We start from the raw sequence: 60,948 nt of genomic DNA on the forward strand, positions 1-60,948 counted from the left end.
CCCTTGAGCCGCTGCTGTCCTTTGGGTGAAGGTAGTTTCCATGCACTTGCTGCCCTTCCCCTTCGTGAAGGTGAAGGTCACAAGTTTATAGTTGTCCAGGTGAGTAACTACAGTGAATTTTGTGGACAGTAAATACTTAGTGCAATGCTTTGGTGATGGAGGGAATGGATGTTCAGGTGGCTGATGAGGTGCCAGTCAATTAGCTGCTATTTCGTGGATTGTGCTGAGCTGTTGGAGCTGCACTCACCCAGGCAAGTGGAAGATATTCCAGCACACTCCTGACTTGTGCTTTGTAGATGATAGAAAGGCTTTGAGATGTCAGCTGGTGAATCACTCACCAGCAGATACGCAACCTCTGACCTACTCTTGTAGGCACAGTATTTGCTTAGCTGGCCCTGTTGTGCTTCTGGTCAATGGAATGTCCAGGATGATAGTGCTAGGAGATTATATAATCGTATTGCCATGAAAAGGAAGTGGTTAGACTCCCCTGTGTTGGAGAGGTCATTGCCAGGCACTTCTGTGCCACAAATGATACTTGCCACCCACCAGCCTATGCCTAAACGTCATCTAAGTCTTGTTGCATACAGGTCTGGGCTGCTTTATTTGCTGTTTATTTGTTGCAAATGGGGTTGAACATATGACTATTTCCCTATCCAATTGCACTGTTTCTATTTCAATTGACAAGTATTGACCTGGAACATGAATGTACTGTTCAAGCCTGAAGAGAAAAGAACACCTGTGGATGGCAAATCAAGGTTCTTGTGAAATCCCATGTTCTACATTTGGAATGTTTCTGATGTATATAAAATGTCACTCCATAAACTGCCAAATAATCAAAAGCTGTCCTCATGTCCCATGTCTTGGGTCTCGTTCACTTCGTCTTTATCTTCTCCAGATTGGGAAAGATACTGATTGAGGAAATCACATGTTGCACAGGACATGATGCATACTGAGCTGCTAGGATTTCCAGGGGGAGTAGGAGGGCAGGCTGAACTCTGAAATGTGGGAATGTTACCCAAAAATGATCATAATGCAGCGATATGGGAACAGGATTGGGTCACTTAACCCTTTGAGCCAATTTTGTAATTTTCTTTGGACCAAGCCTCAACAGGGAGAAGGTTCAAGCATCCCATTATCCTTTCTTTGAAGAAGTACTTTGCAACATCACTCCTGGTTGCCCTCGCTCTAATTTTTAGGTCACACCCCACTTTGTTTAGGATTCCTCGTGCAGAAAAGAGATTATTTTTATCTGCCAAATTAACTCCTTCATTCACATTAATTAGATCTCTCTTTAATTGCCTGTACACAAGGGAATACAGGGCTTAACCTATGTAGCCTCACCTCATAATTAAATTCAGGTGATGTTCTGGTGTCCCTCTGGTTCCCAAACTTCCTTTGTTGGGCCCCACTTCAGATATGTGTGTTTATTCTGCTCCCCTTTCCCTGTCTGTCCTAATGATAAACAATTGTCTTTACTAATTATAAACAATATATAGTTCCTCCCAACTATATTATGCTCTCAGTTTGAAAACCAATGGCCTAATCTATTGTCCTTGAGCAACTTTGTTTCCATCAAACCATTAACTGTGCAAACTTATTTCTTCATCTCAGCCTGTGATAAATTTAATGCAAAGCTGAGATGCCCATTACAGATTCCAGGGGACGTCACCTATCACATCCTGCCAACTCAAGTTCATGCCTACTAACCCATTTCCTACCTGTGACATTAGGTTACATCCAATTCATTTGAGTAACCATCAAAGGTGGAAACTGGTCAAATGCCTACTTAAGTATTTTTTTTCCCTCAGGAAATTAAACTAGTGGAGTGGCAGTATAGTGACGTGCCAGTTGGTGTGGGCAAACTGATGGGGAGAATTGCCTCACCTAATTTTTATATCCTGCAGCCTTACTTAAGGGTGCAGTGACTTCAGGAAGTTTTTCTTTCCTTTACAATGTCCTGTTTCCCTCAACACTTAATTATGCCACCTAGTATAGTGACATAATATACATGACGTACAGCTCTCAGCTGTACAGCTGAGACTATGGGGTGTGGAGGAGGAATTGCTCTGGTGGTTGTCTGTACTCACATTGTAATGCTTTAAAAGAATGGTAATGGCTTTGGAACACATACTGCCCTGAGAAATCTTTCTCTCCCTCCAACCCAAGGAAGTCATGGCTCAGGTTCACTGTTCTGACATTGTTGGTAATAACATTTCTTAGTGTAGTGTAGTAATGATTATAAAATAATAATCTATTGAATTACTTTTTATAAAGGTGATGCTGAAGTTGCTTACTCATTTCAAAGCTAATTATAATGTTTCCAGTGATGTCTGCATCAGCATTGAACTGTATAACAAAGTTTTGTCCTTTGACTTGAGGGGGAGAGGAAACTGAGATTTGCTCTTGGAAGATGCAACAAAAATGCAACTATACTCATAGAACATAGAGCACTACAGCACAGTACAGGCTCTTCGGCCCACAATGTTGTGTCGACATTTTATCCTGCTCTATGATCTGTCTAACCCTTCCCTCTCACATAGCTCCCTATTTTTCTATCATTCATGTGTCTATCTAAGAGTCTCTTAAATATCCCTAATGTATCTGCTTCCACCGCCTCTGCAGGCAGTGCGTTCCACGCACCCACCACTCTGTGTAAAAAAAAAACTTACCCCTGACATCCCCCTTATACCTTCCTCCAATCACCTTAAAATGATCTCCCCTCGTGTTAGCCATTGTCACACTGGGAAAAAGTCTCTGACTGTCCACTCGATCTATGCTTCTTATCATCTTGTACACCTCTATCAAGTCACCTCTCATCCTCCTCCTCTCCGAAGAGAAAAGCCCTAGCTCACTCAACCTATCCTCATATAAGACATGCTCTGCAATCCAGGCAACATCCTGGTAAATCTCCTCTGCACCCTCTCTAAAGCTTCCACATCCTTCCTATAATGAGGTGACCAGAACTGAATACAATACTCCAAGTGTGGTCTGACCAGAGTTCGATAGAGCTGCAACTTTACCTCGTGGCGCTTGAACTCAATACCCCGACTAATGAAGGCCAACACTCCATACGCCTTCTTACCAACCCTATCGACCTACGTGGCAACCTTGAGGGATCTATGGACGTGGACCCCAAGATCCCTCTGTTGCTCCACACTGCTAGGAGTCCTGCCATTAACCTTGTATTCTGCCTTCAAATTTGATCTGCCGAAGTGTGTCGCTTCACGCTTATCCAGGTTGAACTCCATCTGCCGCTTCTCAGCCCAGTTCTGCATTCTATCAATATCCTGTTGTAATCTACAGCAACCTTCTACACTATCCACAACACCACCAACCTTTATCATCAGCAAACTTACTAACCCACCCTTCCATATCCTCATCCAAGTCATTTATAAAAATCACAAAGAGCAGGGGTCCCAGAACAGATCCCTGCGGAACACCACTGGTCACCGACCTCCAGGCAGAATACGCTTCATCTACAACCACCCTCTGTCTTCTATGGGCGGGCCAACCCTGGATCCCATGTCTCCTGACTTTCTGAATGAGCCATCCATGTGGAACCTTATCAAATGCCTTACTAAAATCCATGTACACCACATCCACTGCTCTACCTTCATCAATGTGCTTTGTCACATCCTCAAAGAATTCAATCAGGCTCATGCCCATGAATCCTGTCTCTGAGAATCTTCTGCAGTAATTTGCCCACCACGGAAGTAAGACTCACTGGTCTGTAATTCCCAGGGTTATCCCTACTCCCTTTCTTAAACAAAGGAACAACATTTGCTACCTTCCAATCATCTGGCACTACTCCTGTGGCCAGTGAGGATGCAAAGATCGTCGCCAAAGGCACAGCAATCTCTTCCCTCGCTTCCCATCATAACCTTGGATATATCCCGTCCGTTCCCGGTAACTTATCTATCCTAATGTCTTTCAATAGTTCCAGCACATCCTCTTTCCTCACATCGACATGCTCTAGCATATCAGTCTGTCATACGCCATCCTTAAACATCAAGGTCTCTTTCTCTGGTGAATACCGAAGCAAAGTATTCATTAAGGACCTCCCCTACCTCTTTTGACTCCAGGCACATGTTTCCTCTTTTATCCCTGATCGGTCCTACCCTCACTCTAGTCATCCTCTTATTCTTCACATACATGTAGAATGCCTTGGGGTTTTCCTTGATCCTACTCGCCAAGGACCTCTCATGCCCCCTTCTAGCTCACCCAAGTCCATTCTTAAGCTCCCTTGTAACTCTCCAGAGCCCTGTCTGATTTATGCTTTCTAAACCTCAGGTAAGCTTCTTTCTTCCTCTTGACAAGATATTCTACATCTCATGTCAACCACGGTTCCTTCACTCTACCGTCGTTACCTTGCCTCAATGGGACAAACCTATCCAGAGCCCCATGCAAGTATTCCTTAAACAATCTCCACATTTCTGCTGTGCACTTCCCCAAGAACATCTGTTCCCAATTTACGCTCCCAAGTTCCTGCCCAATAGCATCATAATTCCCCCTCCTCCAGTTAAATACTTTCCCATATTATCTGCTCAGTATACATTGACAGTGTATACTGGTAATAATAACAATTTCAAACAGTCTGTATCAGGAAGAATGCTCAGGTGAAGAAAAGGTTAAATTAAGATCATGTCATTTAATCAAATTAAGATTATGTCATTAGATCCTCGAGATGGGGCATTTTCTTTCTTATTCTTCAAACAAATAGCTGTACCATGTATCAATTTTAATTATAAGCCAGGTTAAAATGCTGCGGCACCCAACTTCTCCCAATAACCAAACCCATCTGCCACTAACATGACAATTATTGGTCTCCTGGAATCATGGAAGCAGTAACTTACATCTGTATAACATCTTTAAGCATAAAGACATTTCAAGGAACTTCACAGATGGAAAAAAGGGAATGGGTGCCAAATCATAGATTGGAGGATTGATCAAAACTTTTGCCAACAGCATGGACTTTCAGAAAGTTTTTAAAGATTACAAAGTGACGTAAGGATTTAGCAAGGGAGCTGTGGAGAGTATGAAAACAGCAGCTGAAGAACCTACCATTATTTTGAATGCTGAAGTCATTGGGAAATGCAGATGACCACAGTTATAAAGTGAGGGTCAAATTTCTCAAACTCACTACCTAGCAGTGGTGTTGGAGGAGCTTCAGCACATGGACTGCAGTGCTTCATGTCAACAGCTCCTCACCACCTTCTCAATGACAATTAGCAATAGCTAATTGCTTACCAGTCGTGCCCACATACCTTACTGAAGTAGAAAGAAACAAGTAGAAGTGAACACACTGACAGGAGGATAAATGACAAAGGTCAAGGACGTGGAACATTCAAACATTCTGCTTTATCTTGATGTTTCATTGTTTGTTGGTAAAACAGATATAACCTTATGTGGGGTATTAACAAATACACACAAAATTGTACCACACTCAGTCTGCTAGTTAATCAATAATCTGTTCAATGTCAAAAACATATTCAAATTCTCTATTAAAATCCAGTAACACAGAGTCTTGATAGCTGCTGAAATGGTAGGGTCCTAATAGCATGGATTTACTTAATTTGGAAAACCAGGGTGGTATAGCACTCTGTCTTAACTGACACTTGATATTGTTAATGCTGCCCTCCAAACAGCCTGTGATCGTCACAAATTGACGCTTCCTTGCCTTTGTGTGTTACTTGGACACTTTGATATTAAAGCCAACACACATCCTGTCATATTCACCCTAAAGTAAAACAAGCATTTCAAAACTAAGCATGTGGGATAGTTGTGGAGCATGTGGTTTTCCTCAACTTTATTCACATGTCTTTGCTGGTAGCCTCTTGTACTCCATTGTGTAGTTTACTAATCAAACTTTGGATCTCAAGTGCTTGAGATAATTAATGTCTGAATCTATGAGTACAGTTTTGGAGATGATATTGAAGCATTTATTCAAAAATGCATAGACTTTGGGGAAAAATATGTTAATTTAGTGCGAGAAGACCTATGCCCTGTCACCAAGATTTCAGCACACCAGCAGAATCCCCTATCAAAACTGGGCATTATGGGCTCTTACAGTGTGGAGAGACAGGTCTTTCACTTTACTTAATTCAGAGTGGAGAATGGGGTTTGTACTTTAGATACTCTAAGCTGCCTTTGCTTTCTGTTGAGTGTGCACAGCATTTTCTGTTACTATCTTAGCTCTCCATTAGTTAATTAAGGCCATCACTTTTGTATTTTCTAGTTACCTGGATCCCATGCTGCAAGATCAGATCAAAGTACCACAATCCTACCACATATAATATTGAATGGTGACAGATAATTAAGCAGCTAACGGGAGAAGGAGGCTCCAAGAAAATCAGTGTCATTGTTGGCGGGGCCCAGAATATGACTGCTAGCTTTGACGTTCAATGACATTATCATCAACTAGGCGTCATCATTGCGTCCAGGGGGGGGGGGGGAGGGGTGTTGGCAATGACCATAAATTCAACTGGAACGACTACATGACTATTGTGGCTACAGGAACGGGTCAGAAGCTGGAAATGCTGTGGCACATGACTCACATCCCGACAGGCCTAATGAGGGGTTTATTCACAAAGTGAAATTTAGGCCAGCAAAATTTTCTTTGCTGAGTCTGCTGGATTATTGGAGTTTTACTTTACATCCTTTTTTTTATACATGATGCTTGCAGTGTAGTCTCACCAAGGCTCTATACAATTGCAAAAAGCCGGCCTTGCTCCTGTAATCTGTGATAAAGGCTAACGTCCCATTTGCCCTCCTAATCACTTGCTACACGTGCATGTGACTTGTGTACAAGCACCCATCGATACTGTCCAATCTCTCAACATTTAACAAACACTGTTTTTCTGTTACGTGCACGATAGAGGATAACCATATGTTTTTCCAATATACGTCCCACCTGCCACGTTCTCACTCACTCATCTTGCTTGTCTGCATTTCATTAAAGTCTCTTTATATCCTCCTACATATTTGCAATCCCATCAAGTATCATCAACAGTTTAGAAATATGATACTTCATTCCCTCGGCCAAATCGTGGCTTGGGTCTAATCTCGGTGGTACCCCACTAGCCACAGCGTGCCAAACTTGGAAGGATCCATTTATTCCCATCCTTTGTTTTCTGTCCCATAACCAATTCTCAATCCATGTCAATACATCACCCCCAATTCCATGTGCTCTGACCTTGTTTACAGGACTTTACTGTTAGTCTTCTGAAAATCCAAATATGTCACATTGACTGGTTCCCCTTTATCTATTACAGTGGCACAGCTGGTAGAGCTGCTGCCTTACAGCTCCACCGAACCCGGGTTCCATCTTAACCTCTCATGCTGTCGGTGTAGAGTTTGTAGGGTTTCCTCTGGGTAATCTGGTTTCCTCTCACATCACTGTGTAGGTTGGTAGGCTAATTGGTGAGTGGTAGAATCTGGGTGGGCGGGGGGGATTGGAATTGATAGAAATATGGGGAGAATAAAATTGGTTAAGGTAGGGATAGTTTAAAAATTAGGTGCTCAATGGTGGCCCCTCAGTGGGCTGAAGGGCCTGTTTTGGGGCTGCATTTCACTCATACTCTGTTAGTCATATCCCATAAGAACTGCAAATAGGTTAAATGTGATCTTTCCCTTCATACATCCATGCTGACTCTGCCCAATCCTTATTCTTTTCAAGGTGTTTGGTATGACATCTTTCATTATAGATTCTAGCATATGCTGCTAATAAACGCTGCACCATTATCCCCACCTTGGAAGTTGATGAAGGAGATGAATACGTTTGAAGCTAGGGTACTTCCATGTGCACTACCTGCAGCAAAGTCCCTGGAATTGAAATGATTAACCTTTGGATAACTACAGCCATCTTCCAGCTCACCAGCCAGTGAAGTTTGTTCCTCGATTCCTATTGACTTGAATTTTAAATGGGATCCTTGATGCCAGATTTGTTCAAAAGCTGCTGATGGCAAGGACGGTTGTTTTCACCGTACCTCTGGAAGCCAATATTTTTGTCCATGTTTGAACCAAGACTGTGATTAGGTTTACAGCTAAGTAGTCCAAATAAAAATCAAACTGAACATCACCGAAAAGGCTACTGGAGAATAAATGACATTTGAAAGCAAGGTCAATACCTTTGGTTGCTGTGCCGATGATTGAGTGTAGAATGAAACAGTAGTAATTAGCTACATTGGATTGTCCTGTTAATGAACAGAGCATATGCTGAGAAGTCTTCCACATTGTTTGGTAGATGGCAGTGCTGTAGCTGCACTTGAACTTGTCAATGAGCAATACACTAAAACTCCATTAATTTGACATACTTGGGACTTGGGTTCCAGACTAGCAAATTTTCTGGACTATTGGATGTTAGTACCAACACACTTTTATTTCACTTTTTAGATGATAAGTTTTCCTTTGTATCTGGTAAGTTCAAGGGGAGCATGGGAAACAGAACCAGGTGAGTTTAAAGGGGGTGCGAGAACCAGGACCTGTGTGAGTTTAACGGGGGCACAGGAACCGGGGCCCAGGTAAGTTTAAAGGAAGCGTGGGAACCAGGGCTCCAGTATGTAAAAGGGATTGCAAGCAGTGTATCCTGTGAGCCAGAACCTGAACTATCCTGATTTCCAGATTATTGGAGTTTTACTCAGTTCATCCTTGTTGGCTGTGATACTATCATTTTGCATTGCCGCTTGAAGAACTTGGCTAATGGACAGTTTGATGTCATTTGGCTTCAAGCCTTTGCTTTACCCGTTATGGTCACTCATTTCTTGACATCACATATAGTGAATCAAATTAGTTGTACACCATCTTGTACAGATGGAGTTCTTAGAAACACATTGGGACTTAAAAAAAACCTTCAGTTGAAATTAATTTATTCTCTGTCTTCCACCTCATCAGCATCCTTCCTACTACCACCTGCTCAACACTCCTCCTCCCCAGTCCTGATAATGATAATTTTAATTCCAGCGCAAAATGGAAAGAATCTGTGGAGCGTAAATTTCCTCCTCCTCCTCCTCCCCCAAATGAAGACAGATGGGCCATCAGGAGTTAATAGGAGTTTGCTTTAGCAAGTATATCAGAGGCACACATGATGTTGCCCAATCATTGCTGGATGCTCTCCAGTAATTTACACACAACTCTTGATGTTGTCCACTGGTCAGTGAGAACCGGACACAAAGTTTGCAGACCCTCCCTTACCACACACATTATAAAAGCTCACCCTACTCCATGCTGCAAGGCAGCTGTGCTGAGAGGGGATCTGAAAAATGAAATCTATTCTTACTGGAAAGTTGTGTTTGACCTCCCTCAAACCTTGTGATCTTGCCAGTTGCACAAAGAAGTAAGTATAATGATATCTGTAGTGCTTTATGTAACTGTCCTAGTGTCTGGAGAGCAGTGTATTGTGGTAAGAATGTGTGTCTAGTACATATGAGTGTTGACTCCTGTGAATGGGGGGTTGGATTCTTCTGTCTTCTCTTCCTGATGTTACAGGGCTTGTTCTTATGCTATGTAGTACTTATGAATTAGAGCAATGGCTTAATTTTTTTTTATTTTCAGTTAGAAGCCACCAATGTTTTTGCTACTGTTTAAAAAAGTCCTGCTGCAGGGTACTGTAGATTGTTAATGTTTTACACTTGCATGTTTCAGGGACATTTTGGACTACTTTGAGAATACCTATGATTTGGATGAAACATTGTTTAGTGCCCTCAAAGGTAAGGCTGACCACTTTTCAGTGATGGTTTTTTCTCTGTTAAATGTGCTTTAGATTATACCTGGCTAAAAGTTTAGACCTGGGACAAGTTTGCTTTTAACAGTTTCCTTGTCTTTTTCTTAGTGGCAGTAATTTAATCAGGGTTTTTTTTCACAAGAAGCACACTGGTAGTTCAATTTAGAGGCTGCTTTTTTATGTATTAGTCTGGACTGTGGGACATTTATCTATGAAGAGCTTATGATATCATGTGATCCTGGCTTATCAGGCACAGATAATGTCACAGATAATACACACAAGGATGCAGTGGGAATTTAAATTCCATTTGGGAAAGCATCTTAGATGGTATAAGATAATGGATATGAGATGATCACTCATAAATACATGACTTTAAGATGTTCACTAATAAATCCACTAGTAAAACTGGAGAAAAGTCTTTAAAGAAAAGAATGTTGAGACAAAGAAACTCACAAGCATATGAAGTGCGAGGCAAAGAGCTCTTTAGGGCTAGCTGGATAAGCAGAAATTCAGGTTGGGGAGAAGGAACAGAGGTCATGCTGATAGTTGAAATGGGAAGGTGGTAGGATGACGTAAGGGTCATGTACAGGCAGAAGGGAAGTAGTTTAATTTGGCATTGTGTTTGGCTCAGAAGTTGTGGGCCGAAGGGCCTGTTCCTGTGCTGTACTGTTCTGAAGACCTTGAGAAACATGAATAACAGCATAGACTGAATTCCATATTTCTGTGGTGTAGGCTGCAGAGGCTGAATTATAAGTTGCTGACTTTTTGGGAGCTAAAAGCTCCAGTGGTAGATGGGAATCTTGGAAATGTTAGTGGGTCCTCAACCCATCCAGCTCATCTCCAGTTCAGTTCCAGGATTTCTGATCATTTAGGCTGAGCAAACATGATGGCCACACACCAGCTGACTTCAGCTCCAGAATTTACACAGACACCTTCAATGTGCAATTTGGTGCACTCTTGAGTTTGGGAGATAATGAAGAAAGTGTCTAGACATTCAAAGAATCCACCTCTCTTCAGTGACGTCCTCCTGGAGGTACTATGTGAGGATCTGCAGAGGGATACTCTGAAGGACGAGAATATATGAGGAATAGTTAGTAAGTTTGCAGGTGACAGTAAAATAGGTGGTGTTGTAGACAGTCAAAAGGAATATCAAGAATTGCAGTGGGATCTTGATTAGCTGGGTAGTTGGGCTGAGGAATGGCAAATTGAATTTAATTCAGATAAGTGTGAAGTGTTATAGTTTGGAAGGACAAATCAAGGTAGGACTTTTACATTGAATGGAAGGGCCCTGGGTACTGTTGTAGAACAGAGGGACCTTGGAGTACAGATGCATAATTCCCTCAAAGTGGAGTCACAGGTAGATAGGGCAGTGAAGAAGGCTTTTGGCATGGTGGCCTTCATCAGTCAGAGCATTGATTATAAAATATTAAGATATTTATTTATTAGTCACATGTACATCGAAACACACAGTGAAATGCATCTTTTTGTGTCATTGAGAATGTGCTGGGGGCAGCCCGCAAGTGTCGCCACTCTTCCGGCGCCAACATAGCATGCCCACAGCTCCTAACCTGTATGTCTTTGGAATGTGGGAGGAAACCGAAGCACCCAGAGGAAACCTACGCAAACACATGGGGAGAACGTACAAACTCCTTACAGACAGCGGTGGGAATTGAACCCGGGTAGCTGGTGCTGTAATAGTGTTACGCTAACCGCTAGGTTAAGTTGTTATTGTACAAGATGTTGGTGAGGGCACAGTTGGAGTATTGTGTTCAGTTTTGGTCACCCTGTTATGGGAAGGAGGTGATTAAACTGGAAAGAGTGGAGAAAAAAAAAAGATTTTCAAGGATTTTGCCAGGACTTGAGGGACTGAGTTATAGGGAGAGGTTAGACAGGCTGGGCCTTTACTCCTTGGAGTGTAGGAGAATCAGGGGTGATCAAATAGAGGTATATACTGTAAAATCATGAGGGGCATATTATAGGATGAGCGGTCTTCTTCCGGGGTTGGAGAATCGAAAACTAGAGGACGTAGTTTTGTTAGAGGTGAAAGGTTTAATATGAACCTGAGGGGCAACTTTTTTACACAGTGAGTGGCAGATGTATAGAACTAGCTGCCAGAGGAAATGGTTAAGGCAAATGTATACCTGTCCACATACATTTAAGAAGTATGGATGATAAGAGTTTAGAGGGGATATGGACTGAGTGCTGGGAAATGGGATTAGCTTGAATATACATCTTGTTCGGCATGGACACATCACGTATGGGCCAAAGGGCCTTTTTTTTTGTGCTGTACGATTCTATGACTCTGCTTAATGAAACTGTTCTGCATACCCTGGCTGAACTTTCGGTTACTCCATTATTGCTGCACTGACCATTGGGAAGGTAGTCAGGCCTTACAGTACCTCTCTCCCTGGCCACAGAGCAGCTGCAGAAGGGCTGCCATGGAGATGAGGGAAAACAGGTTAGGGAGGAAGCAGCTATCTCATGCGAGGCCACTGCAAATGGAACTCTGTACACTGTTTGGCCCCACACCATTGCAAGGTAGAGGCTGATCCATCTGACAACTGCTGCAGCACTTTGCACTGAGGTACATGCAGTGCTACACTCTTTGAAGGAGCTCGCAATAATGTTTCTGCAAATAGACCAAGCAATGGAAAATGAGTTTAGCAGAGGCTTGAGTGAAACACAAGGTCATCTCGAGAACCCATTGATTCATGTCTCTCAGCTGCAGGGTCTGTTCCTTGTATTTTTGTGCTTAATGAACAAAGGTTGTGGGTTGCACCTTAATGCACCAACTGGGTTTGATAATATGTGCATGAGATGATGTCAGTGGGTGAGCTAAGGGGAATCATGAGCAGACATAACCAGGCCAATCTCCTGATGGGTGTGGAGCTGAGGGGAAATGATTAGTTGTGTGATTTGACCTGGAGAAAGCTACTTTTGTATGTGAATTGTGCTGAACATGAGCAAATAGTTTCAGTTTCACAGCACTGTCTCTTCATTGATTTATTCACATTTAACAGTGATTGTTGTTTTTGGGTCTGTTTGTTTGTTTAAATATTAGTACGCAATGCAATTGTGAAGTAGCGCAGTCACTTATCTCAAAGCAGCCTGCCCTCTCCCACTGGAAAGAACGGTGGCAGGAAAGGCTAGACCTAAACTTGTATCTGTTCAATGCGTGTTGGGAACAGCCAGCATTTCATTGTTTCCCATATCCAGGACTGACTGAGTGACAAATGCTGCCACCTCTCTCACTCCATACTATCGCCGGACTCCATGTAGAGTCCAACAGCAGAGCCCATTCTGGCTGGGATTCCCCGGCATTGTGCAAGTTAGACCTGAGGTAAAATCATTTTAATGGGAATACTTAGTCTGGAAAAAAGGGAAGGTAAATTATTTTACTCAAGTTCAATATTTTTACTGGTTAGTGAATGTTTTAATGTATTTTAATTAACTTTATTTTTCATTTTTTTCTTAATCAGTTGCATTACTTTTATAGTTTTTAAATGCCTGTGAATATCAGAGACAATTAAAAACTGTAAATTGGAGCCTTTCAGGTTTTGACAGGACACGAGGCTCTCCCTGCCCCCTCCTCCTTTCCTTTTGCCTTTGTTAAAGGCTGTTGGGGTGTTGTGGGGGCAGGACTTCATTGGCATGCCCACCATTGCTTGTTACCATTGAGGCCTCAATACCCTTCACCATTGCAGACTCCACATCCACCCCAGGTAAGTGCAAGTGGTCGGGGACCATAGTTAGCGAGCAAGGTCCACTGAGATTAGGCCCAGTCTGGCCCATTCTACTGTGAGGTTTAAAGTGTAATTAAACTGCCTCAAACATGGGTCTGAAACTATTTTGGCTGTATCTTTGGTTCCCGTCTTGGTTCAGTGCTGGCACTGTGTTAGAAGGTTGTTGGCTCAGGCACACCCAAGAGGCAGGACGCATAACTTGGGCTCTCCCTCCAAGGGCCGCACCACTAGATGTGTCAGCCTTTGGATGGGACATTAAACCAATTCTTGCGTGTTTTGGGTGAGAATCGAGGTTTTGCTGTCTGCAGCCCAAAGAGAACACAGCGGATGATCCTGTTTAGCAAAAGAGACCCGGTCTCTGGTTATCTTTCTACCATTCAAGGGCAATTATTTAATTCTGTGCCCAGTTTTAATCTATAGTTTGTCATTGTCTCTGTTCACTTTTGTTCACCGTTGTTTGTATTTCCATTTAGCACTTCATTTCCTCAGCCATAGAGTTGTGGAAAATCATGTGCAGTCAAGTAAATGTAGTCAATAAAGTGAAATATGGTACTTCCCTTGAGAGACCTAGATATCTAAGGTCACACTACAGATGATAAGGAGTGAGGGGTCTCCTTTTGAAGGACTGAACTGTGAACATGGGTGACAAAAATGAAACAAACCAGTAGCAAGGAACGCATCGGGGTTTGATGAAAGGACATAACCAGGGCCAAAATCAAAGATGTTAGGTCTATTTTGAGAAGAAAGCAAAACAGGCTAGCATGCTGGGAAGGGTTAGGGACCATGAGGTGGCTAAATGATTAGGAGTTGCAGAGTTAAGTGGTGCAAAATTGTTTGGTTATCAAACATGTGGTTTGTATCTAATGGGTTCTACTGGAAAATGGTCAATTACTATGAAGTCCCTCCTCTGTGCTGGCTGCCTGACCCAACCCACCTATTGCTGGTTAAAAGAGATCCCTTTTTATTTTCTTGGAACAGTAAACTTATTTCAAAAAATACTTGAAATATTTGTTTTTTCCAATGTAAATATAGGATGTGCAGTGAATTATTATTCATTATTTGGCTCTGTTCAACCTTCCAGATGAGTCCACCTTCTACCTGTCCCCAGACCGACTCCGGCTGCCTCTGATCTTCTACTTCTGCCATCCTTCAGTGTTCTACATCAATAAACTGCTGCTCGCTGGCCTCATAAAGGTAAAGGTGACAGAAATCCATGATTATTACAGATCAACTCTTAAAACTAAAGCAAGCACTTTATACGGTATTTATCTGGAACAAACACATTTTAAAGCAGAAGGTCAAAGAAATAAATAGTATTGCATTCTTTTATTTATTTTGTCTAATCCCTTGTGCTTAATGTGATTGTTTGGTTGACATAAATAATCAAAGTCCTGAAATATTAATGATAATGCATGGTGCTGTCGTGAGAAAATTTGGCACTTTTTTTGTATTTTCCTCTCTCTTATATTCTGAAGACATTGCCTTTTGTCAAGGTCTGATTCCGCTGGATCTCCCATTGTTCAAGTGATAATGTTTTCCTAAATGATCCTGCCCTTAACAGAAAACCATTTGGATAGCAGATGATAGCCAAATTTTCATGGTGCATATTATGTGTATCCAGGGACTAATCCAGGAGGCAGTTTGAGTGAGTTTTAATTTGGATTTAATGTCTGTTTCACTTGTACTTAGTTTTAGCTTGAAAATGGCGTTAAATCGAAAGAAAAAGAGTTCCATCTCCTGGAGTGTCTTGCAACCCCCCGATGTTACAGGACTCCGACAGGCAACTCAGTACCTTTTGAAGCATAGCCACTGTTTAATGTTGAAATTACATCACCAAACTTGGGCACAGCTAACCCCACAAAAGGCAATGTAATAGTGATAGGATAATTTGTGCATGTGTCACCTAAGGTATAAAATTAGCTTGTAAACCAGTGAGAACAGACCTATTATTTTGAAGACATCTCATGGGGATTTTTTTTTACATCCATCTAAATGTTTAGTATTTTGTCTGGAAGACTGCACTTTCAACTTGAGTTTCAGTCTTGATTTTGGTTCCAGGCCTCTGGAATGGGACTGGAACCCATAAGTTTTAGATTCAGAGTAGAACATGCAGCCAAAAGAGCCAAAGATCACACCAAAAAAAGGTAGAACAGATGTTCCATTCTTATTCTGGAGGATCAGGAATAAAACGTCAGGTTGCAAATTAATAGGGCCAAAATGAAATCCACCTCTGCCTGATCAAGTCTTCAACCAAAAAGATTGTGGTGAGGGAGCTGACAGTTCCACTTGTCCTCTTTTGATTCGAGCTATGCACCAGCAAAAGCTTTTACGTGGGCCACATACTGCTAATCAGTATGTATAGTTATCAAGCTGAGAGCATCCACACTAGTATCAATCCTTTCTTTTTCTGATTGTCCATCTTTGTAGCTCCCAGAGCGAGACTAACAATTTAATGGCAGTTTGAGTTAATACCAACAAGTTCTATGAAGTGGGACAGCACACAGTAGGAACTGGATGCAGACCATTTTAAACTTGTGTCACACAAGATTCTGAGGGAGAATGTCTTTTGTCTGTCAGTCTAGGGTGGAGTCATGTGCAAGCACCACGATTGGCCTCAAAACGGTGGAGTGTGTGGGGAAAGAAAAATCCACTTGGAATTCCTGCATCTAATTAATGTCCAGGAGACCCTGACTGGAGTGTGCGCATGTGGTTATACCAGGATGTGTCTGGATTAAATCTAGTGTGATGCCTTCCAAGGTTGACTTGCATTCTGGGGTTACAGGGAAAAAATAGAACTATATCCCAGGAAGAATTAGCATTTCCAGGATAGAAAATAAATATATGGAAGTAAACATGAGAAACTGTACATTGTAGTTATACAAATTGCTGTTCGTTTTGTTACCCACAGGATCAAGTGAAACCCAGTTTTGAAGCTCTCTTTGAGGCAGGAGTGGATGAGATGTCCTGGGATGACACGGTGTGTAAAATGTTTGCAATAATGGGCAGGGATGGCTGTGCAGAGGCTTCAGATTTCAAGCTGAATTCATTTAAAGTTTATCAACTGTGGGTACTCAAGCAGTAAACCTGAGGATTGGGAAAATTTCAGAATTCAGCAGAGGGAGTACCATGGGATTGGTAAGGAAGTGAGAAGTATAATAAGTATATAAGTGGTGTAGCGAGAAGCTTTAAAAGAGACTCAAATGTTTGTGAAGACATGGAGAAAGGAAAAGATTAACAAGAATTAATGTGGATCCCTGACAGACTGAGACAGGAGAAATTATATCAGTGAATGATAAATTCGCAGAGAAATTAAACAAATATAGAAGACACCAAAAACTCCCAGAGCTAGTGGAGAACAGCAAGTCTAGAGTGAATGAGGAACTGAAAAAAAAAGCATTAGATTCACTGGGCTAATTTCTGGAATGAAAGGTTTGTCCTATAAACCAAGGATGTTGTATTCTTTGGTGTTTCGAGGAGTGAAGGATAATCTCATTAATGCTATAAAATGCAAAGGGTGGGAGAAGGGAGGAGTGGTAACAATGTAGTTGTTGAGATGTTTCCACTAGTGGAAGAACCTCAGATGAGGAAATGTAGTTGCAAGATAAGGGGACGGTTATTTAAAACTGAGATCCATAGGAATTTCTTCTCACAGAGGGTGGTGAATCTCTGGAATTGTCTACCCCAGCATATTATGGAGGTAAGATCACTGGAGGTATTTAAAAATGAAATAGTTAAATTTTTGAGGAATTGCAGAATTGAAAGCTATGGGAATCTGCCACAGAAGAGTAACTGAGGCCTGGGGCTGATCAGCCATGACGTACTGAATAGCAGGGCATCCCTGATGGCCAAGTGGTCAATTTGTGCTCCTCATTTCTTGTGTTGTTGACAGGATAGATTCAAGGATGATGTTTTTCCTGGCTGGGGTGTTTAGAACTAAGGGTCACAGTCTCAAAGCTACGAGGTTGCCCATTCAGGACAGAGATGAAGAGAAGTTTCTTCATCCAAAGAGTGTTGAATCTTTGGAATTCTCTTTCCAAGAGGGCAGTGACGATTCGTTCACTGAGTATATTCAGATCAGAGATCACTGGAATTTTGGGTATTGAGGGAACCAAATGACATAAGATTAGAGTGGGAAGGTGGACTGAGGTAAAAGAACTGCCATTACTATGTTGGATATTGAAACAGGGGTTGTGTGACTTAATCCTGCTTCTATTTCCTGCATTTTAATGATCCGTCATGAATTACTAACCCTGAGGACACGGCATTGTGCCACCTTTGTACCATATTCTTTCCCTGTTTCCTCCCTTTTTATTGCTCTTTTTCTTTTGAATGTGACATCACTTTATAAGAAGTGTGGACCTGCAGCTGTTAGCAGCTCCATAAGAGATGGTGTATGAAACCATTCTTCATGGCTACGTCAGGAGGTCTAGTGTATGCAGGCTATTTAGTCACACAATGTCTGCTGGTAGAGCTGGTTCCTGCTCATTACTCGTTGTCCACACTGGTAAATAGAGCTTGGTTCTGATTGAAGTAGAGTCCATCCTTCTACAGGTCATTGTCTTCTACTCTTCAGAACACCAATCAGTGAGCAGCATCCCCAAAGGATAGCAAAATTGATCTCCTCTGCTGAATATAGTTGTGCACAATTAAAGCAACATTTTCCCTCCTTTTCTAAAGTTATATGTTCCAATGGACAATATTTAACAGCCACACATTTTGAAAACTTACCTTGGGACTCTGAACAAAATGGACAGGATTCTATCAATTACAATCATACTGTATGTACCCAGGCAGGTGATCAGCAAGGAATCATGAAGACAAAGTTGCTTTTGCAGCTGACATAGACAGAAAGCTATGCAAGCTACAGAGCATAACTGACTACATCTGAAACCAAGCAAGAACCATTCTGAATGTCTGACTTCCTGAATGGTTACATTAGCTTGTGCCCAAAAATGAAGCTCTAATTAGTAATATTGTTGTGGCTTCGATCGACATCTTGTTTCTAAAATCAAGTTGTGAGGGTGGTAATAATGCCTGATTGGCATTTTTCCTCCCTCCTGCAGTGGAGAAGTGCCGAGTCTGTAGTTAGTGTTTCCTCGAGGAGTCCTTGCTCTGGCTGAGTGGACACAGGTTGTAGGCGTGACCTCTAGTCCCACTGTTCCAGGGAGCATCAGTTTCCAAGATATTCCCGCTCTAGAACTTCTTTCCCATTTATTTGAAACGTCTGTTCTTTGAGTATTTTTTAAATTTCTCTTTGAATTTCTTCCATCATCTCACCTGCCATCTGAAAGCACCCAGGATGTAGTTCAAAGTATATTTCTACCTCCAATGTCACATTCAGCTGAACATTCCTCATGTGCTTCCAGGCTGTCTTGGCTGCCTATTCTATGGCACTGGTTCATTACAGTCAAGTCAGATCCTAACCTTGCCTGCTGTCCACAATTTCCATAAGGATAGCAAAGTACATTCAAAGGGTGCAATGATAGCTGATCTTTACTAATGTCATCTCCACCCTCCTGTTGATTTCAACTCACTCAGCACAGGTTAGAGGCTGATCGTCCAGTCTTTTGAGGTTCACGGGCAATATGCCATAGGGCCACAAAAGGAAGGCAAAGGAAGAATTTTCTTTTCAAGTGCTTTGTAATTTTGCAATTTATCAAAAGCTGTTTTAATGTCATTAGGAGAACTATCGACTGGGGGGAAGCTTTAACTGGCCTACGTTATGGGAATGCGTTGAGTACCGGAGGAAGGTACGGGACATAGTTCACAAAGTCATCCAGGAGACTCCATTAGAGCTTCCAGTAACAATGGACAGTCCTTGGGTAAGTAGCTGAATACTCTTCTATCAAAATCAAAGAGCTCCATGATAAAGAGATGTACTGTTTACTCAACTCTTGCATCCCTCATTCAATTTCTGTTACTATTGACAAAAGCAAACCTATGTGGAAGTTAGGCTGACGTCTGAGAAATTCTTCTCAAACTGTATGTATCCAGCCAAATTCCAGGTGACCATCTGTTGCAGCATGCCTCAGGGAACTTTACCAGTGATTAGCCTGCACCAGGGCTGAGTGTTCATTGGACAGTATAGAGGCAACTTTAATTGTATGTTATTTCATAGACTAAGAATGTTTGATGTACAAGAGTAAAAGGTGCCTTACATTTCACCTGATCCATGGAATATCTGACTTTGGGTCTTTGATGCAGGATGTGGAAAGAGACCTGTCCTGGCATTCTTTTATGGTAGCACGGGGTGCCTGAGATAAAAACCTGTTCTATTTCCCAGCACTAATGATCTCACTTTAGTGGGTCTGGGCACTAACAATGATCTCATCAACAATAATAGAAACTGCCAGATGGGGTTTTTTTTTTGTGACTAAACAATCTGTCTGTTTCTTGTAAATTGAACACTGGGAAATTGACTGACATTGCAGCCAGTATTCGCTATTACCCTGCAACTAATAACAGGGTTGTGCAGTGGTACCTTTATGTCCTATGCCACATTTTTCATTATAATAATTTCTAGCAATACACATTTCCTTATTCTTGATCACCTTGTGCTCCCTGCTTTGTGGCTACTGAACCTTCCAGAGTAGGGTAGGTGTTGAGAAGCTAATCAAATGTGGGCTATTGCAATTAAATGTCACCAAAGGCACAACACTAAGGGTGGAGGGGCCTGTTCCTGAGCTGTTCTGTTGGAAGTTCTTATGTTCCTTTGCTCAGAGGCAGGTCAACATTAGAAGGAACAACTGTGTGATGAAGCCTTTTTCTCATATGACAGGGCTTAGATCTTCAGCATCCAAACCACCAGCTCTGCTGAGATGAGCTAGTTGTGACGTTTGGGATCAAAACCTGGACCTTGTAGGTTTATGCCTGGTTGGACTGAACTTTCAAGTGAATAAACATAGAACATCGCAGCACAGTACAGGCCCTTCGGCCCATGATGTTGTGCTGTCATTTTATCCTGCTCTCAGATGTATCTAACCCTTCCTTCCCACATAGCCCTCCATTTTTTCTATGATTCATGTGCCGATCTAAGAGTCTCTTAAACATCCCTAATGTACCTGCCCCCACAACCTCTGCCGGCAGTGCATTCCACGCACCCACCACTCTCTGTGTAAAGAAAACAAAAACCCCTGACATCCCCCTTATATCTTCCTCCAATCACCTTAAAATTATGCCCCCTCATGTTAGCCATTTTTGCCCTGGGGAAAATGTCTCTGACTGTCCACTCAATCAATGCCTCTTATCTTGTACACCTCTATCAAGTCACCTCTCGCCCTCCTTCTCTCCAAAGAGAAAAGCCTTAGCTCACTCAACCTATCCTCATAAGACATGCTCTCCAATCCAGGCAGCATTCTGGTAAATCTCTGCACCCTCTCTAAAGCTTCCACATCCTTCCTATAATGAGGCGACCAGAACTGAACACAATACTCCAAGTGTGGTCTGACCAGAGTTTTATCGAGCTGCAACATTATCTCGTGGCACTGGAACTCAATACCCTAACTAATGAAGGCCAACACTACATATGCCTTCTTAACAACCCTATCGACCTGCATGGCAACCTTGAAGGATCTATGGACGTGGACCCCAAGATCCCCCTGTTCCTCCACACTGCTAAGAGTCCTGCCATTAACCTTGTATTCTGCCTTCAGATTCGATCTTCCAAAGTGTATCACTTCACACTTTTCCGGGCTGAACTCCATCTACCACTCCTCAGCCCAGCTCTGCGTCCTGTCAATGTCCTGTTGTAAGCTACAGCAACCTTCTACACTGTCCACAACACCACCAACCTTGGTGTCATCAGCAAACTTACTAACCCACCCTTCCATATCCTCATCCAAGTCATTTATAAAAATCACAAAGAGCAGGGGTCCCAGAACAGATCCCTGCACAACACCAATGGTCACCGACCTCCAGGCAGAATACACTCTCTGTCTTCTATGGGCGAGCCAATTCTGAATCCACACAGCCAAGTTTCCCTGAGTCCCATGCCTCCTGACTTTCTGCATGAGCCTTCCATGAGGAATCTTATCAAGCGCCTTATTAAAATCCATGTACACCACATCCACTGCTCTACCATCATCAATGTGCTTTGTCACATCCTCAAAGAATTCAGTCAGGCTCATGAGGCATGACCTGCCCCTCACAAAGCCACGCTGACTGTCCCTGATCAGCCTATGCTTCTCCAAATGTCCTGAATCCTGTCTCTAAGAATCTTCTCCAGTAATTTGCCCACCACTGAAGTCTCACAGGTCTGTATTTCCCAGGGTTATCCCTACTCCCTTTCTTGAACAAAGGAACAACATTTTCCACCCTCCAATCATCTGGCACTACTCCTCTGGCCAGTGAGGATGCAAAGATTATCGTCAAAGGCGCAGCAATCTCTTCCCTTGCTTCCCTTAATAACCTTGGGTATATCCCGATGGCCCCGGTGACTTATCTATCCTAATGTTTTTCAAAAGTTCCAGCACATCCTCTTTCCTCATGTTGACGTGGCCTAGCGTATCAGCCTGTTGTATGCTATCTTCACAAACGTCAAGGTCTCTCTCACTGGTGAATACTGAAGCAAAATATTCATTAAGGACCTCCCCTACCTCTTCCAAATCCAGGCACATATTTCCTCTTTTATCCCTGATTGGTCCTATCCTCACTCCAGTCATCCTCCTATTCCTCATATACATGTAGAACACCTTGGGGTTTTCCTTAATCCTACCTGTCAAGGCCTTCTCATGACCCCTTCTAAGTCCATTCTTATGCTCCCTCCTGGCTATCTTGTAACTCTCCAGAGCCCTGTCTGATTCATGCTTTCTAAACATTTGGTAAGCTTTTTTCCTGTTGACAAAATGTTCTGCACCTCTTGTCAACCATGGTTCCTTCACTCTACCATCCTTACCCTGCCTAGTATCAGGTCCAGTATGGCCTCTCCTCTAGTCAGCCTGTCCACATGCTGTGTCTGGAATCCTTCCCGGACACTCCTAACAAACTCTGCCCCATCTATCCACTTTACACAAAGGAGGTGCCAATCAATATTAGGGAAGTTGAAATCACCCATGACAACAACCCTGTTATTTTTTGCACCTTTCCAAAATCTGCCTCCTGATCTGCTCCTTGGTGTCTCTGCTGCTATTTGGGGGGGGAGGGGCGGGGGCGAGGGGGGAAAGAATCTGTAGAATACTCCCAATGTTGAGTTTCTTGCAATGAAGGCTTTTCAGATTGTTTCCCAAAGGCTGCAGTGCATTGCAACAGTTTTCTTGTATAGAAAATGACAACAAAATAAAAGCCAACCCTCATTTTTATCCTTTCCCTCCAGTGGGCAATTTTTATGGGATTTGAGCACGAGCGAATCCATATAGAAACTTCATCCGTGCTAATTCGTCAGCTGCCAACTCACTTGGTTCAAAGGCCTCAATATTGGAAATATGCCTCCTCAAAGAGTGGTCAGTGGATTTTTCATATTCACAGTGTAGCATTCCTAGTTGGCAAAAATATCTCTCTAGGATGGCATTATATTCTTGTGTGATTGGAAATGACCTCTGGTGGCTTGCATTTTGTGATCACTCCTGACACATTAGTGATTTGGTCATGGGGTTAGAGATTAGTGTCTAAGCCTGCAGAGGATCAATAAATAGGAGGTAAAGTAAATTATTTTGAAGAAGCCACAAAAGCAAGCTGATACAATGGTGAATAAGCATAGTGGCAGATTAAACTGTGTGTCAGTAAATCCTGAAGTGCTACCTTTCACTAAAGTAATTATTTTATTTTGATCATTATAATATAGGAGAACTGAGAAATTTGCAGCATGAATTCACAAGATATTAAAAGTAATTCCACATTGATAACAACACACAAAAAGCTGGAAGAACTCAGCAGGTCAGGCAGCATCTATAGTGGGAAATGGACATCATCAGGACTGGAAAGAAAGAAGGGAAGTAGCCAGTATAAAAAGGTGGGGGAAGGGGTGGATCCAGAGCTTGGCAGGTGATGGGTGGATCCAGGTGAGCGGGTGATAGGCAGGTGGGGGAGGGGAGAGAGTGGGAATGATGTAAGAAGCTGGGAGGTGAAAGGTGGAATTGACAAAGGGCTGAAGAAGATGGAATCTGATAGGAGAGGACAGTGGTCCATGGAATGAAGGGAAAGAGGTGGGGAGGGGAACTGGTGGGAGGAGTGTGTGGGTGATGGGCAGATAGAGAGGGTGGGGCAGGTGAAAGAGAGAGGGTGGTGGGGGCTGGTGGAATAAGGGGGAAAAAAGAGAAACAGAGGGGAGTATTTACTGAAAGTTAGAGAAGATAATGTTCATGCCATCAGGTTAGAGACTACCAAGGCAGAATATGAGGTGCTGTTCCTCTAATCTACAGTATGTCTAGCCTCAGCTTGGTGGTAGAGGAGGCTGTGGACAGACATGTCAGTATGGGAATGGGAAGTGGAATTAAAATGGCTGGCCACTGGGAGATCCTGGCTAGCACGATGGAGGGAACGAAGGTGCTTGACGAATTGATCCCCCAATCTGCATTGGGTCTCGCCGATGTAGAGGAGGCCACACCAGGAGCACTGGATGCAATAAATAACGCCGATGGATTCACATGTGAATGACTGCTTTTTGGTAAGAGGGACAATATAACAGTTGAACTGCATTGCCAATTTTGTGCATAACGGTAATATTACAGCAGTTTGAATATCAATGTATAGTTTTCGTCCATACTATTGGAATGCCAGTGAGCAAAATTCATTGGAATGCGGTCTGGGAAGAAGAAATATTTTTAAAATGTTTTTGTCAAGTTAGAAGTTGATGGTTTAAAAGGTGTGTAAAATCATGTAGTGATAATGTTGCGGAGATAGAAATTGATCATTTTTACAAATAAAAAGAATTGAGTGTAGATATAAAAGTACATCCATGAGGCTTAGGGAAGGAATTAAAGTTGATGAGATTGTGTGAGTTAGTGACTGAAACAACAACCAAACTGCTTGGGATTGGGCAGGGGGGAAGGTTTCCCCCATGATCTAGCATCAGTTCAGGTGAGATCACACCGGAAACAGTATGCGTTTTCCTATGGACTGCTTTAGGGCAACACTGGCAGGGGCCATTTTTGGCTTCAGCTGGCTTGTGCTCTGGGAAATTCAGAGGAAATGGTGGACAGAAGGAACTCAAATAGAACAGTTTAAAGATTGCACAGATTCAAATATAATGTTCTCATTACTTGTCATTTTATTTTAAGCAAAGGAGAATAGAGCGCTCCCCTTAACAGTAATCAACATTTTTTGATTTGCATTCTCATTTTTACCTGCAGATTTACAGTCATTTGCCAACCCCCTAATCAAAGTCTCAGCTTCCAGAGTTACTTTTGGAAAACCGAGGAATTTCCCATCTTATGGCTGGGACAATGAGTATGGACAAATGATAACAGAGTATGTATGCAAAATTCCTATTGGAAAGTACAGAATGTCTTTGTACATTCAAATTCCAGTAAGCGCACACACAGGCAGTATGTTTAGCCAAGAACTGGACAAAGAAAGGAAATCAGAAAAAATTGTTGGAGACAGAAGGAAATTAGCTGATTACTGTGGAATGGGAGTAGCAGACTCAGGAACAGGGTTTTAAATAGAGTGAGAAGGAGTCATTGGGAGTAACCTTTTCCAAGGAGTTATAGATGTGTGGCACAAGCAAACGGGTAAATCTTTCACTGAAAAAGAAGGGCGATTTAGTTGTTTGACTGATTGTTAAGCAGTGGTCAGTTTAATGCACTGGAGTGACCTGCCAGGTCGGTCTGGAGGTCAGTGAAGAACCAGCCACTATGATGTTGCAGTCCAATAATAAAGACATTGTCATGTCTACTAGTTTCTGGTTTAGTAAGAGCTCTGAAATACCAGTCCAAGACTCCTGTCCATTATCTGTCTAAGAGTAGGATTCAAGGTTGTAGCTATAACAATAATAACAATATCGTCTTGTACTTAAAGAACACCTTTGATGCAGCAAAACTTCCCACGCCATGTCATAGAAACATTGTTAATAAAATTTATCTTGTTTCTATTTGTGGGAGCTTGCTGTGGACAAATTGTTTGCTGATTTCCTAAAGTACAATAGTAACTCCATTTCAAAAGTACTTCATTGGCTTGGGACCTCTGTGGTGGAGCTGCAGATTCATAGCTGCAGCAACCCAGGTTCAATCCCGACCTCGGATACTGTCTGTGAAGTTTTCATGTTCTCCCTGTGACAGCATGGGTTTCCTCCAGGTGCTCTGGTTTCCTCAAAGATGTTGGGTTGGTAGGTTAATTGGCCATTTAAATTTCCCCTAGTGTGTAGGTGACTGGTAGGACCTGGGCGGAGTTGATGTGAATGTGCAGAGAAGAGGTGGAAGGGAAAACTAATGAGGGAATGGGATTACTCTTTGAGCCAATGTAGACTCGATTGGCTGGCTATTGGGTCTATCCTACTCTGGAAATATGGGTGATGTGGTAAGAGATTAGTCATTAAGTATGCAACATGCATGCAAATATTTTTCTTTAACTGTTGTAAATGCATTCTGGTAGTGTGCCAGAGTTTGAAGCCAGCAAGTACCTAACAACAAATGGAGAATATTTGAAGTTTGTGCAAGATGGAGGATATGAAAAGAAAAATTACTGGACCAAGGAAGGCTGGGAATGGAGGAAGTTCTATCAAGCTCAGCATCCCACGTTCTGGGTCTGTACTAAAGGTAGGAACCACTTGGATTTTCCAACTAGTGAGAGGCAGAACAATAGATCAGAAATTGTATTGCTTCTTTCATTAGCTGAGACTGAACCTTGTGGAGTAAATGCTGGAAAGAAATATTTAAAAAAAAGAGAAATATTTGAAATGACACCAAGATGAATCAATATTTTAAGAATAAAAATAAATTAGTAATTAAGCATGCACAATGATGAAAGTCAATGTATTACTGTTCTCAAATAAACACATCCAAATATGACTTAAATATTCCTAAAACTTGTGTGTAGGGAAAAAATTTCTTAGACTGTAACTTTACATTTGTCACAATTTTCATTCGCACTTTTGGGTCAGTACTTATTATTTCAAATTGCTTTGTCAACATGTTCCTTTCATTTTGACTGTGTCAACTGCCATTAAATCAATGGCTAATTGGAAGATTTTGAAATCTTTTGCATGAATTTACTTCCATATTCCATGTTCAAAAATACTACTTTCACCATCCAGGTAGCTGTTTGTTTATCAAGCTAGTTCCATGCTGGGCAATTCACTTACCTGGGGCAACAGATTGAAAAATTGGATATAACTGGCTAGTAGTTTAGACACTAGTGTGTTAATTGAGCAGCTTGATTTATTAGAGTTCATTCCATGATCCCACAATCCTTGTGGGAAATGCACATGTGGACGGATCTTGGCTTGAAATTGCAAACTTTAATGTTGCAGCTGTGATTAGGTGATCCATAATCCTTGCAAACATGCCAATACTTTGAGATTGTGAAGTTATGGAATCTATTGTTTAAACTGTGTTTCAAATAGGCACTATGTGCTCATATCCTCGAAGAGCTGGGAGCCCTTTTTTTCTAAATATACCTGGCATAGTAGAAGATAAAATGGAACTGCTTTACCATCTTTACCAAACATGCAAGTGTGAGCTTCCTTAGCTATTGAAGGTAATGGTAGTAACTCTCAGTCTCCAATGTTCCCTATTGCATTTCAGAACCAACTGAGAGTACTGGCAGTGGCTGGACCATTGTTAACTATTTCCTGTACAACGAAGGGTTCCAGTGGGATCACCCTAATCAGGTGTACCTGTCACTGCCGGATATTTACTGCCCACCTCAAACAAGTACAAGTAATTAACAGTTGCTTATTTCGGCTTAGTAAGCTCCCAATGGGTCCACGAGTAAATGCACCAAACCATGTATATCAAGTTTAGCCCTTAGCTGACCTCAGTGAGGTTGGAACTTGGAGCATGATAATTTGTCTCTTGAAGGAGCAGTCACGCAGGGTTCACAGAAATTGTGGTGCATTGGTTTATGGGTGGATCTACTGTAAGGAGGAAGCCAGTGTCACCTTTCATGTTGGAATAGCTTGACAACTTCCTCTGTATCAATGTTTGCAAAATGAGCAGCCTTGTGACTAGTAGTGAATAGCCTTTGTCAGTCACTTCATGATTTGGCTTGTTCAGGAAAGAGAAAAAAAAAGAATGGATTTGGAAGTTCTTTTCCTATGCTCAAGGACCACAACGCTGATAATTTCCTATCTTTATTTTCAATAGGGTGCAAGTCTGGGTGTGGAGCTAGCCTTGCGAGTTACTCTCATTGTCAACCAGATAAAGCCAACATTAAAGCAGGTTGCACAAATGAACCTTTCAGCAGCAGTCCGAATGGGCACTGGAATGGCGTCGAAAAGATTATTGAGGGAGAATTACCAGAATACAGGTACTTACTATGGATTGCAGTTAATTATCACAGGTAGTTGTCAGTGTTCCTCTCAAGCTCCTGTTTGCATTATCACAAAACAGATTACATTTATTCAATTATCACTTAGTTATTTTGGTGAAATGCGCTCTACCTTGCATTTCATGTTAGTGACTTAATTGTTGTAACTGTGGGTGCTACTTAGAGTGTCCCGTGCAAGAATTATTTTCCTGTGGTTTCCTCCCCAGCAATTGGCAAACCTCAGACATCCCCAATTACTCAGAATAATTACAACATTTGCATGGGGCTCTAGCTTTGAATGTTGAGTTAAAGAGCTTCTGGAGGTGAGGGCACAGCTTGAATCCTTCTCAAGCCTGGGTCTGGTTGGAAAAGACTAGTGGAAGAGCAAATGGAAGTGACTGAATAATTGATTGATTGATTTGTCCAACCCATCATCAGTGGCATGTTATGGTGATGGAAACAAACTTCGGGGCATAAGAAATAGAGCAAGAGGAGGCCATTCAGCCCCTCTAGCTACTTTGCCATTCAACAAGATGGTAGCTGATCTTTTACCTCAATAGCATTTTCCTGCTCCACCCCAGATTTTTCAATTCACCTAATATCCAGAAATTCTATCAACTTCCAGTTTGAATGCAGTCAGTGACTAAACCTTCCTCGATCTCCAGGGTTGAGAATTCCAAAGACTGATCTTCTCTAAATGAAATCTCTCCTCATTTCAGTCCTAAATGGCCTACTCCTTATTTTGAAGACTGTCATATCAGTGATAGTGTGGGAGGGGGAGTTGAAGTGACTGGCAACAGGGAGATACAGGTCGCAGTTATGGATGGAGCGCAGGTGTTCTGCATTTGGTCTTACCAATGTAGAGGAGGCCACATGCCTATGTCTAGACATGCTTATGTCTAGCAGTACTTGTTTTACCTCCCTTCTGGAGCAGACACGAATCAGACGATGTTTCTACTTCTAATTGCTGCTGAAAGAAGAACACCCACTTGAACAAGGTACAGAGATCTGGTAAACCCAGGGAACCCTGGACCGATAATACACTTTCTCAGGAAGGGAAGGGAGGAGCTGTGGGAAGAATATGTTAACGATGTCAGAAGCTGGGAGGTTGAATGTCCGTTAATTTCTGCAGATACAGAGCTATGTTTGATATCCTCCTGATGCCCTGGGATTGGCCAGTGGAAGTCAACTATCACGAAGCGAAGGCCTTTTGTATGTGGAAAGGCAATGGATATCGGTTCCTAACTGAAGCCGAACATCATCGGATTCGATCTGGCAGTCAGGTATTCAATCAAGTTTATCAGGGGTTGAGTCTACTTCATAAAGGATTTACCTTTATAAGCTCCTATCACTGGAATTCCAGAGGAAGATAACGTAAAATTTAATCCAAAAATCCCTTCATTTTAACCACCCTCTGCAAACTTCAGCCACTCTGGGTCTTCAAGTTTCAACAGCCTTCCTTGTTTTGTTAGATGAATCTTAAAAATGGATCTTCTTCATGTGTTTGGTGTTGGGTTTGATTTGGGGAAAGGAGGCAAAATAACCATGCATATTTTTTTTATTTTATTTGTATCACATGCAAATGTCTTTGTATCATAGTTTTGTAAGCTAAAAAGTTTGTCTAATACAGTTAAAAATCAAGAATTTTAAGGTATCTTTGTACAGTTTTTCTCCTGGTAAAGCTAGAAAATATGTGTATTAGAAGTTAAATCATTGAGATTAGGAAGGCCTTGAGTTCAGTCTCTGCCTTGAATTCATTGATCCAAATTGGTTGCAATTGGCCACAGTATCCAGTGTGCTGAGGAAGAAAATGGTCTGCTGGGATTCTGGCTCCAAACATCTGCCTTCCAAGACTAATGCATGGAAATAGTGTCTTCCACCAGAAGTCTTCCATCAGACACTTGGGCCAGGGCAGGGAGTGGTGAAGATACCCACTAATCCTGCCGAAACACCCACTGAAGGAGGACAAACAGTGAGTGTGCAAGTCATACTGTGTGGAATGGTTTAGTGTTCAGTGAAATTGTTGATCCAGTGCAACCCTGCACTTGTTGGCTGACAGCTGAGTAAAGATATTGTAACATTTTATTTTAATATTAGGGAACTGAGTGTACTAAGTGTAACAATTCTGATTTATAATTCAAGGCTCTGTTTTTTAATCTATCCCTGGAGTATGGAAACTGAATTCTTTATGTATCCATCTGTCTGAACAAGCCTGATCTGAGTTCATTTTTTTCTACTGCTTTTTTTCTCTCGGTCCTCTCATTCTTCCCTCTTCTCTCCTGCCATTCATGATACCTGGTGATTCCATCTGTTACTTCTCTCTTATTGGGTAGTTTATGCATCCTGTCCTTACCCCAATTCATTAATGTTCTGTTGTATTCCTAGTCTCTGGTTCATGTTCCAGACAAAAATGCCTTTTGGATAAACATGCTTTGATTTCCCTTTGATTTACAAGCAAGTACATCACTTGCTTGAATTCTGGAGAGTCCATGGCATTGCCTATTGCTGCCTCCGTACAAGCAACGACTGTACATACCGAGCCCTCTCCTGTTGAATTCTCATACCCAAGCAGCACTGACCAACCTCAGCCCAGTGCTGCTCACCCACCCAACACCATGACTATGTACAAAACACTGGAGAATGATACACTATTGCTCACCTCATTTCTTTCTAGAACTTCCATTTATTTATGAACAAAGCCTATATGGATTATTGTACTGAAGTCCAGGCTTTGACTGAAATATGGCTGCCAGATCATTTTGCTTCTCAAGGACTTTTCCCTGCCTTTTCACTCTCAAGTTGAAGGACAATGTATCTGAGCATACCTGGCTGGGTCGTGTCTCCTCCTCTGTCTGTTTGCACTGAGCATCTCTGCAGGTCAATGGATGGAGGCACCAATCCTGGTTTGGCCCAAGTTTCTACCACTAGAAGGCAGCTACAAATACTAGAGGGCATAGCTTTAAGGTTGGGGGGGGGGAGGGGGGGAGGTGGTGGGGTGAGGAGAGATTAAAGAAAATGTGCGGGCTAACTTTTTACACCGAGAGTGGTAGGTGCCTGAATGCGATGCGGGGTGGTGGCGGAAGCTGAAACGATAGTGGCATTTAAGAGGCTTTAAGGGAATGGAGAAATATGGATCATGTGCAGGCAGAGGGGATTAGTTTAATTTGGTATTGTGTTCTGCACAGACATTGTGGGCTGAAGGGCCTGTTCCTGTACTGTACTGTTCTATGCTCTGATGGAGAATTCCTGGTGGGGAACTGTTTGGGGCCATTTTCCAGGCACTAGGTCTTGGAAGGCAGGCATCTCAAGCAGAAGGTAATCTCCTCCTCAATAAGTGCAGTCCTTTCTTGGATCAACTAATTCAACACAAACAGACTGACTTTGAGATCTTTCCGATCTCCCTAACACGGCTTCCAGCACACACTATATTTTCCTGGTGAACCAAGAGAGGTACTGTATCATCACAGCAAATAAAGAAAACAGCCAAATTAATTTTCACCTCCAGTAACCAGTTCCTTAACTTGACAATAAAAAGAATTACAGATGGTGGAAATCTGAAATAAAAAGCAGAAAATGATGAAAACAACTTAGCAGGTCAGGCAACATCTGTGGAAAGAGAAACCGAGTAAATGTTTCAGGCTGAAGACACTTTGTCAGAAGTGGGAAGGTTCTCCAACCTGTAATATTTTTCCACAGATGCTGATTGGCCTGTTGAGTGTTTCCAGGATTCTCTGTTTTTTATTTCAATTCATCAACTTCTCTCTTGCCCCTCTGTTATCAACACTAACATGTGAGAGGAACTCATGGATTTCTTCGTCACATGGTTGAAGCCATCCATGCATTCCTTCCCATTTCTCACCAACCCAAACCTCCTCCTGCCTTTGCCTCGAAGCTCCCTCTCTCTCTGCTTTCTCTCTCGTTTTGCCTCATATCTTCTCCAATGTTATCTCATCCATTAGGCTCGCCACCTCTTTTCTTGAACCACATCCACTAAACCATCTAACCACCAACTTCACCTCTTATTGATGTTATAAATGGTCTCCTCTCCTCTATTACTCACAACCGTCACATACACCCCTCCCCATCCCACCCACCAGTTCAACATAACCACCTGAGAGTCACCCTGCCACTGTCCCAAGTGTAACCTCCTGCCCTTTTCACCTTGCACATCCATGCACGTCTTTCTTGCAGCCGCTTTCTTGAGTTTCTTTAAACAGTTCCACCTCACCTAACACATTGGTGTCTCCGAGGGATGGGCTGAGTAACTTCCTCTGTGACTGCGACTCCCTTGTCTTCTTTTCTCCTGATTTTAATATGACCGGTTACACTATTTTCTCTCTTCCATTGCCCAGATCAATCGAACTGCCCTTTTTTCATTTGAACCTGTTGATTGAAGACAGCTTTGCACCAGTTCTCTTCCTGCATTGGCACCATTGCATCTGAAGATCTATTGTCATCTTCCCCATCTGCATTCTGCCTCTTGAGAAGCTATCCATAAATGTGGGGTCACATACGCTGATGCTTTCTTGGACTGCCTCTCCATCATCTCTTCTAACCCCTTTACTCCTCTGCTTTCCATCCTGAGCCCTTGGTAGAGTTCCTGTTTCCGTCAGACTGTGACAAAACCTAAGCCATTCCTTTAACACAGCCACATGTTTCTGGTACCCAGCCCTTCTCCGGCTGCTGACACATCCTTGCTTCCCCAGGGAAGAATTAGTTTCCTAAACCTGACTGATACTACACATTGCTCTCCTCCTTAAAGACCACTCTTACCTTTCTCCACATTTTTGGCCACTCCCCCTTCTATATTTTTTCCTATTTTCGTTTTTGTCCATTTCTTCCTGTATTTGTCTGAAGCACCTTGAGCTTTTATTTTCCTGTAAGTTAAGGTACGTAACTGGGCATTGTTAATTGTCCTGTGATTCCCTTTTGTAAACATACACGTGTAGACTCTGCAGGAGTTAAATATTCTACCAAAAGAGAGGACCACTTACCTGCATTAAGGAATATGCTGTGCCTTCAGGGAATGAAGTACATGCAAGAGTGGAGTAAGAAAAGTTTAGCATCTTACCCTCTCTAGTCGTTCATCAGATAGTGCCATTTTCCACTGCAGTTGCTGGCAATTTTTAAACCATCACAAAAGATATCTGTAGTGTCGAGTAGTGGAATAGTTAACTGACCAGGGCTTGAGCCATGGACTTTCCCACTTTAAATGCTCATTGTCACATTGGACAGTACTGGCAATAATATCCTACTGTAGACTCAGAATATAAACCTTATACTTCCATGAATATCCGGCTTTGTTTTTGATGATTGATGCTGTTATTTTGTGGTTGGCTGATTGAATAACTTCAAATTGGCCTCATTATGATAATTCTGCCAAGGGATGATGGTGTCAAACAGGCCTTAACTGGTGACTAAACCATTACTGGTCATTTGATGCTTTTGTATCAAGCTCAAAGTTATTCTGATTGCCCTTTTATGGATGGAGTTTTGATTTCTATTTGTACCAAAGCCTGAATACAAGCAGTTATCCTAATACCATTCCCACATGCTCTTCATAGAAGCCTTTGGGAGGTGATGTTACTTCTGATCCAATATTTTGTGATGATATAAAGGAGAAACACAACATCAACCTGGCTTTTGGATCACCAACGGTAGGTAATATTTTCTCCCAACCAATCTATCACTACATTTCTTGGAGGTGCTCAGTTGTAGATTATTTTCTTTTCATATTTTTTCTAACTAAGCATGAGATTGACTTCAGGGCAAAGTTGAGACTTTCAGTGCTATTAGTTCCATGTTGTACCACCAGGTGTGTGTCATTATCTGCTTGAAGGAAATGGAATTTACCAGTGTGCCAATTAAGTGTTAACATGAGATAATTGATTTTTTTTTTTGCTAACCCCCAAGAAGATTCAAATTGACAATGACGGATTCAAAATGCAGGTTGATCCAACGATTCAGCAGCTTCAAGTTTGCCATTGGCTTGTTTATTCACTTCAGTGCCTTGGTATCCCTTCTATAGTGGAGAGCCCAGAATTACATGCCGGTGTTAAGCACATGATTTACATTGTTCTCTCTTCTGTTACCTGCAGCCTGTGACTATGTATCCACCCAACGAGGCAGGCTTTCATGATGTGTTTGGCAATGTCTGGGAATGGACAGAAGATCATTTTAATGGGCTTCCAGGCTTTGACACCACATACCTGTACGATGACTTCTCCAGCCCCTGTTTTGATGGCAAGCATACAATAATTCTGGTAGGTTCTATGTTAAATATTTTGTGTCTGCAGGATTCATTTTAACTCATCATTGCGTCCAGCAGAAACCATGTGGTTGTGTGTGAAAATGAGAAAAAACTGCCAATGCTGGAAATGTGAAATAAAAGCAGAAAATAACTAGGTTGAAAATAAATAGGCTGCTTATTTGTTCAAAACTGGACCATTCCCATTAATTGGATGAGATTCCTTCCTAACGCAGGCAGATTAGCATAAATTTATGCCTATTGGGATCCCATTATGTCAATAAGACCTTGATGCAGTTCACCAGGGGTTGCGGGAGAATCTGCTGTGGCATTCCTGATTGGCAGAATCAGATCTGCAGCCAAGCTTAAATAGAAGACCTTCATTTGAAACCTTTCTTTGTAAGACCAGGATAGCAGGCATGCACAAGGAAAGGTGCAGCAGTCTCTACCCCCTGCATGCCCAAATCCCCACCTGTCCCTTTGTGGCTTCCCACATCACCTGAATGTGGAATATAAGTTGAATATAGAACAGCACAGGTACTGACCCTTTGACCCATGATGTCTGTGCTGACATGATGCCAAATGAAACTAATCCCATCTGCCTGCACGTGATCCATATCCTTCCATTCCCTCCTTGTTCATGTGTCTATCTCAATGTCACTATCGTGTCTGCTTCTACCACCATCCCTGGCAGTATGTTCCAGGCACCTACAAGTCTCTGTGCAAAAAGAAAGCTTTCCTGACACATCTCCCTTAAACTTTCCCCTTCTCTCCTTAAAGCTATGCCTCAAGTATTTAGTATTTCTATCCTGGGAATGAGACTCTGACTCTATACCCTATTCATGCCTCTCATAATCTTATAAACTTCTATCAGGTATCTCCTCAGCCTCCAACACTCCAGAAAAAACAATCCATTCAACCTCTCCTTATAGCTAATACGCTCTAATCCAGGCAGCATCCTGTTGAACCTCCTCTGCACCCCCTCCAAAACCTGAACATCCTCCCTGTCATGGGGCGGCCAGAACTGAACACAATACTCCAAATGTGGCCTAACCAACGTTTTATACAGCTGCAACATGATTCTCTGATTCTTATACTCACTGCTCCAACCAATGAAGGCAACCTTGCAATAAGCCGCCTATACCAACCTATCTACTTGTGTTACCACTTCCAGGGAGCTATAGACTTGGACTCCAAGATTCCTCTGTACATCAATGCTCCTAAGGGTCCTGCTATTTAAAGTGTACATTCCCCATGCATTTGACCTCCCAAAATGCAGCACCTCATACTTGCCCAGATTAAACTCCATCTGTTATTTCTCTGCCCATATCTACAACTGATTTACTGTATATCCTGCTGTATCCTTTGACAACCTCATTCATCATCCACAACTCCTCCAACTTTTTTGTCGTGCCTGCCGTGATTTTGGCTGAACATGTATGGAAATTCCCGAAAAACATTGTATGAACTTTGTTTTCTATCTGGGCTTTCAGTTATGGCAACCTGTGCAAATTCACACCCCGCCCCTGGACATTTATTTGAATGACCTGGTTAAATTGACCCTCCCTCTAGTCGAGCACTTCCTGTGTGATAGCTGATTTCAAACACAATTTCAGTTCGGATAAGAAAATTCTCTGGAAAGAAATATTGAAGATGGTCACATCTTCAATAAGTAAATGATTTGAATGAAATTTGAAAATTTTGGAGATGGGCGTGGATGGGAAATGATCATATTGTCCATGGAATATGATGGTCTTAAGTGGCAAGGTGAGAGAAGGATTTCCTATCAAGAGATGCAGGCTAGGGTTAAGTAGTGAAGATTGAAAATGGATAAATATGCTATTGTTTGATGTGACAATTAGATGTAGCAGATTCCAGATCATGTGACATTCCATTCCCTCTTTAAAAGTAAAGACACTTACAAAAAGTAAAGAGGGGAGTGGTGGTTCTTTACATAATGATAGTATTCTTGTTTCTTAATGTTACCACCATCCCAAAAATCAGCAAAAGTTCAGGTCTTGAACACATCATCAAAGCCAACACTTCAGTGCCATACTGAGTTGTGCTGCTGAGTTGATGCCTCAGGGATAAGACTAATTAATCAGGCATTACCAGGGTTACAGATATGTTTTGGGAGGGGAAGCATTTTCATTGTATTGAGTAGTAGCCTCAAGCTCATCCTGGTGCATGAAGACTCTTTACACACAATAAGGCATCTCACCTCAACCATTAGAACAATATCCCACTTCAAGGGTATCACATTTCCTTTTCCCATGCTTGTATATTTTTTTAATATGTTTGCCAAATTGATGACAAGTCAGACTTGTTCTTTCCTTAATGTAAACAAAAAAAATACAGTGGAATAATTCAAAGAAATGAAAGGAATTTGCCTTGAAATTCTATCACAATTTATCTCCATTCTCTGAAACAGCTCATCTGGTCCTTGCCTCATCACTATCTGCTGACCCTGTGTATAATTGCTGCTGCACATGCTACCGTTATAACAGTGTCTGCACTTCATAAATATTTCATTGGCTGTTTTAGTGTCTTATGATTTTGTGAGGTAACTTTGAATGAAGCAATATTTATGGTGCCATTGTTATCTCTGATTTTATTTCTGTCCTCACAGGGTGGCTCTTGGATTTCAACAGGCGATGAGGCTTCAAGATTCGCAAGATTTGCTTTTAGGAGGCATTTTTTTCAGCATTTGGGCTTCCGCTTGACCAGAACCTGCAACAGATTACAGACTCCAGCCATAATGGTGAATGTTGAAGGATTTGCTCCAGGGGTGGCAGATAGAGGTACACAACAATCACACTGTTTATGCTGGAATAGTCATAGGACCCCAAGCCCAATTATAGCCTCTCATTGCGAATCAGAAATTTAGATTATGGAAAAAGTTAAGTTAGAGTTTATTTTATCTTCTTTTGGAAAGAGGTATCATTGAGATTAATTGACATTCTTGTGATTATATAGAGAGTTCAGTCATCTGAAACTAAAACAGGAGTTGCTGAAAATGCCCAGCATGTCAGCCAGCATCTATGGTGAGAACCAATATAGGAATGTTTTGGATTTGGACTCTTCTTATGACATGAGCCTTACTTTGTGTGTGAGGATGCTTAACCGACATAAATTAAATGCCTGTTATGTATGTTTTAATAATCTTTAAACTTACAAGTTCATGGCATGCTAGTGCAATCGAAAACTAATCTTGCTGCTTTCTCTTAGTCTGGATTGTTACTGTTTCAAAACATGCATTGGTATCTGCAGCAATCATCTTGTGTGAGAAAGCATTTTGCTTTTCCACAAAGAGACCTTCTCTGTCTGAATGACTCCTCTGCACAGGTTCTACACTCAGTGGGAATTCTCTCCCAATTCACTGTCAAAACCCATAGTAGTTTTAAAAACCCACATAATGTTAAACTCCTCTTGTCCAGTTGGAAAAGTAGGTCAGTTCTTTCATCACACCAAGCACTTCTCATGGGTTCTCTTGATGTTTCTAGTGCATCGTGTTTGTACAACACATGAAAACCACAATTACAGTTTAGGTTGAGCCTTGATGCCCTATTATAGTCAGACCATTAAAACATTTCACACAATTATGAACACCAAAAGGATATTTTCTTTTCAGGTCTTATCCATCTACACTTGAAATTTCAGGTAATTACGTGTATATAAACTCAGGTGTCTGTCATCCAGACCCTGGATAGACTCTGCCCTGCCTTTCCACTGAGTATATACACCTATTTTGTATTTATCCGTTAAACATACATTCCCTCAAACCTCTCCACATTAAGTTGTAGTTGGCAACTATTTGCATATTTTGCTGATTTGGCAATGCATTTCCATAAGTTGTCTTCTCCAACCCTCCTGCATTGGTGTCAGCAGCTGATTTAATTGCCCAGAACTTCCGATTCACAGTAATTTTCCTCACCACTAACATCTGCAGTCAGACCAAGGATTTCCTGGATGAACCTGCCCCAATCCTCACTGCTGAGACCCTGCATCACTCTGACACCTTTCTCAAAGTCATGTGGGGGCATTGCAACCAACAAAACTACTGAACAAAAATCTTTGACAAGGGGCTCACTATAACATGGCTCAAAACATTTACTGTTTCCGACATTCAAGAGCATTCAAAAATTATTACAAATTAATAAAACTATCAAAACATTGAAAAGATTAAAATAAAAATAACAAAACAATGAAAACTACTTTCATAAAACAAATATATCTTCAAGAAACATAAGCAATTCAAAACACCTGCCCTCCTTCCTGCCACCCTGGGTCCCAGTCTCTCTTTCCATGTGAAGCAGTGATCTACTTGTACATCATTCTTTTAGTGAAATGCATTTGTTGATCATGGTCTGCGGAGACCAAATGCCAAGTCGAGGGCCACCATGTAGAACAGCTCTGTTCAGTCCACAGTTGATTAATTCTCTAGTTCCCATTCATCACTTTAATTTCCTGGTTCCCTCTCCCAATTCCACTCTTCTTTGTTCACAGCTTCCTACACTATTCCAATAAAGCACTTCCAGCGGTTTTATTACAGCTTTCCAGTATTTATTCCTCCTTCCACAATTAACTTCAGAAAATCAGTCTGCACTTATGTCTCGTGTGGTCTGACCTTTTGCTCCCTACATCTTGATTCTCTTGCACCTTTCACCTTGTATGATCACCTCTGTGCTCAATTAATCTTTCTGGTCTTCACCCTCTCACAGATCTTCCCTTTTGTTTCCCCATTCATGGAGTCATAGAGAGATACAGCATGCAAATAGGCCCTTCAGCCCATCAGGTCTGTGCCAACCATCACACATCCATTTACACTCATCTACCTTAATCCCTTAATTTTTTTTTGTATTGTTTTCTTGGCCAGGATGACTTGCAACCACTCTGGTTCTGAGGAGACTGATGAGGCCATTGTGGGAACTGCTGATTGTTCCACAGTGAGCAGGAGGTGGCTGACGGGCAGTCCAATAGTTTGTGAGGTGGAGCGATCCTTTCACCATTTATGCTGGCCCTTTGTGTACTCTCAGTGCATGGCTTCGAGGTTCACAATATCAAGCCAAATGCTGCTTCTCCATTTTGAGCAGTCATGGGCCAGAGATTCCCAGGAGTCAGTAATGATGTTGCTTTTTTTTTGAAGGAAGCATTAAACACATATTTGAATCCTTTCCTCTGTCTGACAATCTCTTCCCATGGCAGAACTTGTAGGAGTGTGGTGTTGGGCATGCAATGACATGGCCTGCCCTAGAGTAAATAGGCTTCAGTGCTGGGATGTTGTCCTGGGAGAAGGTGCTATCATTGGTTCGCCTAAACCTTCCAGGTAACTTGGAGGATTTTGTCGAGACAATGTTGGTATATCTTTCCAGTGACTTGAGATGCTTGTTGTAGGAGGTTCACGTCCCAGAGACGTATTAAGGCAGGGATCACTCCTGCTGATAGATCATGGGTTTTGTGCCAGTTCTGAGGTCTTGATCTTCAAACACCCCTTTCCTCAGTTGACCAAGGACTGTGCTGGCACATCGAAGGCAGAGGTTAATTTCACTGAGAGCTGGCTCCCGAGATGCGGGAAGTTGTCCACGTGTTCCAGGATCTCGACATGAACCTTTAGTGCTGGAGGAGCCAAGGTTGCCCCAACATTAGGAGTCAGTCTGCAGTACCCAGACAAGGCTAGCACGTGTGTGAGCTCACAGGTCGAGCTCCAAAACATTGTCAACTTGTTCACTGAAGTACATGAGGGGTCGGCTTTACACTCAGCATCTTAAAAGTTTGCTTGATCTTTAGTTTCTGTGATGAGAGATCTTTAACCTGAAGTGTTTACTCCCTCTCCATAGATGCTGCCTGGTTTGTTGAGCATTTCCAGCATTTTCTGTTTTTTTTTCAGATTTCTAGCACCTGCAGTATTTTGCTTTTGTTAGATTTACCATTGTCCCTCTCAGCTGTTCCTCTTCATTGATGTCCCAGGTCTAATCTAGTCACTGTAAGTGCTGGGAAGTTGCCATCTTCATCCTCCCACAGTGGCAGAGTGAAAGTCTGGCAAACAACTTTAAGCAAGTTTGGGAATTGTGTACTTCTGTATCAGAAATGCCAAACCTCTAATCGCTTATGTGGGGAAATGCTAGGAAGTTTGAGCTATGTTATTCCAACTGAGCCAACATGTCATACTCATATATTAAGAACAAATGCTCCTGCCTTTTCAGTTTCAGTCATTTATCCTAATGCTTTGTAATTGGGTAGATAGCGATTCTTGTTGCTTCTGTTTCAACAGCAAGCTGAACGCTACTAGCTTCTATCTAGATAACAAGGCAAGTGGAGATGCAAAAAGAATAAATTGCTGATGCCAGAAATATGTAATAAAAACAGAAAATGTTGGAAACACTCAGTAGATCAGTTAACATCTGTGGAGAGAGAAAAGTTATATTTAAGTTCGATGACTTTCATCAGAGCAGTATTGCAGTCTGCTCTAACATCACCTGCTGTTTTCTAGATTTTGGAAGAGTGCAGTCTAATGTTGTTACTCGCGGGGGGAAGAACCATTGGTTTTAGTTTCTGTCATGATGGTTTCTCTGCTGTAATGTTCAAATTTCACCATTATTCCGAGACTAATGTCCTTGCATTGCATTGACCTACTGTGAAATAGATGGCGTGCTAGTGGAAATAGATTTGCTCCTTTAAAAATTCAAACAGCATTCAAAGAGCAAAGGATCTTTAGATATTTGATTTTGCTTGCATAAAACTGGGGAAACTTTTTCACTTAAGTGCATGTGCCTTAACAAGTTAAGTCACAGAATGGGGCATCACTGGAAATGTAGCTGGCCACAATCATTTTAGTTAAATTCGTATCAAGGAATATTTGTTGAGAGCATTTGATAACTGGAAGTGGAACAACATGCTTGCATTATGGTTTGTCTTAGTGCTACTTGTTCCAGCATATGATAATGATCATTGATAAAATGAGGCTGTCACGTCCTTCATCGCACCCTCTACTGTAGACTTTATTTGCATATTGTTGATATGGCTCAACGTTCCTTCAACTGTGCAAATGCTGGGCAATGTGATTAGTATTTCTGCGGTGTAGCATTCAATAGTTTATGAAATAAGAAGGAGATAGCAAAAGAATCCTTTAAGCTTTGAATTGCAATTATTTGGCATTTTCCCCAGTAGCAAGATTTCCACTGAAGAGGCTTGTGTTTTCAGCAGATAACCCAATCGCTGTCCCCAAGGAGACTGTGCTAGTGATACCAGTTTCCAGCACTAACACTCAACTGCACTATGAGTCAGATGTTGCTGTGCAGGTAGGTCAGTGTTGCATGCTTCTGAGGAAAAACAGTCAGCAAGGTCATTTGGTACAATTTAAAATAGCTGGATTCTCTGAAGATAAATCTTTTACAAGGTTTCTGTGTGAGATGAATTAAGTTCCTCACTTCAAACAGTCCTGAACAGAATTGGTTTAATGTTGAAATGTCAGTAATAAGTCTTTTGGTACCATGTAGAACAACCATAAATAATTGTAAAGCTAAATCCCAAATGGGAAACATGAAGGTTTGCATATTGGTTCCATAGTATTTGAATTTCAAGTTTTTTTTCCTCCTTGAAGGAATGCTTCAGGCAAGGCTCATTGTAATCCGTTTATTGAACCACTAGATAATGACATGAAAATATTCTGCTTTTACTTCAAGTACTTTAACCCCAATTTTCTTTCTCTCTCTTCACTGGTGAGTCACACCCATGTAAAATTCCACATAATCAGACCGACCCTCCCCACCACTCCCAACATGCTTTACCAACTGTTCCACCTTGCTGAGCACTTTTGCCAGGCTATTTTTCCCTGGGGCAGGAATGGGGTGAGTGTAGCAGAGATGAGCAGGATTCTCACTCACTGTACATATTGCCAGCAGGTGTATGACTGAATAGCAGAGACCTTGGCCGATTTTCCTGTCCTTAGTCTCAGGATGCAAGACCATTTATAGTGTCTCCTAGAGACGCCCAAAGTAAAATCAGCTAAGTCATGCTCATTAGAGTTTGAAGAGCAGCCTTCCTAGTCAATGTAGCTCAAAACCTCATCATCAGTTAGGGTATTACATTGGTGAGCTACAAAAAGGAGCATAATTTCCCTTTTAAGGAAAGACAACATCCTTTCACTGGCACTTTGAGCATGTGAAAGCCTTAGTTATGGTTCAGAGTTTCATGAAATAATTTACACTGAGGTAGAACTGTATGCCACATCTCATTTTTAGAAAGGATGAGAAAGTAGTATACAGAAAGATCACTCAACCCAACAGCATCTTCTTCCACATGGCCGTTGCACAGCCATTGTGGTGGAGGTCAGACTTACTTCACACAGATTCCAAGTGCATTTTTCCAGTCCAGTCTTTTAAGTGTTGTAAGAGCAGTAGATGCTGTGGCCGTAGGCGCACTATTATCATTGGGGGAGAGACACTACAGCACTCGATTAATGTCAGCAGAGAGCTGCTTCTCAATTTAGTCATCCTGAAGCAGCAGCTATTTTGTCACTACCTGAAAACCAGGTGGAAAAAATGAGAGAAAGTAGTGTTTTATCATATTTCATTGGTGTGCTAACTAAATTATTAAATGAGTTTGCTACTACCCTTAACACCCAACGGGGATTAGCACAGAAATGTAGCTAAGTTGACCCTCAATCAATGGGATGGATGCTTTCAGAAATGGACAGAAAGTGTCACCACATTTCTGCAGGAGGAACTGGGGTTGGGATAAGGATGGCCATTCCTCTGTCCCTGATATTGGTACCTGATCTGAGGTTACACACTAATTAACAACCTTAACTTTAATAAACAAGAAGCAAAAAAAGGGTTCAGTATGACTTTCCTTGCTCCCAATGTGCTTGTTTTTAACTTGGTACTTGAATCCTTGTGTAAACCCAACCACTTGACAGATTCGATGTTGTAAATTTCCTGCGTGCCCTGAACATGTCATTTAGATCATTTAAAAGTTTTTGAATTTTACTCCATGACCAATTTTCTTGACATTCTTATCATAATTTCAGGCCTCTTCACCAGAATTTTTGTTCCAAGTTTTGCTCTGATGATGTTTCATCTGACAATTACAGTGCATGTCGAGTCAATGGGCTACTGGGCACAAAGTAGAGCAGGTCCACACACCATAATGATCCATCAGTGAAGACTAGTAACGTCCAGCATATTACTGCTTCCACTGACAAGCCTGCTCTTCATTCCTCCTGAATCACAAGCTCACCACACAAAACACATTTCATTTGCTACAAATCAGTTAATTTGCAGAAATTAGAAATCGGGCTTAGGAGAAAAGATCAGGTAGAGATTTTCCAGTCAAGGGAGGAATAACTGTGAGTGTTGAAATTAATTCCCAAGAAAGATTCCCAAAGCCAACCGAGATCATTAAATATACTTCTGAACAGTGATTCACATGAGGGATACAATCTGACACGATCATAAATTAATCCTTTTTAAAGCTGCCCATTATGGTGTCAGTCTCAGGCTTTGATGAATCTTGGTCAGTGGTGATATTCACTCCTTGTTTAATACTTTATTGGCAGCCCTGGTCCCAAGGAAAGCTTCAAAATTGCACCTGAGCTTGTTGGGCCGCCTGTTTTTCAGCTGTTCATGAAAATTCTTGGAATCCTAGTCTTGCAAGTCATAGAAACTTTGTTATTTTGTCTGGTTTACTCAGGAGCAGCTGGAGTTGGAGTACGGAGACCTGAGTGAAAGTGGTTACTGCAGCCAGGTGTTTGGAGTGTGCAAGCAGGTGATCAAGGAACAGCAGCCATCTGGGACAACAGTTCTTGTCCTAGGCAGTGGAACTGGGCTCTTGTCATTCATGTTGACCCAGCTGTTTCACAAGGTGATATTTGAATTGACTTTGCATATTGGAATTACAAATAGTTCCTTTCCTTTTCAATCCCCTGCTGAAGTTAGTGAGGCCCATCGCATTTCTACAGGTACCAAGAGTCACCTGAACCCATGTAATCATTCCAGGTGGTGGGGATTTGTGTTCACAGAGGGTCCTTACCTGATGCTCAGTGAGGTTGCAGTTTTCTGCCATTCAGAAAGCCTTTCCCCCATCACTAATTCTGATGCTTTGGCCAAGTATACGAATACACATTGGCCATTGAGGGGCAGCCAGTTGGTCGGAGAACGGAGACTGAACCTGGGACTGCCACCAGTCTTGGCCACAACCCTCCTTACCCAGCATGAATGACCAACTCCCATAGGAGGACAGCAATTCTTTCATCGTTCGAGCTGTACTGTCGTGATGAACAACGTGGAATGGAAAGATTTCCTCTGTGCATGCATTGTGGTAAACTTTTAAATGTGTTTATAAAGAACACTTGTACAAATTTTACTGCAAGTTTTGGAACCCACTAACACCCTAGTCTTCCAACGTGAGTAACTGGTGTTGAGTCCGTATCTCACCATGTGTCTGGAGCGTTTCCTCATCATGCTCTGTCCAGTTCTGAGTACCCAGCAACACCATGCTTTATGTAGATATCTTTCTTATTTTCTTTCGTAGGTCATTGGAATAGACTACAGTGGAAGGTTCATTGACATTGCGCAGCAGCTAAAATGTACAGGACATCAGAGTACTGAGGTCAAAGTTCCAGAGTATTTGGACAGAGACAGGGTGGTGTTCAAACAGGTAAACATTCTGAATGTTGCAAACATTGTTTGTGCAATAATGCGGACATAGTGTACAAACTGGGAGCAGAGGTCAGCCCCTTGACTCCTCAAGTCTCCTCTGCGCTTCCATAGAATCACGGCAGATATAACTGTATCCTCAGCTCTGCATTTCTGCCTGCCCACAGTAACCTTTCATCCCTCTCTGTCTCTGACTTAAAAACACTCGAAGCCTCTACTTCCACTGCCCTTTGAGGAATAGAATTCCAATGGTTCTCAATCCTCTGGGAGAGGAAATTTTGCTCCACCTCTTGTCTTAAACTGGAACTCTTTATGTTTAAACAGTGATCCCCACGAATGTTCTCTCTACATCTATCCTGTCAGGACCTCTCAGGGTCTTATTGGTTTTGTGCTTTTCTTTTTGATGCACACATGGGTGTCGATCTGTTTTTAAAGTAAGAATATGTAATGGTACATTCCACAAACCTATGTCCCTCTGCCCATTCTATGGCTTTCCCTCAGAGTTCATCACAACTCCATTGATTTTTGTGCTGCAACATTTCCTGCTCAAAACCTTTTGTATCCTTTGCTCTGGAAAATAGTTTGTCTTCCTTCTGTCACTCTGTCTAGTCTGTCTGCAGTGACCTCAGCCTGTAACAAGGAATTTAGTGAGTGACTCAGTCAATGAGACGGGCTCCCCAGGGGTCTGCAGAGCCATTTATATGCAAATGTGTTACTTTTTAATACGGCATATGAGTAATTGGAGACATGACATGCACATGCCTTAGAACTTCTGCAATTAGCTATCCAGGCAAATATACCACATGTTGTGCTGTATGTGTCAGGCCTGAAATGATCTGGACTTTACTTCAAAGTCTGTGGAGCCCCGATTCATTTTCGCTAATTAACAGAGACCAGATCAAATCTGGAAAACTCCCTTGTAGCATGCATGGGAGGAACAGATGACCTTGGACCTATGGTTCACACCGTGGGTTTTTTCTCACCAATTTTTTGGGTCTGTTATAGATTAGTTGAGAGAGATCAACAGTTCCATTATGGCAGGAAACAAAATGACCTTTTTTAGCTCCTGTGTTTAACCTTACTCTTTCCTTGTTGCTGTTGTAGTCTCACAGAGGCTACTTATTGATAATTAGCACAATTAGGATGCTAACGGAAGGATGCTTTTGATTTTTCAGCTTACATGGATTCCTAATGAAGTTGGACGTCATAGTTTTATACTTCTTGATTTCCTTGATCGCACCCTGAATCCCTCAGGTAAGACACGATTTACTGAATTTTTATAAATACCTTGATTAGGACAGGGCTAATGTTATCTTAATGAATTAATACATTATCTTAAGGATAATTTATTAATTTAATAGAAAATGATTGCCAAGTCAAAGATCATCCAACTTTGCGACCTCTGGGGAAAATGTTTTAATACATTGCTTATTCCTATTAGTTCTGAAAGATCTTTTGAAGCTTAAAATTCCACCATTTCAATAACAATGCAAAAATGTGTAAGGCCTTTGCTGTGTGTTTTGAGTTCATCTGTTGAAATTTGACTGAAAATGTCCCCTTTGTCTCAGAAGCAGAACCTGCAATCTCAGCATTTCTAATCTTGGATAAATCCAGGTCTTCCTTTTATCTTGAGGATGCTGACTGGATCCAATTGGGGAAAAAGTCCTCACAAGAGGAGGAGAAATATTTAATGAACCAACCCTAAATACTTGGTCTTAGTAAAGCTAAGAAAATTATTAAAAGGTGGATTTCATGGCCAGACGTCATTCAACAACCTGGACCAATAGTGACCTTGCATGCAATAACATTTAAAAGGCATTTGGACAGGTACTGTACATGGATAGGAAAGGTTTAGAAGAATATGGGCCAAGCACAGGCAAATGGGACTAGCTTAGATGGAAATCTTGGATGGCATGGACCAGTTGGGCCAAAGGGCCTGTTTTTGTGCTGTATGACTCTATGACAACACTGTGTTTTAGCCAGCTGTGATACCAGACTGGTATGTGGTACAATTGGTGGAAAAGCGGGTAGTCCTTTGTAAAACAATCCCATTCCCCATCGGTGCCTAGAACCTCATCCCATGGTGTTTTCAAATACACTTAAGATTGAGTTGACACATTTCTGTGTCTCAAAATTTTGAAGGTAGAGTACAGTATACTAACACAACATTTGTAGTCTGTTTAGCACTGTCTTCAGAAACAAGCTTCCAAATGCTGTAAACATAAATAGATTTTTACTGGAGGCCAATTCCAGAGAATTATTCCATTTGGAGGCCAGAAGTCAGTTTCATAAAGCCTCAAGTATAATTTAAGATACATTAGTTACAGTCCTGTGTACTGCTAAAGGTATCCTTTGTCAAGGATTGGCACTAATCTGTTATCATTGCTTATTAGAGCATATGGACCATAAGAGAGGAGATTGTTCACAAACCAGAGAATTGGGCAAAACTAAATAGAACTGGAAAATGGTCTCTCAGATCTGTAATCAATAAAAGGATGTCCTAATTGTAGTGTTAAACTGGGAAGGTTATTAGATCGATCACATTCAATATCTTAGCAGTTGCTAAAATTAAAATCCAATTAGGATCTAATGAAATCATGAAACATTAAACACTTACCAGTGGTTGGGCTGGTATAGTTTATATGGCATAAAACTTGTACATCTGCAGAATAGAAATTGACTGCTTGAATTCTTGCATAGTGCTACTTTAGCATATCTTTTTAAGCCTGTAAGAATTTGTAGTACAATATCTAAACTCCACACATGCAAGGTGGCCAATGAGGTCAGCTACTCAGAGGTCTGCTTCCTAGTATGGGTTTTGGCACTGTCTCTTCAGGAGAGGAGGCTTAAGAAAGAAAACAGAATTTATTCTGTATATCTGTACCTGAAACATCATAATCTCCCTGTGTTTGTACTCTGTGCCCCCAATTATAAATCCTAAGATCTCACGCTTTTGTAACTGTGGCCAGCAACTTTGTTGTTTTAGTGCACCCAGGTCCTTCTGTTCCTGCATGTCCTTTGGAGCTGCTTGATGCTTTGTTATGATGGTAAACCACTCTGGCTGTGTTTACAATGTGAGCTCACACCAGGAGAATGGTTAAAGCAGCAAAGTAAAATCCACTGGAAAGAAAGAAAATCAGCCAGACAAACTCTTGAATAGTAATGAATGTTAATGGAAATCACACAAGTTGGTAACAAACCTTACAATAGATGTGAAAGATTTATAAATATTTTGATTTAATGATTCTTTTTGATTCCACATTTTAGAACAGTGTGTGTTGGTCTCTGAAAATTGTCTTCACATTTTGGTTCACATTTTCTTTCCTTTTCACAGCAATCCCCCTCAACTCTCCCATAAAATAGTAAAGCCATTTTGAGTTAGGCCTATCTTCCCCGCAAGTCCCAGCAGAGATTTATCTTCCCCGCAAGTCCCGGCGGAGATTTATCTTCCCCGCAAGTCCCGGCAGAGATTTATCTTCCCCGCAAGTCCCGGCAGAGATTTATCTTCCCCGCAAGTCCCGGCAGAGATTTATCTTCCCCGCAAGTCCCGGCAGAGATTTATCTTCCCCGCAAGTCCCGGCAGAGATTTATCTTCCCCGCAAGTCCCGGCAGAGATTTATCTTCTCCATGTGTCAGTACTATTTAGAGATTTGCTGTACTATTTGAATAAGTCTTCACAAAGTAAACAAAAATGTTATAAACTGAAAATGCTGGAAATCTGAAATAAAAACTAACAATTCAGATCAGGCAGCTGTGGAGAAAGAAACAGAATTAGCATTTCTGTTTGATGACGTCATCAGCTCCAAGAAGAGCTGGAAATCAACAGGTTTAAAATTGCAGGGAAGGGAGAGAGCAAGGGAAACGTCTGCAATAAGGTGGAGATCAAGAGAAACCAATGATAAAAATGGTGTCGGTGCTGGCTGAGAGAGGTTGGTGAAAGCTTGGTAATCACAGCTGATCTGTCTGGTGGAAATGTAAATAGAGGGAGATAAATGAGAAAAACGAAAGAGAAAAAGCAATGCTGGAACTGTGGGATACAAAACATGATTAACGTGAGATAAAAGAGAACCCTGGAACTACTCGGAAGGGCAGGCAGCATCTGCGGGGAGAGAAAAACTAATTTAATATTACACGGTGACCTTTCATTAGAACCAGTAAATTGTGACACAAACTGAGAAATCTGGTTATCTGAAGTTGTTGAATTCAGTCTTGGATCCTGAGTGCTGTTTTGTGCCTTGTCAGAAGATGAGATGCTATTCCTGGAGCTCATGTTGGGCTTTGTTGAGATTAATAGGCCAATGACAGAGAACTCAGAGTGGGAACGTGATGGAGAATGAAACTGACAGGCAACTGGAATCTCAAGGTTGCCCTTGCAAACTGAACGAGGGTGTTCTGCAAAGGTCACCCAATCTGTGATTGGTTTCTCCTTCATATCGAAAAGACAGGTAAGTAAGCAGAGGGGGTGGGGTGGCTCTGTTGGTTTAAAAAAAACAAAATCAGATCCTTAGCAAGAAGTGACATAGGATCAGAAGGTGTAGAATCCTTGTGGGTAGAGTTAAGAAAGTGCAAGCGTAAAAAGACCCTGATGGGGATTTTATACAGGCCTCCGAATGGTAGCCAGAATGTGGGGTAAAAATTACAACAGGAAATAGAAAGGGCATGTAAAAAGGGCAATGTTACGGTATCATGAGTGATTTCAATATGTAGGTAGATTTGGAAAATCACGTTGGTACTGAATGTCAAGAGTAGGAAGTTGTAGAATGCCTATGAGATGGATTCTTAGAGTAGCGTGTGGTCGAGCCCACTAGGGAAAAGGCAATTCTGGATTTGGTGCTGTGCAATGAACCAGATTTGATTAGGGAACTTAAGGTAAAGGAACCCTTAGGAGGCAGTGATCATAATATGATAGAATTCACCCTGCAGTTTGAGGGAGAAGCTAAAATCGGATGTATCAGTGTTACAGTTGAGTAAAGGTAACTACAGAGGCATGAGAGAGAGGAGCTGGCCAAAGTTGATTGGAAGGGGACCCTAGCAGGGGTGATGGTAGAGCAGCAATGGCAGGAGTTTCTGAGAGTAATTCAGAAAACACAGGATTAGTTCATCCCAAAGAAGCAGCAGCATTCTAAAGGGATGATGAGGCAACTGTAGCTGACAAGAGAAGTCAAAAATAGCATAAAAGTAAAAGAGAAGGCATACAATATTGCAACAATTAGTGGGAAGCCAGAGGATTGGAAAGCTTTTAAAGACTAACAGAAGGCAACTAAAAAAGCAATAAGGGGAGAAAAAATGAAATATGAAGGTAAACAGGCCAATAATATAGAAGAGAATACCAGAAGTTTTTTCAGATATATAAAGAGTAAAAGAGAGGCAAGAATGGACATCAGACTGCTGGAAAATGATGCTGAAGAGGCAGTAATGGGGAACAACGAAATGACAGATGAAATGAATAAGTATTTTGCATCAGTCTTCACTGTGGAAAACACCAGCAATGTGCCAAAAATCCAAGAGAGTCGGTGGCAGGAGTGTAGTCGCTATTGCTGAGGAGAATGTACTTGGGAAAGTGAAAGGTCTGAAGGCGGATAAGTCACCTGGACCGGATGGACTACACCCCAGGGTTCTGAAAGAGGTAGCTGAAGAGATTGTGGAGGCATTAGTAGTGATCTTTCAAGAATTACTAGAGTTAGAAATGGCTCCAGAGGACTGGAAAATCACAAATGTCACTCCACTCTTTAAGAAGCAAGGGAGGCAACAGACAGGAAATTCTAGGCCAGTTAGCCTGACTTCAGTGGTTGGTAAGATACTAGAGTCCATTACTAAGCATGATGCTTCAGGGTACTTGGAAGCACATGATAAAATAGACCAAAGTCAGCATGGTTTCCTTAAGGGGAAATCTTGCCTGACAAATCTGGTTGGAATTCTTTAAGGAAGTAACAGAAAGAATAAACAAAGGAGAGTCGGTGGACGTCGTTTTTCACTTGGATTTTCAGAAGGCCTTTAGCAAGGTGCTGCACATGAGGCTGCAAAACAAGATAGGAGCCCATGGTATTACGGGAAAGGTACTAGCATGGATAGAGAATTGGCTGACTGGCAGAAGGCAGAGAGTGGGAATAAAGGGGGCCTTTTCTGGTTGGCTGCCGGTGACTAATGGTGTCCCGCAGGGGTCGGTGTTGGGTCCACTACTTTTCACATTATATGTTAATGATCTGGGTGACGGAATTGATGGCTTTGTGGCCAAGTTTGCAGATGATACAAAAGTAGGTGGAGGGGCAGGTAGTGTTGAGGAAGCAGGGAGTCTGCAGAAAGACTTGGAAAGGTTGGGAGAATGGGCAAAGAAGTGGCAGATGGAATACAGTGTAGGGAAGTGTACGATCGTGTACTTTGGTAGAAGGAATAAAGGCATAGACTATTTTCTAAACAGGGAGAGAGTTCAGAAATCAGAGGTACAAAAGAGACTTGGGAGTCCTAGTGCAGGATTCCCCAAAGGTTAACTTGCAGGTTGAGTTGGTAGTAAGGAAGGCAAATGCAATGTTAGCATTTATTTCTAGAGGACTAGAATATAAAAGCAAGCGTGTAATGTTGAGGCTTTATAAGGCATTGGTCAGACCACATTTGGAGTATTGTGAGTAGTTTTGGGCCCCATATTTAGGGAAGGATGTGCTGGCATTGGAGAGGGGCCAGAGGAGATTTACGAGAATGATCCTGGGAATGAAAGGGTTAATGTGAGGAGCATTTGATGGCTCTGAGCCTGTATTCACTGGAGTTTAGAAGAATGAGTGGGGATCTCATTGAAACCTACCAAATATTGAAAGGCTTGGATAGACGTGGAAAGGATGTTTCCAGTAGTGGGAGAGTCTAGGACCAGAAGACACAGCCTTAGAATAGAAGTGTGTCCCTTTATTCTAATAGAGGAAGAATTTCTTTAGCCAGACGGTGGTGAATCTGTGGAATTCATTGCCACAGATGGCTGTGGAGGCCAAGTCATTGGGTCTATTTAAAGCGGAGGTTGATAGTTTCTTAAGTAGAAAGGGCGCCAAAGATTATGGGGAGAAGGCAGGAGAATGGTGTTGAGAGGGAAAAATAAATCAGCCGTGATGAGCAGACTCGATGGGTCAAATGGCCTAATTCTGCTCCTAGGTCTTATGGTCATAAGGGGGGAACGACATTGTGAGCAGTGAATGCAGTGCATCAAATTGGCAGTAATACAAGTGAATCACTTCTTCACCTGGAAGGAGTGCTTGTGTTCCTGAATTGTGCAAAAGGAAAAGGTAAAAGGGCAGTATTGGATCTTGTGAGGTTGCACAGGAAAGGTGCTCTGGGGAGTGGGTTCAGCTGGAGACAGAAGAGTGAATCAGAGCATCACAGTGAATGAACCTTTAGGAATGCTGATAGGGGACAGGAGAGGAAGATTTGTCTGGGGAGGCAACATATAAGAGTAATGGAAATTGCAAAGGATCTATTGAATTTGGGGTTAGTGGGGTGGAAGGTGAGGGATAAGGAGAACCTTTTCGATATTCACGTGGGAGAAGAGGGGTGAGAGTAGAAGTGCAGGTAATTGAATGGAGAGGCCTGACATGTTTAAGGAAGCATTGGTGTATTAGATGTGGCCATCAGAACAGATGCAACACAGCCGGAGAAGCTAGAGAAATGGAATGAGGTTCTTACTGGAAGTGTCTTTGCAGGAGGTGCAAACAAGGTAGCTGTGGGAGTCTGTGTGATTGATGGAGATTCCAGTTGCCTGAAATTTTCCATTCTACTCCAAATCTGAGCCATCTGTTCAGTCACTTGCACTTTCCCAATGAAGCCCATCTTAAGCTCCAGGAAAAGCATCCCATCTTCTGACTAGTCATGTTACAACTCTGAGAATCTGAGATCGAATTCAACAATCAGCCTTTGTCATTTGTATCACAACTGGTCAGTTCTGATGAAAGGTCATCAACCTGTAACGATACATCTGTTTTTGTCTCTCCGCAGACACTGCTTGCCCTGCTGAATAGTTCCTCCATTCTCCTTTAGTTCAGAATTTAGGCAGCTGCAGTCTTCTGTACTTCAGAATTCCAGCATTGTATTTTCTCTTCTGTTCAGTTTTCATTCTTCTCCCTTTTAGTTACACCTTCTTCAGAAAGATCAGCTGCAACTAACATGTCTTCCCCACCCTCTCTCAGCTGCCATCACCACCATGCGTGTCATTCAGTCTTTCCTGGTTTCCGCCCAATTGCAGGCATTCCCCTAGGTTCCTCACCCATTCTCCTATGCAATTTAAAACTTGCCTGATTTCCAATTTCATTGAGTTGCAATGAAAGGTTCTTGACTGGAAACATTAATCCTGTTTCTCTCTCCATGGTTGCTGCCTGACCTGCTGATTACCTCCAGCATTTCCTGTTTTTATTTTCCACAGTGACCTACTTTTCTGGGAAAATTGTCCTTTTAAGCAATACTTTATTATTTATCTGTATGGTTATCTATTTATTTATTAACTAATTTATTCATTGATTCACTTATTTATTTAAAGAGACTGCAAAGTAAAGAAATTAAGAACATATCATTTCAATGTTTCATTGCTTTACTTCTGCTGCCTAAATATTTAGTCATACGGTTCATTATTTTGGGATTCGTGCTGCTGCAAATCTAATGTGGAGGTAAGATGGTATTTGCAGGGTAAACAAAATCTGTACATTTCTGCCGAAAGCAATGAGATTGTTCACAGTCAACTATGAAAAGCCTAATCAAAAAACTACTACGATTGGCTGCTGTGCTATTTCGACCAGCACTTCCTATTCCACTGGGGTAGTCTATGATCCAATGGCATGAACAGTGAATTCTCCAATCTTAGGTAACCTGCACCCCATCTTTTCCTTTCTCTATTCTGATTGATCCAGGTCCTCTTACACACACCATTCATTCCAGCCCTGTTAACCAGTTTTGTCCCCTCTCCCACCTGGTTACATTTGCCTGTCGCCTACATATTCAACCCAAATGATCCCCTATTCCCTCCCTCACTGTTTGTTCTCTTATGCCTACCATCCCTTATCTGGTTTCACTCATCACCTTCCTTTCTTATCAGATTCCATAATCTACAGTCCATTGCTGCCTCCACCTATCACCTCCCAGCCTCTGTCGCTATCTCCATCCATCCCTCCCTATCTGGCTCCAACTGCCCATCAACCCATCCTCACCAAGATCCACCTATTGCTTGTCAACTCCTGCCTCACCTCTCTCCTTTACATTCTCAGTCCTGATGCAGGGTCTTGACCAAAAACATCAACTGTCCTTTGCCTCCACAGATGCTGAGTTTCTCCAGCAGTTTGGTTTTTTTTGCTCCAAATTCCTGCCTCTGCAGTCTCTTGTGTCTTCAAAGATGAAAAGGGATACACATTTATCACTGTTATATCATGAATTTCGCAACAACTTGGAATTCAATCATGGCATATCAAATCATGGATAGCCATAAGCATAATTTGCTTTAGAAAGTGGTAATCCTCTGCACTTCCTTCCCCTTTAAATGAATATAGTCTGATTTATTTGTTCTGTATTGTGGTGTATGTGTGTAAGATGTCTTCACAATGGTTGCCCAAGTTATCACTCCCTACAGTTCTGGAAATTAACATGCCATTTCCTTCCCAATGAGGTTTTCCTGAGATGGGAAAGTAAGGAGAAAAAATCAATAAACGAGGCATCATTTTGAAGAGTCATCCTTGGATAACACGATCTGCATTTTACTGCAGTTTATGTCACCACCTTATGATTTAAAGATGATGAGAATACATTTGCCATCTGTTCATGAAGGTGGTGTCCCTTTAATTAGTAAAAGACAACTGCTTAATATTTTATGGTAAAACATCAAAAGTAATAATGTGAATCAAAAGATTTAGTCGTGGGTGTAATTCCAATGAATTGTTCATTAGTTTTTAAATATTATAAATGGAGATAGTTGTAGAATTAACAATAAAATAGGCACATTCTGTTGAACATCTCTATCTGTGGATCATACATGGGAAACTGTATTCACAGTGCAATTATTCCAACCTGATGTGAAGGGGGATCTGAGGGATGATAGAAGAGAACTCTCTTATGTGATGGGAGAACCCCATCATGTCACAGGAGAACCAATTTCCTATACTGTGTCTACTTTCAGCCGATGCGTTAACATTTAAGCAGTGCAGCAGCAAGGGACTACTAAAGACAATGATTGTGCCGTCATCTCCCTCCATTGCAATAGATCCTTATAAGAACATTTAACAGATTATTTCCCCTTTTATTTTTGCATTGATTTCCTATGAGCTAATTCTGGTTGGATTTTCACTTATTTATTGAGATTCCATGTTTTATAAGTTTCTTATTGAAGCCTTGCTGATGAGCTTCTTAAATGTTATGTAATTACCCGAATATTTGATTGACTCCATCTCTGTTTTATTTTCTAGGCTCTTCTAGAATGAACCAAAAAAAAATCAAATAACTCAATTTTTCATTAGCAAAGAGAAGGCTGGGATGACTTTTTAGAGGTGTTTAAAATGTGAAAATAAGATGACATTGTGAGATTAGAACCTGTTAGGAAATCCTTCACAGATGGTCACTAATAAGAGAGGAGCAGGAATGTGGTTCTTGCTACCATATGGAATAATTGAGATAAACTTAAGGGGGAATCTTGATAAATAGGAGGAACAGAAGGACTTTATCTGTATGTTATCTTTTAGAAGGTTACGATAAGCAGGTTAGTGAAGGATGGAGGCAGTCTCATAAGGGGCCTCAGCACCAGCCTGGACCAGTTTGGCAGCATGATCTATTTCTGTGATGAAAATTCCAAGTAATTCCCAGTGAAAGCCAAAGACATAATTCATGGTTTATCCTATTTCATGAAAAAGTGATTGAAAAACTCTTTGTTTGAGGAGGATCAGAGTGGCAGGGGGTTACCTTTTTGTGCTTTATTGGTCCATTCAGGGATGACATGTCATTCCATCAAAGGCAAATGAAGGAATGTTTATCAAATACTTTTTCACAAAAGTAATCACCTTTAAATCTTTGAAGGCACTGCTGAAGTTCTCTCTGTTTCAAATTTTGATTTTGACAAGTCTAGTTGGAGACCTAAGGACATCATTAAGGACGAAAAGGGCAGTGGAGAAAAAGAAATATATCAACTGACAGCCAAATAGTAGGTTTGAATTTTAAAAGCCTGTCATTTGCAAAGCAAAGACTGAAAAGAATGAAGTCTGCGTTTTGAAGTGAAAAGATCTTGCCATAAATATCAACTCCAACACAGTGGGGATCCAAGGAGAGGGGTAGTGTACTTGGAGTTAAAGGTCAAACAAAAATGTTGTTGCAAAAACTGCATTATGAAATGAACATAAGTATATAATTAGGAGTTTGAAAGAGAGCATTTGCTGAAGCATCGCAAGTCTTTCAAGAAGTAATTTGAACTTCCAATTTATGGTGTTAGAGTTTTTTTTAAACCAGGTTTATTGATTCTTGTGCTCTTTACAATTAAATGTGGAAATCACTTTCTCATTCTGTTGCTTCGCGATCAAATAGCATTTGTTTTAGTGCATGGCACTGTTTGAGTGTCGCTAATATTTTATTTACAAGCCACCTTCTTTATCTGCCAGCTTGGCTAGCACGTTTGTCTGGTGTCGTGCAATCAAAAGGTTTGGTTGTCATCATCTCAGAAAAGTGGAAAAGGAACAATTTATATCAAAGATTTCAAGAACTCAGAAAACAGTAAGTGAACAGATTATTTCATAGGAATGTGATGGCCTTGGCCAAACTACACAAGCAAATGGGAGCATTGGGCAATCAGAGGCCAGATATGGGAAGAGGAAACTGTTAGTTTTCTTTCCTCCATTCTTCTCAGTTCTGACTCAAGGTATGTGGTCTCATAGAATTAATGGGATAGTAAAGTGAAGTGGATCCCTTTCTTCATCTAGGATATAGGTACAGTACGTCAGAGATGCACTGCATTGAGAGAGAGACACTATTGGATAAAATGTTGAACTGAGGCCTCGTCTACCTTCTCAGGTGAAGAGGGGAACCAAAGACAAATAAAAATATGAGAGAAATTACTTATACTTGATGCCCTAGCCAATGTTTATCTATCATAAAAATAGATGATCTGGTCATTATGACGTTACTATTTGTGGGCTTTTGATGTGTATAAATTGGCTGCTGTACCAATTTATTTTCCTCTCTGCATCCCCAAGATTATTTAGGCTAATTATCAGAGCTCCTACCATTGCGCTTACTGTAATAAACTGACTTCATCTGAACCCCATCTAGTTCAGTACCATGCTATTTACATAGTGCAGTATGAGTTTTCATTTTCAAAAAATACTTAAATCGATTTAGTCAAAGGAACAAAGCACGTTTGGATAGTTCACAAAAGCTCATCACTTCAGCTCAGCCATTAATGAGTAGTGCTGACCAATAATTCTAGGAAGGAAGGAAGCTAAAATCAGCAAATTAATTTGGGAGCAGCAGATATTTTGTTCTGTGGTTGAAAGGGAGTCTATGAACCTTTCCATCATTCCACAGCAAAGTAGGGTTTGAGATTTACCTCCTTTGACTCTGGTTTACTAAATATCTGAAGTTAACCTAAGCCAAAGTGATACACCAGGTAAATTAGCATGCTTAACAAAACCAAGTGTATTAATCTCTTTTGCCAGACTGATGAGAAGAATTGCATATTTATGAATTTGCTTCACTAATAGATCTAATGACAATGTCATCTGTATCATAAAACAACCTAATATTAATTCAATTATAATTTGCATTGTTGCTCAGTATATTATTCAATGTGCATTATTGTGTAAACCAGCAGCTTTATTTGATCAGCAGTGTGAGGAATTTTAGTTTTAAGGTAACAGCTTTGAACAAGTCAGGGATGTTTGATCTTCATAATCACAGTGCTGGTCTGGTAGAATTGGGCAAAAGTGTTTCCATCTGTAATTGGATTATTTCTGGTAAATATAACCTTGTTCCTTACTGGACTTGATTCTCTGAACTGTTATGTGCAGGTAATGCATTGAAATTGCTTGCCCTTTTTTAAAAATATTTCATACTTTAATAATCAGCACATTGAGAATTATCTCTGTTCTCAAACAAATCTCAACCTTTCCCAGATTTTGTCTTCCTAAACTAATTAGTTTCAATGATTGAAATTAAATGCTAAATGTGATAGAGATTTAGTTTAAAAATAACCTTTCCTGCTATTTTCACGTCAGACCAATTGATTTTATTGGAAGGAATCAATGTGGTTGTCAACTGACTTTGACAATTAGCAAGGATGTGATCGTTTTATTCCATAAATGTCAAACTTCCTTGATGGTTTGACAGCCTTAAATAAAAAAATAACCCCAAATGCAATTGGATACTGAGTGATAGATGGAACTAACCGAGAACAATGTCGAAGAGAAAGGCTTCAAATGGTGCATGAAAAAAAGCATAGTTGAACAGGTTGAGGGAAGAATTCTGTTGCTTTGGTCTTTGTAGGCTTCAGCCACAGCTGCCAATAACAGTATGTCAAATGCAGGGAAGCTTAAGGTGTCCAGATGGAATAGAGGTCTTGAATAATTAAAGGATTGGAGAAGATTATAAGCAATAGGGTTGTTCAAGGCTGTGGAGGAATTTAAAATCAAGCATGGGAAGCTTAATATCACATGTTGATTAATTTAGAGCCAATGTAGGTCAGTGAGTACAGGGGTGATGAGTCAATGGGCATAAGTTTATCATGATGTCATACAGCAAGTTAAAGGATGGTAAAAACAGAGGTCATTAGATGTATGTGTATTGGAATAGTCATCTAAAAGTAATAAAGGCATGAATGAGGGTTCCAACTGCAGATAGGTTAAAGCAAAAGGTAGAATCAGCTGTATTATGGTGATATTATTATACATCTCAGTGATGGTACAGAAATGTAGTTCAGAGCTCACGTTGTTTGTGACCTCATCAGACTTGACTGATCTGGCTCAGCCTCACTGTTATCTGGGAGAGGGATACAGTCCAAAAATACTTGCAGGAAATTTCTGTTCATCTGGTTTTGGAAGGTGGACAAGCAGCCAGACCATTTGTATGGGGTGGAGGGGAAATTGAGGTTGGTATGGGTGAGGGAAAGTTGGGTGATGGCAGTGTACATGCAGAAATGGGCAGTTTTTGGATGATGTTGTTGATCACAAGTATATGGATGAGAAATGAGGCCAAGAAGAAATCTTTGAGATCACCATATGTAATGGTGCAGGAATGAAATGAGACCTAATGCAGGTGGGTTTTTGGCCAACACTGGATAGACAGGAATAATATCAGGTGCGAGTGGTTCTACTCAGCTGGACAAATGGAGAATTGTTGAAGAAAGACTACAGAGGTTGAGAAGAACGAGGATGGATAACTTTTGTGGAGTGGCTTATTGACAGCAGCTTGAAAGAGAGACAGACAATATTAACCAGTGCAGAAGATAAAAGTGTTATGTCCTTCAAGACAAACATCAAGCTATAGTGATTCCAATCTGTTATTCTTGACCCACTAGCAGCCTCGGAATCAGAAATGTGAGTATGTAAACAAGACAGATGCATGAGAACATAGAACGGTACAGCGCAGGAACAGGCCCTTCAGCCCATGATGTTGTGATGAGCTAATGACACCTAATTAAACTAATCCCTTCTGCCTGCACATTAGTACTATACTGAGGATTACAAGTGTCAGAATTTCCATATTTTGTGTTGTGTGCCCCCCAAAATTCCACTTCAGTATTTGAGAATGAACAGGGTGGTTGTCAGCAATGCTTATATCTATCTCAACCCACATCACAAACAGATTGTTTATCTCACATCTGTAATGTGGTGCTATATGTCTATGCTGATTGCAGTTTAAAAGCACTCATTGGTTGTGAGACCTTGATCTGACAGATCCAGTAATCAACTAGAGCCAATAAGGGTTAAGAGCCCTTTGTCAAAGAATGCTGCCTGAACTTCCACAAGTGCTTTTCCTGTTTTTCCAGTTTCAGCAGATCATTCAAAAAGTGTTTTAAAAATGATTTCTTACAGCTGGGGCAACTATCGGACTGTTATAACCAGGCAATGTTCTTCATTTTGTGGAAGGGATTAAAGGTGATGGTAAAGTAAAACAAAATTATAGGGAAAAAATTCAATGCATTTCTAATAAAATGTGAATGTATCATTTAGGTGGTTCTTTATGGAACAAAGGGAAATCGAAAGCAGAAGAAAACAAGCCAAAAAAGTTACTTTTGTGACCATCTGGAAGCCATACCATCCTTCAGACTCTGATGTCAGTGCTGGTGACACTGAAGATTAGTGAGAGTCTCCACAGGAGCTGGTAAAAAAGTGGTGTTCATTTTAGAGTATTAAATGTTTAAGACCAAGTCACTGAGAAATGATTTGTGTTTTTATTATATTCCTCTCAAATGTTTTGGTTGTATTCCCCCTAAAAATAGCCTGAATTTACTAAACTTTGTTTATTAACCTTTTATAGAGATCTATTGTTTTAGTCTGACCTTGCTGAGTCTGCCCCTTTTAACAAACCATCATGATATTCTTCTTGGTAGGTGGTAAAGAATCTTTATTATTCCCCAGTTCCACAAACTGCCTAGTGTGTAACTGGCAAAATATTCACTGGATCTTTTGCCGGTGCTGCTTTTGAGATAGTCATCATAAGGTGTGTATATGTCAAAAAAAAACTCATAACCTGGTTTGAAATTTTTTGCATAAATTTAACATTTCACCATCTATTATACTTTGATAACATATGATCTGTGGCATTAATTATAAATGGATAGTTCTAATTTCAATGTATAAAATACTCTTTACTAAGATGTTATAGTTCTAATTAATGTGACTCTGGTCTCTCATTACACCATATGTTTTATCTTAAAACTCTCCGCTCAATTAGTTATTTACCAATCTTGTCTTAAAAGCTGTTTGTGCTTTGTATATCTAAAATAAAAAACATGAAAACATTTCAATCATGTTTTCCGTGAAAATTCTCACTGCCAGTACAGAAGTAATAAACAACAATCTGGAGAAAATAAGGAATTTACAAGAAGTTTGTAAGTAATACTGGATTGATTATTTGGATTAAATGGACAAATCCTCTAGTCTTGGCCTTTTTCCTCAGTTTTAGAAGAAACTGCAGAAATGATGAATATGTTGTTTTGCTCTTCCAAAATGCCCTATATTTTAGGATTGAGAG

The 60,948-nt window shown here is 41.3% G+C and overlaps 1 protein-coding gene across 6 annotated transcripts; it reads left to right on the forward strand.

The window, feature by feature from the left end:
* The first annotated feature begins 9,177 nt into the window (after positions 1 to 9,177).
* Positions 9,178 to 60,715, forward strand: LOC127567942 (uncharacterized). 6 transcript variants are annotated; one of them, XR_007955962.1, is made up of 20 exons: positions 9,179 to 9,331; positions 9,640 to 9,704; positions 14,543 to 14,655; positions 16,370 to 16,438; positions 19,143 to 19,283; positions 22,772 to 22,898; positions 24,747 to 24,864; positions 25,987 to 26,150; positions 27,699 to 27,861; positions 28,994 to 29,144; positions 33,426 to 33,518; positions 33,960 to 34,124; positions 36,738 to 36,909; positions 41,309 to 41,406; positions 43,799 to 43,969; positions 44,639 to 44,764; positions 45,939 to 46,017; positions 48,098 to 55,909; positions 56,361 to 56,472; positions 59,925 to 59,960. XR_007955962.1 is itself a non-coding variant. In XM_052011169.1 (19 exons), the coding sequence occupies exons 1-19, from the start codon at positions 9,258 to 9,260 to the stop codon at positions 60,052 to 60,054; spliced, it is 2,331 nt and encodes a 776-aa protein (XP_051867129.1). In that variant the 5' UTR covers positions 9,178 to 9,257; the 3' UTR covers positions 60,055 to 60,715. The 6 variants fall into 6 exon arrangements, 4 of the variants coding, with proteins under 4 accessions (XP_051867129.1, XP_051867130.1, XP_051867132.1 ...); XR_007955961.1 differs by having other exon boundaries at positions 48,098 to 48,394; XM_052011169.1 differs by lacking the exon at positions 48,098 to 55,909 and having other exon boundaries at positions 9,178 to 9,331; positions 59,925 to 60,715.
* Positions 60,716 to 60,948: the final 233 nt, after the last annotated feature.

Source organism: Pristis pectinata, chromosome 3 (assembly GCF_009764475.1).
Source record: "Pristis pectinata isolate sPriPec2 chromosome 3, sPriPec2.1.pri, whole genome shotgun sequence".
NCBI lineage: Eukaryota > Metazoa > Chordata > Chondrichthyes > Rhinopristiformes > Pristidae > Pristis > Pristis pectinata.

Coding starts and splice junctions, on each gene's coding strand:
- LOC127567942 (XM_052011169.1), top strand. CDS start 9,258: ATGAAATCTATTCTTACTGGAAAGTTGTGTTTGACCTCCCTCAAACCT. Junction 24,865..25,986: donor TATGGACAAATGATAACAGA/GTATGTATGCAA, acceptor GCATTCTGGTAG/TGTGCCAGAGTTTGAAGCCA. Junction 26,151..27,698: donor GTTCTGGGTCTGTACTAAAG/GTAGGAACCACT, acceptor TATTTTCAATAG/GGTGCAAGTCTGGGTGTGGA.